The sequence below is a fragment of the Medicago sativa genome, chromosome 4 (assembly GCF_051527215.1).
Source record: "Medicago sativa cultivar Bolivia chromosome 4, Bolivia_mono, whole genome shotgun sequence".
Taxonomy (NCBI): domain Eukaryota; kingdom Viridiplantae; phylum Streptophyta; class Magnoliopsida; order Fabales; family Fabaceae; genus Medicago; species Medicago sativa.
This window is the reverse complement of record NC_140752.1, coordinates 7,247,614-7,319,702: the sequence shown is the minus strand read 5'-3', so window position 1 is coordinate 7,319,702 and position 72,089 is coordinate 7,247,614. Positions and strand designations below refer to the sequence as shown.

Genomic DNA, 72,089 nt, shown 5'->3' with positions numbered 1-72,089 from the left:
TGATTTGATCTTATCTTCAACCAATATGAACTTAATACTCCATCCATTTAAAAATACATGTCGCAGTTAACTACCGCACACATGCTAATGCACAACTTTGATCATTAATATCTTTAATTATATATAATAAAAAGTTATAAAAATTTGATATTTTAAAAATATTCATTGAGACAAATCAAACAATATCTTACATGCTAACATTTTTATTTATTTATATTAATGCACAACTTTGATCATTAATATCTTTAATTATATATAATAAAAAGTTATAAAAATTTGATATTTTAAAAATATTCATTGAGACAAATCAAACAATATCTTACATGCTAGCATTTTTATTTATTTATATATTGGTTACACCCTCTGATCACTATTATAAGCAAAAAAACAAGTTTTGATATTCATGCAATAAATGACGTTTCAAGTCATTATTATAGACTATATACATTATTTATTCAATGAATCTCAAAACTTTTTGGGATTTAAAGATTGTGTTGAATTTTTTTTCAATTTCAATTTCAATCTAATTAATTATGTGATTTTTCTTGTATCATTACTTGCAAGAGTTTCATTTGAGGATTGTGGGAGGAAATTCTTTTCCTACAACATTGCTGTGAAATTAAAATATAGATGGACAAAGGAAATGATATAATATAATTAATTTTACTTCATGACAAATTTAATTGAAAATTACGAGAGTTACACAAAATGCTTGAATCCATTCTGGGAAGATTATGGAATGAATGCTTATTAATCTCTATGTTATGGTAGGTTAATTAGGTGAACCTCCTGGACAAAGAGAGAGAGAACGGCGTTGATGATGATTGAATAGAGAAGATGAAAGATTCACATATTGATTGAGTGTGGAAAAACACATGTGTTAATTAAAATAGAACTTTTAATCTGAACCATCTATTTAGATATTATGGCTTGTATTTATTCTCATCATTCTCATATAAAAATGACATTTTCATAGTATATGCTCTCTTATATATATATATATATATATATATATATATATATATATATATATATATATATATATATATATATATATATATAGACACACACTCAAGATGATGAATTGAGTCGCTCACACAGGACTCTACTCACCATATTACTCACCTTCACAACCTCAACCACCATTCTCTTGTTTTTTTTTTTCTTTTTCTTTTCATCACTCTCTCATTCTCTCCCCCCTATATTATATAACAACCCAACCCACCTCTTATCCACACTGTACTTTATCATTCTTCAACACAATTACATTACATATATAGTTCTTGGAACAAAATTAATGGAGGAGTCGGGAGAAAATTGGCCTTCTAATTCTGATTTGGTAAAATCCAATTGCAATCACGTACCTATTAATATAATACATATGATTTTGAGTTAGTCACAGTCATATTATGTGTATAACTCTCTTTTCTTTGTTTTTTGCATTTATTCATAGGAAATAAGTGATGAAGCCATTCTTAAAGATGGAGAATCTGAATCTGTATGTGATGATGATGAGGATCATTATTTTGAAGATCAGGTTGGAGATCCCACAGATAATACAAAGGAAAACAATGAGAAGGAGATCACAGAGATGTTGCAGGAACTTTCAGACGCCATAGGCTTAAAGAAGGTTCGTAATTAAATTAAATATAGTTAACATATTAACATATTTATACTTTAAATGAATGGTATGATTTCTTTGCATATGTCTTACCAGTTTTTTTTTTGTTGAAGGAATATATATATATATATTGTGTTACTAGCTGATATATAGTATAAAAAAATATTTTTTATACACTCAAAATCATACCAACCTTCTTTATACTAAAAAATATTATCTTCTATACACTCAAAATCAATTGTAAAAACTCAATAATGCAGAAAGATTATTATTTTTTAAATAAAGTAGGGAAAATAAAATAAAATAAAATAAAAATAAAATTGATAATATTAGATACCCCATGCGAGGATATATGGCTTTCAGTGCAAGTGATGATAGTATGCTCATTAAATTAAGAATTCGAAGTGACTTAAGATTGAAGATAGGGATGTAAATGGATATCCATGGATGTGGATAGTGTGATTTTCGTGTATGCTCCGTTGGATAAATATGAAATCTATACCTTATCCATATTCGTGCAGATATCCGTTTAGTGGGTAATCCATGGATTTTGCGGTATCAACGGGTTTATACAGATATCCATTAATAACATTTACAAAAATAAAATAAAATTGTTAATTGTTTTTTAGCTGAACTTTAAAAACAAAAGTTCATCACATGCATTTAATAAAAAGCCATAAAGATCATCGACTAAAAAAAAAACCATAAATAAAGTTCCTTATATTTAATAAAAATAAAGTTCTTTGATTTAACAAAAACATAAATAAAGTTCATCATATTCAACAAAAACATAGCTTTTTGCTTCAACAGTCCCGACCACTTTCACTTCCTTTTAAAGGAGCGTAATAACAACACTCATAGTACTGAGGTTTTTTGCTTAGGAAAGTATTAAGGTTATTTATGTAAATTCCTCGATTAAATAGCGGGTATGGATATCCGCAGGTGCATATACCATTAAGTCTGCATCCGTATCCATTAATTAGTGGATAGTTAAAATATCCGTTTATTTTATCCATGGATATCCATTCAGGTCTCCACTCCGTATCCGTGGTGGATTTTATCCGCAAATATTCACGGATGCAAATTTTTTTGCCATCCCTAATTGAAGGTATCAACTTTTTAATATTACAATTTACAAATCATATTTTTGTATTCTCATTATTTTATGAGAAAATGCTAAGGTCACACCCACTAACACTCTCTTTTAACACATCCAATAAAAATCAGCCATGTGTCCCATTTTTTTTAATTCAATTTACTTGTTACTTGCTCATCCTGTTGTTTGATTTTTTTTTTTTTTGGAGAGAAAAAAGAAAAAGAAAAAGAAGAAGTGTATTGCAGTTTGGATCTGAATCGCCAAAATTATTGCTCAATTGCCAGCAATATCTATGTATTGCAGTTTGATTCAATTCAACACTTGAGGCACTTTACAGAATATATAAAAACCTAGATGCAGTGCTCTCTCTCTCTCTCTCTCTTTTCACAGAAACAATGAACGGCGGTGGTGGCGGGATCTAGGATTCCGATCCAAAAAATGTACAGAAAATCATCCACGATATCATAAAATTTCCAAAAAACAGCAATCCAAACGAAATCTACTCTACCTTAAATAATGTTACATGGATCGCAATGAAACTGCTAAAAATTGTCTGTTCTTTTTCTTTTTCTTTTAGAAACAGGATGAGCAGGTAACAAGTAAATTGAATTAAAAAAATGGAACACATGGCTGATTTTTATTGGGTGTGGTAAAAGAGAGTGTTAGTGGGTGTGACCCTAGCATTTCTCTTATTTTATATATCTTTCATATAGTTAAAATCTTACTTAAGAGTGTGGTTTAAACAAAGGTAACGATGAAGTGAAGTCTGTTAAAAGTCATACATCTGATAGAAGATGGTGTGACAATGTGTTTATAAGTGAGAGCAATCCTCACCTTAAAAATCGGTTTTGTGGGATTGTGTTAGGTCCAACCACGATTTCTAAGATGGTATCAGAGTTGGGTTAAGGTTTGCGTTGTGGGGATTCAGGCCCACGCTAGGCATGAGGGTGGGTGTTGAAGTTGTTTGTAGTTTGTTGTTTGTCTCACATCCCACAGGTTTCCGGGCTGTTGAGCATATAAATATGTTTGAGTACCTTTATCCTTTGAGCTAGCTTTTGGATGAGATCCAAACCTATTTAAGATGGTATCAGAACCTCTTCAAGATCCATTGGACCACCTTCTATCAGGTATCCACTATCGGGCCGCCCACCATTTATGTCTACAAACCAAACCCGATAGTGCTGGTCGTGAAGGGGTGAGTTAAGAGTCCTACATCGGATAGATCATGGTCTGACAATGTGTTTATAAGTGAGGGCAATCATCACCTCATAAATTGGTTTTGTGAAATTGTGTTAGGCTCAACCACGATTTCTAAGAAAGTCAATAACAAACACTTATATTTTTTTTATTATAATTTAAAGGCAGTAATTTATTATCTTCTTCCCTTTTCCCAAAATTAATTGGTACAAAAAAAATGTAGCTTAAGCAAAGTGAAAGGTTCGTTATTATCCAATGAAAAGAAATCATTGTCGGGGGTCAGTTGGTTCGTTATACTTTCTAAAGGCATTTGCATTATTTGCTTGTCTGTTTTTGAAATGTTTTTATTTTTATTAATATTTGTAAAAATACATCTTTCTGAATATATTTTTTTTTGACAAAAATAAAACGATTCATTCATTCAAATTGATAGAGTACATCAGATAGAAACATCGCTAAAAATGTAAAAGGTGAATCTACGAACAAACTCACAACATCCAAGTTAATAGCATACAACGATAAAATGCCGACAAATAATATGAAAAAACCTAAGTCACGAAAATACCCACGCTCACAGATCTGCAACGTTGACGCCCAAATCATTGGTTGAATTTGTAATTGACTGATGTCGATCTTTCAATAGGAACTAAATGAACACCGCGACAAGACTTGAATTCAAGCACCGCACAAGACGACTAACTACACAACGCCGCACTTAGACGACGAAATCACAAAAAACACAAAAGGAAAAACTTGATATATGTGAAAACTACTTATTTAGATTGAAAGAAAAGGAAGAAAAAAAAAAGATGTAGATGAGTGATTTTAGGTAAAAAAAAAAGACCTAAAACTACCCCTCCTCGATGAACGAAGGAGAAAAAAAGCTTATAGAGAAGTTGGAGTTTTCTTTCTAAATAAATATATAAAAAAAAGTGTGTTATAATTTTTTTTTATTTTATTATTGATACAATTTTCATATTGTACAACGGATAAGTTGGTCATACAAGAAAAGAGAATAGCATAGAAAGATCAATATTCTATTTTTTTATATGTATATATATGCACTTATAAATAATAGGGATGAAAAAAGTGAAATTGATTTCTCTATATAAATGTGTAGCTGGACGAAATTTCGATCATAGAGAAAGCTAGAGACTATGTAGCAACACTTCAAGAACGTGTGAGAGAGCTAGAACAAGAAGCTGGATTCAACATTTGTAACGAAAGGACCAAACTGAGTTCAAATTACTACAATTGTGGAACAAGTGATATTACTCTTCCAGAGGTCAAAGCAAGAGTGTTACAAAAAGTTGTACTCGTCATAGTCCAATGTGAGGAACAAAATGGTATCCTGCTCAAAATACTAACCAACCTTGAAAATCTTCATCTTTCAGTAGTTAACAGTAGAGTCTTGAATTTTGGAAAATCCACCCTTGACATCACCATTGTTGCCAAGGTACATATACAAGTCAATATATACTTCATATAATATATTTTTAAGGGATGCTTCATATAATAATATATATTCTATTTGGAGAATCGTAACAAAGAAAAATGCTATTTAATTTTTTTTTGAAAAGAAAAATGCTATTTAATGAATTATGGAATATACCAGTAGATGTTATAGTTGAAGTTGTTATCCAAGATTTCCTAAAAAAAAAGTCATATATCCATGATCAATGAGTGAGGGGTATCCTTGGCGCAACTGGTAAAGTTGTTGTCATGTGACTGTAAGGTCACGGGTTCAAGTCCTGTAAACAGCCTCTTGTGTAAAAACAGGGTAAGGCTGCGTACAATACACCAAATGGTGGGACCCCTTCCCGGACCCTGCGTATGCGGAAGCTTCAGTGCACGGGATAGTTTTTTTTTTTTATCCATGATCAATGAGTAAAACTAGGAATATGAGCGGATTTAATTCGAAGTTTTCTAATAAATTTAGCAACAAACGTAAGAAAAAAGATATCATATCATAGTCAGCGACGGATCGATCATGAAATTTTAACATATGGAGACATGATAATTTATATAAATTACCTAACAAATACATAAAGACAAGTGATAAAACGACAACGTTAATCATTTTTATTAAGTAAAGTATTGGAGATAACTCATTTCATTTCATCAAAAATAATAGAGTCAATACAATAGGGAGGATGAAAGAAAATATTGGGACTAGCATGTAATATAGACGTTCGAGCAAAGTTATAAGTGACTTTATTAGCTTGTCTCCTAATGTAAGCTAGAGCATAACTAACATTAGATAAGAGCAAAGTCCTACAATTAGAGTAAACTTCCTAGTTCATTCACATAGGAGCTATTATTAAGGACTACATTCACAACTAGCTGACCATCAGTTTCAAATACTACCTGATTGAGGCCGAGACCAAGAGCAATTTGGAGGGATTGTTGTAGAGCAGTAGCTTCACACTGAGCTGCGGTTGTAACAGAGGGAAAGACCATAGAGTGAGCTTGGATAAGATGTACACGACTTTCTCGAAAGCAAATACCTACACCAAATTTTCCTTCGACTACGAAAAGGGCACGATCTACGTTACACTTGATCCAATCCACCTGCGGTTTAGACCATATTGAGGTAGTGGACTGCCCATTATCATTGAGACGGTGGCACCACATGTAATCCCGAACTGTATCTAATGCGAGGACACACGATGCACGAGCATTGGCGGACTTTTGCTCCCATAAACAACCATTACGCGCACACCAAATACTCCATAAAATAGCTACAAATCTATCACAATTCTCCACTTCAAACACTCTAAGAATGGAAAAGATAATAGAGGAAAAACTGCCACTTGACGTCATGTACGACTCTATCTTGCCCCAAAGATTAGCTTCTTTCCAACAATCACTAGCAAACTTACAATGCATAAACATGTGCATTTCATCTTCCAAGTCGTTATTGCAAACCATACAAGTTGACTGGAAATGGACTCTACGACTTTGCAAGTTAACCCTCGTGGGTAGGCAGTTACGAAGTAATCTACAACAAAAATGTTTGATTTTAGGCGGAACACGTAGTGACCATATCAACTTTCAATCACTAGAGACATGATGGTTTGTCCGTTGGTCTGAAATATTCAAACACGTCTTGTAGGCAGATTTGACTGTGTATTATCTATTAGGAGATGCATTCCAAATAATTGTATCAGAATGAGTGCGAGAGTGCAAAGTCAACTTACAAATATCGGATGTATCTTGTGCGTTCATGATAGAAGAAATAAAGTCTCGATTCCAAGTGTTGGTTGTTGGATTGAAAAGCTGAGAGACCGTCATGTTGAGAAGATTGCTTGAGGGGATTGAGGAAGGACGCATATTCAGACGAGTGTGGATCCATGGGTCTTTCCAGACATTAATATCGTCACTATCACCAATTTTCCACCTATAACTAAGAGATAACATCGGGATAGTGCTCCAGATATTCCTCCATGTGAATCTTGGACTATGACCGATATTGGCGCCCAAAAAACCACTTATAGGGAACTATTTAACTTTGAGAACTCTAGTGAGGAGAGAGGAAGAGTTTGTGATGAGCTTACATCCTTGCTTACCTAGCATGGCAAGGTTATAAGCTTTAAGGTCAAGAAAATTAAAACCATCTTGATCCTTACAAGCAGTCATCTTATCCCAATTTAACCAATTAATACTTCGACCTCCAATCATCTTCGAACCTCAGTAAAATGAATATATCATACGTTCTATTTCCTCCCCAAAAGAGGTAGGGAGCAGAAAAAAGGTCATACAATAAGCAAGAATAGATTGTGAAATTGATTTTAGAAGCACTTCCTTACCTGCGCGTGAAAGAGATCGAGCATTCCAATTTTGGATATTTTCGTGATGCATTCTTTAGTAAAACAGAATATCGATTTTTTATCTCGTCTTAGCATAGATGGGAGGCCAAGATACTTACCGTGCCCCATATATTCCACAACTCCCAAGAGATGAATAATGTTGCTTCGTCGTATGGAATTTGTGTTACGCTGAAAGCGATGGAAGATTTTTGATAATTAATAGCTTGGCCACTAACAGTTTCATAAGTATCCAGAATATTCTTGAGAGATGTCACTTCAGAAATAGTAGCCTTGCAGAAGAGGAAACTGTTATCTGTGAAGAGGAGGTGAGTAATTGATGGACTCCCCCGACATATGCAAGTATCGTGAATAAGGCCGCTATTATCATGGTATCGGATGTAACAACTGAGGCCCTCTGAACAAATAATGTACAGATAAGGAGAAAGGGGATCCCTTTGTCGAAGGCCACTAATAGGAGCAATAGGCCCCACACGATCATTGTTGACTAGCGCATTATATTTAACATATGAGACACATTGCATAATCCAATTAATCCAAACATTTAAGAACCCCATTTTTTCCATTACCGCTTGCAGATAACTCCACTTGACCCTGTCAAAAGATTTACTAACATCAAGCTTTAGAGCAATATTTCCTTCTTTACCTCTGGTCTTGCATTTCATATAATGGAGAACTTCAAAAGCAGTGAGGGCATTATCAAGAATATCTCTACCAAGGACAAAAGAGGCTTAAGAATCAGAGATGCACTTATGGAGGATTTGTTTGAGCCGATTGGCAAGGACTTTTTAGAGAATCTTGTAGATGACATTACAAAGTGAAATGAGACGAAGGCCTTTCATGCTCTCAAAAATGCTATTTAATGAATAATGGAATATACCAATAAATGTTATAGCAAAAGTTGTTATCCAAGATTTCCTAAAAAAGAGTCATATATCCATGATCAATGAGTAAAACTAGGAATATAAGCGGATTTAATTCAAAGTTTTCTAATAAATTTAGCAGCAAACGTAAGGAAAAAGATATCTCAATCACCGACAAATCGATCTAGAAATTTTAACATGTGGAGACATGATAGTTTATATAAACTACATTACAAAGAAGACAAGTGATAAAACGACAACGTCAATCATTTTTGTTAAATGTGCTTGGATCTCATCCCAAAAGGTAACTCTGAGGATAGCGGTAGTCGAGCATATTTATACACTCAACAGTTTGGGAACCTGAGCGATGTGTGACTAACAACAAACAACTTCAACACCCACCGTCACACCTAGTGTGGGCCTGGGTCCAATTCCCACATCGCAATCCTAACTCGACTCTCGGGAACCTGAACGATATGGGACAACCTACAAACAACTTCAAAACCAACTTCAACACCCACCCTCACGCCTAGTGTGGACCTGGGTCAATTTCCCACATCACAATCCTTAACCCGACTCTAATACCATGTGAAATATGTTTGGATCTCATCCCAAAAGTTAGCTCTGAGGATGAGGGTACTCAAGCATATTTATATGCTCAGTAGTCTGGGAACCTGAGCAATGTGAGACTAACAACAAACAACTTCAACACCCACCCTCACGCCTAACGTGGGCTTGGGTCCAATTTTCACATTGCAATCCAGAACCCGACTCCTGAAAACCTGAACGATGTGGGACAAACTACAAACATCTTCAAAACCATCTTCAACAATTTCATTAAGTAAAATATTGGAGATTACAAAACAAAACAAAAATTGCATTGAACGTATGAAAATTAAAGCACCTTAACATTCTAAGAATTCTAAATGTTTTATGGGTTTTGCTATCCAGTGTCCTAAAGGCAATTGTTAAGGAATTCATTTAGAAATTTTGTCTTGGAAATGCAAGTTTTTACTTTTGTTTTAGCAATAATTACACAACTTTTTTTTTACTTATTTTAGTATTTTAATCAATGCCCCAAGGGCACTAGTTAGCATTTTCCATGTTTTATATGTCTCTTCATATTGATTTTAAAGAGTTGTAAAATTTTTATTTTTAATATTGTCAAATATATCACTCTTTATCAACAAGAAGGGGGTAGTGTTAATTTCTTATCGTGGGTGTGGTGTATGTGTGAAATTCATTTTTTAATTTAATATGCTGCACCAATTGGAACCTTTTCCATTATAACCTATTTCTCTTTCTTTTATAAAGGAAAAAAACAATAATGTTTTCTGTTGAAATTTGAAAACATTTTAATTTTAAGAGTAAATTACACTCACTTCCCCTCAACTATGCATGAATTACACTTCCCTTCCCTCTTATGTTAAAATATACACCCATCTCCCCTCTTATTCAAAATATATTAGAAAAAATTTCACTCCCCTCCCCTAAGAGAAGCTTGAATTGCATTCCCCTCCCCTTTTATGTTAAAATCTACACTTTACTCCCTCAATTTTTTTATTTCTAATAATCTAGCAAAAAAATAATAATTTAACACACTAAAAAAAATAGTATTGCGGGTCTACTTTAATATAATAAAAAATTGAATACATATTTTTCACTATTTTTTGTTCATAATTTCATTAGCATGTAGTTTTAAACCCTATTATAAAATATGAAATAACCCAAAATAAAATTAAAATATGTGAAAAATTACTAAAGCCAATAAAGCATTGTTATTTAATAGTTAATTTTATACTCTAAATTATAAAATCACTAGCAAAATATTTAAATTTAATTATCATTGACATTTAAATTATAAAGAAATGAATTAATTTTTCTTAATGGTGGTTCAAAATTAATATATATCATAAAAATATTTATTTATGTTAAAATAGATTAAAGTGTAGTGCATATTTAATTATTGATGGATAGGGTTGTAATTCAAGCATCCTATAAGGGAGGTGAATATAAATTTTACTTTTCAAGGGAGGGAAGTGTATATTTTAACATAAGAGGGAAGAGGGGGGTGTAATTCAAGCATTTTTGAGGGGTAGGGAGTGTAATTTACTCTAGTTTTAATTCCCTGAGACAAGGTCGTTGATTTTTCAAAGTATACACAACACCAATATTTTAAGGGTTAATACATGTTTACCCCCTGTAATATTAGCGATTTCCGGTTTACACCCTCTAAAAAAATTTGTTTAGATTCCAACCCTGTAATTTGAAGATTCTTTGTTTTGGACCTTCATAAGTTTTGGGTGTACAAAATCAATGATATGACCGGGGGTAAACCAAAATTCTCTTGAGTTACAGGGGGCGAAAGTACGTTAAATTTTGTAATTTGATGCCATGAAGGTCCAAAACCAAAGAATCTTCAAATTACAGGGTTGGAATCTAAACAATTTTTTTTTACAGGAGGGTAAACAGAAAATCGCTAATATTACAGAAGGTAAACATATATTAACCCATATTTTAACAACATGATATTAGTTTGTTTAAGCATTATTAGGGCCCTTGCAGGGACATAACAATAATTTAGGTAGGGACCTAACATCAAAATATCATAGTATTTGCTAACAGGTGATTGAAGTTGTGAGGTCAGTTACCCCAAATATCTATAGAATAGGTCCAGATTGTGAAATCTCATTTTTCTAATAATTTTGATGTAAAAAAACGAATTTAATTCATATATGTTGTCATTATAAATAGTTTCTATACCATCAATCCATTATGATTTTCAGCTTAAAAACATATTACTTTAATAATAATTACTTTTAAATCACATATATTTATTTAAATATGTAGTGTAAATCTTTTTACATTGACAATGTATCACAATCAAACCCATTATGAAAATCTTATTCCATTTTAGATTGATTTTTTTAGTGATATTTGAATATTCTTAAGCTGTAGCAAACGAAAGAAAAAAGAATATTCTTACACTTGAATTTATTTATATTTGTTTCCCTTATTAGTAATTAATTAAAATATTAAACTTGTCCTTTGTTCATAAATATTAATTAATTTCTTATTAGCTAGGGTGGTCTCATATTATGTTAGTTTGACATTTATTATGAAATGAAATCCACTAAGCTTATTTTCCTCAAATTAAAAAAAATAATAAATTCTGCAGATGGATGATGGCTACAACCTTAATGTGGATGAGCTAGTGAAAACCCTGAGAATAGCGATCTTGACACAATAGATTGTAAAATCTGACTTGGAATGGATGAATATGTTAGGTATCTCATTTGTTATACTCTACAAGAATTAACTGTTATTGTCTTACTCAGAAAGTGCCACCGTACTTTGGGGAAGAATTTCAGATATTCTAGTAGTATATGAAAATAAGTGTATAAAATTATGATAAATTGTTGAAGCGCAAACTAAAGTGCATGTATTTGTTGGTACTTAGTTAATTATGGATCTGATAATTAGGATTGAGCTACGGAAGTGCAGGTTAGCCCAGTTCATAATGGGTGCAATTGTATAAGTAGTTGACTCTATCACATGATAGAAGTTAGTTGATCATTTTGCAATTATATTTTTTGGCATTTTTTTCACTTTATCCTTTTCTTATGGGTTCTATTGAATTCTGAACATATCTCCCTTTAGATTATATAATATGAATAACATTTTGAGTAATTTTATGTTTCACCAGATTTTTAATCAACTTTGCAAAGCAGTGACACACATTATTAATCGATCAAAATTTCATAATAAATTTTCATTAAAATAATGTTTTTTTATATCAAATTATTAGACATCGAAAGCTAAACATGTGCTACAACAAGATGGAGGGGGAAGAATGAGAATATTTGTTTTCTCTAGCACATCCTAAGAAGGAGAGAGAAGATGGAGGGGGAAGAATGAGAATATTTGTTTTCTCTAGCACATCCTAAGGAGGGGAAGAATTGTTTCCTCTCACGCATCCTCAGAAAGGGAAAATGGGAGAAAGAGACTCTGATGAGCAACCCAAATCTAGACGAGAGTGTGAATTTGAAGAGTGGGAGATTGACCTTTGACCATTCATATTATCCCTACAAGATAAAAAGAACCTTGGAATGAAAGGCCAACAACAAAATATTGTAGAAGTTCATAAAAGAGAATGTAGGATGAAATAAGAATTTGTTAAGAATGTGTGTGTATTTATAGGGGAAACGTTGCTATATAGTGTAACGTCAGTCGATGGAAGAAAAAAAAACGTGGTCAATATAGTCTGACCAGTCAATGGAAGGGAGAATATGTTAATCCGAACTGGACCATTACAATGTTAAAACTCATACTCTAGATGGTTTAGGACATCTCAGATTGCATAATCTGAACTAGTCAAGTATATGATTTTTCTGTGGTCCACATTGTTGGAACAAAATGTGTTTAACAATGAACCTTAAAGGGTTTTGATGATAACAAGGTATTAAAAATTGTAAATTGGACTAGCTAATATTTGTTCAAGTGTACAGGACCATAATTATAAAGTTACATCATCATTGGTTCTGAATGAGCAAATAAAGAGCTATGGAAACAACAAAAATTTGAAGCTTGGACGCTCCTGAAGGCAACTTGCTACTGAAGAGAAAAAGCGCTCCTGAAGTCAAGCTGCTCCTGAAGAAATAGCGCTCCTGAAGTAAGCTGCTCCTGAAGAATAGTGCTTCTGAAGACAAGAGGTCCAGAAGCCACATCATCAGAAGCTGCAGAAGTCATATCATCAGAAGCTGCATCATCAGAAGCTGCCTCATCAGAAGCCATTTCACCAGAAGCTGAATATCAACTGGATTTGCAAAGAATCAAGAATTGAAGAATTATCAATGCAAAAGCTGTCTATTGGATTCGAAAACACAAACAAAGGATTAGTGGAGTTTGCAACGGTCATTTCAAAGGTGTTTGAAGGCGTGTGTTTGCAATTTGGACGAAAGCGTTGACATTGTACTTTGTACGAATTGTACAACCACGTTCTCCACTACTCTGTTTTGTGTCCGCGCTACAGGACAAGAAAACAGCTCCAGAATACGGTTTCGCCTGCATAGATGTTCCTTTGGATAAGGAATGGATTTCAAATTTGTTCTTCATAGGACAACAGCCAAATCAGGCAAAAGATTATTGGTGAAAGATCAAGCTTCAACAACGACTCTTTGGTGTGCTGGCAATTTCACAACGTCTCTCTCACACCTCTATATAAAGGAGTGAAGACCTAGAGAATTGGTAATGCAAGAACGCTGAACGAAAGACTCACAAGATTTTCACAAGTACCAAACCTCTGCTGAAATTGTTCTGCATTCACTTAGAATTTCTGTGTCTCAAAGTCATATCTTAGAAATTCTTAAGTCCATTGAGTCTGTATCTGATTTGTATTGTGAGCACCTCTGATTGTATATCAAGTGTTCAACCTTAAACAATTTTCTGTGTAATTTTGTTTAGTTAGGAAGTCTCTTGCAGTTGTGCTTGAGCAGGAAGTCTCTTGATTGTGTTCTTGAGCAAAGGAAGTCTCTTGCTTGTGTGCTTGAGCATTGGAAGTCTCTTGCTTGTGTGCTTGAGCATTTGTAATCAGATATTACTCATAGTGAAATCTCCTTGGAAGTGCAAGGGGGACTGGACTACTTCCGGATTGTGGAAGGAACCAGTATAATTGCTTTATGTCGTTCTTCTTCTCTCTCTCTCTGTTTTATTCCGCTGCATTTAGATTCTGATTATCACTTCAGAAGCTGTCTCGCTTAGCTTCTGATCAGTGTGTTCAGTTTTTAGGAGAAACGAAGAATTTTTCTAAAACACAATTCAACCCCCCTTCTTGTGTTTTTCTCACCTTCAATTGGTATCTAGAGCCTTGGTCTGTTGTGTAACACTTAACCGTGCAACAGTCAAAGATCTGAGAAAAACATGTCTACTCCTACTCCTACTGGTCCTGGTGATACTAGCTATAAACATGTCTCACATGATTATAGTGATAGTAAGAAAACCAGTATTGGAAAAGTTCCAAAGTTCAATGGAGATGCTGAAGAGTTCTCTTGGTGGAAGACCAACTTTTACAGTTACATCATGAGCCTAGATGAAGAATTATGGGATATTCTGGAAGATGGTGTTGGTGATTTAGTCCTTGATGAAGAAGGAGCTGCTGTGGATAGAAAGAAACATACTCCAGAACTGAGGAAACTTTACAAGAAGCATCATATTATCAGAGGAGCTCTTGTCACTGCCATACCCAAAGCAGAATACATGAAGATGAGTGACAAATCCACTGCTAAAGCTATGTTTGCTTCTCTCTGTTCAAATTATGAAGGGAGCAAGAAGGTCAAAGAAGCAAAGGCTATCCTGCTTGTACATCAGTATGAGTTATTCAAAATGAAGGATGATGAAACTATTGAGGAGATGTACTCAAGGTTTCAAACCTTAGTTTCTGGTCTACAGATTCTAAAGAAGAGCTATGTTGTTTCTGATCATGTAAGCAAGATACTCAGAAGCTTACCTGCCAGATGGAGACCAAAAGTGACTGCCATTGAGGAAGCTAAAGATTTAAACACTTTAAGTGTCGAAGATCTTGTTAGTTCTCTCAAAGTTCATGAGTTAAGTCTTAATGAACATGAGTCTACTAAGAAGAGTAAATCAATAGCTCTTCCATCCAAAGGCAAGTCATCAAAAGCTCTCAAAGTGGTTGAATCTGAAGAGGAAGAACAGTCAAGTTCAGACTCTGAACCAGATGCTGCAGAAATGGCCATGCTCTCAAACAGACTTCAATATCTGGCCAAGAAGAACAGAAAGTTTCTCTCCAGAAGGGGTAACTCCAGAAGCTCAAGGAAATAAGATCAGAAGGGATGCTTCAACTGTAAGAAGCCAGGTCACTTCATTGCTGAATGCCCTGATCTTCAAAGAGAAAAGTCAAAGGACAAGTCAAAGAGGTCTACATTCAAACCAAGCAAATTCAAGAAGCAGATTAAGCAGAGTTTAATGGCAACCTGGGATGATTTGGGTAGTGAATCTGGATCTGATAAAGAGGAAGCTGATGAAGATGCAAAGGTAGTTGTTGGGTTGGTAGCAACAGCAACTTCAGAAGCTGGGTCAGATTCAGACTCAGAAGATGAAAACGAGGTATATTCCAAAATTCCCAGAGATGAACTTGTTGAGTCACTTAAAGAACTTCTTACACATTTTGAAGTAAGAACCAATGAGTTGAAGGATTTAAAAGAAAAATATGCTGATTTGGTACAACAGCAAAAATCAACTTTATTGGATCTGAAAGCTTCTGAACAAGGACTTAGGGGCTTTGACTTCATGTGTAAAACATATGAAGATCAGCTCAGGTTCTTATGTCAGAAGCTACAAGAAAAGTGTAATGAAAAACCTTTAAGTAACCATGAAATTGCTCTTGAAGATTTTATTATATCTGGCATTGACAGAAGCAGAGTGGCTTCTATGATTTATAGCATTTACAAGAACAATGGCAGAGGAATTGGTTTTCCAGAAGTGAAACTGGAGAAAACCAATCTAAAGTCTTGTTGTGAATGCATCAAGGAAGGTCTGAAAACATTCTTTGTACCAGAAGGGGCTGAGTTGGAAACTGTTGTTCAATCAGAACCTGAAGCTTCTAGTTCTAAGGCTAAGATTACTTCATAGCCAAAGAACTCTAAGTCAAAGGCTATGATCAAATCTGATTCCAAAACTTCAAAGGTTAGGATCCTGAAAAGATCAGAACCTATTCCTCAGAGTCTGGTGAAACCAAAATCTGGGGTTCTGAAGTCTAAGTTTCAGAAGAAGACAGTTACTGCTTCTGAAGTACCAAAACCTAAGGTGATGGTTAATCAGAAGCAACCCAACTCACAGCACAAGGTACAAGAAGTGAAGAGTAAAGCCTTAAGTACTAACCTTCCAGGACCCATAGAACAATGGGTACCTAAATCTAAAAATGTCAATGATGCAGGTATGTCTAAGAGCAGTGCCAAAGCAAAGATCATGGTACCTAGACAGTGGTTGCTCAAGACACATGACAGGAGACAAGTCCATGTTCCTCAGCCTAACAATGAAAGAGGGAGGAAATGTGAAATTTGGAGGCAACCAGTCAGGCAAGATCATAGGTACAGGAACTATTGGTAACTCCTCTACCTCAATTAATAATGTATGGTTGGTAGATGGTCTTGAACATAACCTTTTGAGCATTAGTTAATTTTGTGATAATGGTTATGATGTGCTTTTTGAAAAACCCAACTGTACAGTAATCAACAAGGAAGACAAATCCATTGTGTTCAAAGGAAAGAGAGTTGACAATGTCTATAAAATCAATTTTTCTGAACTGGCTGATCAGAAGGTGATGTGCCTACTATCAGTGAATGATAAGAAATGGATGTGGCACAGAAGGTTGGGACATGCTAACTGGAGGTTAATCTCTAAGCTTAGTAAGTTACAACTTGTGAAAGGGCTACCAGACATTGACTATTATTCAGATGCACTCTGTGGTGCATGTCAGAGAGGGAAAATTGTGAAATCATCTTTTAAAACAAAAGATATTGTTTCAACCTCAAGACCTTTAGAATTACTCCATATTGATTTATTTGGACCAGTAAGTACTGCATCCTTATATGGAAGTAGATATGGATTAGTCATTGTTGATGATTACAACAGATGGACTTGGGTGAAATTCATAAAGAGTAAAGATGTTGCGTGTGATGTATTCAGTAGCTTCTGCACTCAAATTCAATCTGAAAAAGAATCAAAAATTTTGAAAGTCAGAAGTGATCATGGTGGAGAATTTGAAAATGAGCCATTTGAAGCTTTTTGTGAAAAACATGGAATTTTCCATGAATTCTCTTCTCCTAGAACACCACAACAAAATGGGGTTGTAGAGAGAAAGAATAGAACTTTACAAGAAATGGCCAGAACCATGATTCATGAAAACAATTTACCAAAACATTTTTGGGCAGAAGCAGTGAATACAACATGCTATGTTCAAAACAGGATCTATATTAGACCTATTTTGGAGAAAACAGCATATGAACTCTTTAAAGGAAGAAAACCCAATATCTCTTACTTTCATCAATTTGGATGTACATGTTACATTCTGAACAACAAGCTCTACCTAAAGAAATTTGATGCCAAGGCCCAAAGAGGAATCTTTTTAGGTTACTCTGAAAGGTCAAAGGCATACAGGGTGTATAATTCAGAAACACTCTGTGTTGAAGAATCTATGCACGTTAAATTTGATGACAAAGAGCTTGAAGATAAAACTTCAAAGCAAGGTGAAAGTTTTGCAGAGATACAGGTTCCTGAAGCTACTCCAGAACCTGATCAGATAGCTGAGTCTGAAGATAGTCCAGAAGCTGAACCCACATCAGAAGCACAAGATGAAGCTGCTTCTGATGAAGCACAAGATGACTCACATCAAGAAGATCCTCCCAGAAACACATTCAAACACAAGTCTTCACATCCTGAAGAGCTAATCATTGGAAACAAAGATAGTCCAAGAAGAACAAGATCACATTTCAGACAAGAAGAGTCAATGATTGGACTAATCTCAATGATTGAACCTACAACAGTTGATGAAGCACTTTCAGATGATGGATGGATCCTAGCTATGCAAGAAGAGTTGAATCAATTTCAAAGAAATGATGTGTGGGATCTGGTACCCAAACCTCAGCACAAGAACATTATTGGAACAAAATGGGTATTCAGAAACAAGCTGAATGAGCAAGGTGAAGTAACAAGAAACAAAGCCAGACTTGTTGCACAAGGGTATAGTCAACAAGAAGGCATTGATTACACTGAAACGTTTGCTCCAGTTGCAAGATTGGAAGCAATCAGGTTACTTCTTTCCTATGCAGTTAATCATGGCATAATATTATATCAGATGGATGTCAAGAGTGCATTTCTCAATGGTGTCATAGAAGAAGAAGTGTATGTTAAGCAACCTCCTGGATTTGAGGATATTAAATATCCTAACCATGTTTTTAAATTGAAGAAATCACTATATGGCTTGAAACAAGCTCCCAGAGCTTGGTATGATAGACTAAGTAATTTCTTAATCAAAAATGATTTTAAGAGAGGACAGGTTGACACTACACTCTTCAGAAGGACCCTTGGGAAAGATACTCTTGTTGTGCAAATATATGTTGATGATATAATATTTGGTTCTACTAATGCATCTCTTTGCAAGGAATTTTCTGAGTTAATGCAGGATGAATTTGAAATGAGCATGATGGGAGAGCTGAAGTTCTTCCTTGGCATTCAAATCAATCAATGCAAAGATGGAGTCTATGTTCATCAATCAAAGTACACAAAGGAGCTTCTGAAGAAGTTCAAACTTGAAGATTGTAAAGTGATGAACACTCCAATGCATCCTACGTGCAACCTGAGCAAAGAAGATGAAGGAACTAAAGTAGATCAGAAGCTGTATAGAGGTATGATTGGTTCTTTGTTATACCTCACTGCATCTAGGCCAGATATTTTATTCAGTGTATGCTTGTGTGCAAGATTCCAATCAGATCCTAGAGAATCTCATATGACTGCTGTCAAGAGAATCTTCAGGTATTTGAAAGGAACAACCAATCTTGGACTCCTTTATAGGAAATCCTTAGATTATAAGCTAATTGGATTCTGTGATGCTGATTATGCTGGTGATAGGATTGAAAGAAAGTCAACCAGTGGCAATTGTCAATTTCTGGGTGATAATCTTATATCCTGGGCTAGCAAAAGACAAACAACTATTGCTATGTCTACAGCAGAAGCAGAATACATTTCAGCTGCAAGTTGTTGTACACAACTACTTTGGATGAAACATCAGTTGGAAGATTATCAGATAACTGCTAACAGTATTCCCATTTATTGTGATAATACTGCTGCTATTTGTTTGTCTAAAAATCCAATTTTGCATTCAAGAGCGAAGCACATTGAAATCAAACACCATTTTATCAGAGATTATGTTCAAAAAGGAATTTTAGATATACAATTCATTGATACTGAAAATCAATGGGCTGATATATTTACTAAGCCTTTAACTGTTGAAAGATTTGATTTTATAAAGAAAAATTTGAACATGCACTTTGTATCTGATTAAATGCTTGCTTGCTCCTGAATAGGATTTTAGGTTCTGAAGTTAGTTCAGAAGCAGTAGTCCATCAGAAGCTCTTTATTGAGGTTCTGAGGAAAACTCGCTTCTGATGATGACGTCAGCATCTGAAGTCCAGAAGCTGGATTTATTGCTTCTGAATAGTTGAATTAGTGGAAACGTTGGAAGTTACCTTTTAAAAAGTAACTTTTGGCCCACTAACTTGGTAGTTACTCTGTGAACTTCTTACGTGGCCTGTATGTGTTGGTGTATAACTAAAAGGGCAATGATGATTTAAAAGCTTTGAAAGTACTTTTCACGCGCCCCCAATTTTGTCATTAATGTTATGTTTGTTTGTCTCTTTTGAATTGCAATCGTTTTACTTTTAACACTTTGTCAATTCACACACTACTCACTCACAACAAACACATTTGCTCTCAAACCTCTTGCGAAGTAAGCGCATTCTCTCAACCTTAGAACCCTAAAATCTTCATCTTCTTCAAGTCTTCGTCAATCATCAAATGGCATCATCAAGCTCAAAAGTTTCAGAATCTACATCAAACAAGCAAAGCGTATCAGAATCTGGGTCCATCTACAAAAAGAAGACTATGGATATTCCATGGGAATCCTTAATAGTTCAAGTAGAGTCACCGGTGGATTTTGCTTCACTCAAGAAGTATGAAGTAAACATGGAAGGTTTGATAGAAACTCAGATGATGTCTGAGTATTTCAAGATGCTAAATGGGCCAACATATGTGAACTTGGTCAAGGACTTTTGGTTAAAAGCTGAAGTGTACAATGAAAAGCCTGCAAAAGTCGTAAGCAAACAAGCGGGGTCAAAGAAAGGGAAAATGGTCATGGATATGAATCCTACATCATTTGATAGCTTAGAAATAAGGTCTGAAGTGATGGGCATTCCTATAACCATCACTGAGGACGTTATAGCTAAAGCTTGTAGGATGCATGCAGAGGGAAGATTCCAAGAAATAGTCAGGAAGGAAGATGTCCTGCTAAAAGGTTACTACAACTCTCTTCTGGGTGGGAAGAAAGATGCCAAGCCTTCAGAGATGGAGATTCACAACAGAATGTTGGTGAAATTCAGTAATGATTGCTTCTTTCAAAGAGCAGGAGGGTCTGACCAACCCAACAACCAACAGAAGCTAGCAATTTATTTCATGACCAATCTTGAAAAGATAAACTTCCCCAGATATGTAATGGATCATCTCTGCTGGGCCATAAACGAAAGCACTACAAGAGGAAGAAAACAAGTACCCTATGGAAGATTGCTTTCTGAAATCTTTCATCAAGGAAGGGTGCTGGAGTTCTTAAAAAGGACAAGGAGTGCTTCTGATAAATGTTTCGAAGTCTCTACTGCTGAAAGGACTATCAGTAGCAGGAGCTTATGCTCTATGAAGTTCATCAAAGAAGCCCCTAAAGATGAAAAGTGGTTAGAGATGACAACTGCTGAAACTGAGATAATCAGGGACTTTCCTCCCATCTTTAAGGAAAGTGACTCTGATTTCCTAGTTCAATCAGTAGCTGAGTACGTCTTGGAGGAAGATGCAAGGTCTCAGGAGGAAGCTGCTCTTGCTAAAGGGAAAGGCAAGAAGGCCAAGGCAGTTGCTGTGTCAGAAGCTGCTGTTTCTGAGGCACCTGAAGGGAAAAGGGCCAGAACTAGTTCTGAATCAGAAGCTGCTCCTACTAAAGGAAAGAAGGCCAGAACTAGTACTGAGTCAGAAGCTGCTAAACCTGTTTTTATCAAGGAAAAAGGAAAGATGCAGAAGGTTGGTGCTGCTTCTATTCCACAGAAGAGGAGAAAAGGTAAGGCAGACTTGGTAATCACTCAAGAGCAGCTGGATGAAGCTCTTGAAGAAATAGAGAAAGAGGAGGCTGATCCCAAGCTGAAGAAGAAGAAGGCTCCCCTTCAACTTGTGAGTCCTATGGTTGAGATGACTCGAATAAGGAAAAGGATGGCAGATGAACGTGCTGCTGATCTTATATCAGAAAGAAAGGATCAAAAAGCTCAATACATTCATCAAAGAGATGAAAAGCTCAAGGCTTTGGGATTGGAGGACTGTGATAGGTTCTACAAAGATAAACTGGCTGAAGTAAGAGCCATTGCTGGTAAACCTACTGAAGACAATGAGGAAGACGATATGATGCTCGTCTTTGAAAATGCTCCAGAAGAGGGAACTTCAGAAGCAGTTTCTCAATCTGCTGATCCACAGAAGATCACTTCTGAAGCTGACCCTGCAGATCAGGTAATCCAGATTCCAGTCACCTCTATCCCCACTTCACCCTCTTCACCATCAGCACCTGAACAAATAGAAGACACTTCTGTCTTAGACAATCTTGCTCTCCACTACTCAGGTGAATTACCCATAGACAAAACTTCAGAAAAGGCCTCTGAAACAACTCCAGAAGCAGCTGCTTCTGAAAATGTTGTTTCAGAAAACCCCCATCAACAAACACCTGAACCACAAAAACCCACAACACCCCCACAATCACCAATAGCCATCATTGACCCCCAACTCAACAATCAAACAACAACTTCACTACAACAACCACCAACTGAAACTGAATTTCAACCTTTACCTGAACACTCTCCAGAACCAACTCCCATGGATGTTGACATCTCTCAAGTCAATGTTCAAGACTCAACCTCCACCACACACATTGATTCTGACCAGCCTTCGTCTTCAAACACACAAACACACCTTACCTTTCCAATTCCTAACCCCATTCAAGATTTAGAAATCAGTGATTCTGATCTTGAAACCCTTGATCATCCACCCACAAACATCCTGGAATCTGGATATATTAATTCTGAGCTTCTCACAATCTTGAGTCAGATGCATAATCTGGTGGATCAAAGAAGGACAATTGATCTCACAGGTGCATATGAAGACTCCTGGGCATCTCTTCAAAACCGGGCAGCTGGGGTTATTGAAGAAATCAAGGCCAAATGCATCAGAGTCAAGCAAGCTTCAGTCAGAAGGCTAATGGAGCAAGTGAATCAGAGTCTTAGAGTAAGAAGTTCTACACTGCTCCTGGCAAACCAGCCTTTCTTCTTTGAAACGGATTACTTGACCAGAGAAGCAAGGCTGTGTAAGCTTCTGAAGAAACAGATGGCACAGCAGCAGCAAGAAGCTAGAGAAAGGGAACAAGCTCTTCTTCAGAGGCAACAACAACTTGAAGAACTGTTGAAGAAGAAGATTGAAGAAATGGAAGAGATGAAGAAACAACAACAAACCAACCCGTAGTTGCACACCCTTGTGTTTTTCTTTGTTTGTTGTCTGTTTTAAAATTTCTTAGTCCTTGCTTCTGAAACCATCTTGTCTTATTTCTCTTGCTTCTGAATGCTTACTGATTCTGACTGTTTAGCTGCTTCTGACAATTGTTATACATGTTCATATATTTTGCTCTGACTTATTTAGTTCACTTTCTTTTATACTCTCTCCTGTTTGAGTTTTTCTCATATCTTTTTGTCTTTTATGCTTAAATTTATTTTAATTTTTTTTGATAATGACAAAAGGGGGAGTATATGTGACAAGTATTTAAAGGCTCTGAGCCCCATTAATGGCATTTGAAATTTTTGAAAACCTTCTATCATTTTTTTTTACCTTATTGGTATAAGCTATGAACGAACGAAGGAGTATCAAAATTCAAGTAAAATTAATTGAACCATTCTTCTTATCTATAAGTTAATTCTTTCAATGATTCAATTTTGTTTTTAAGCTCTGATAATATTATTGCGCGAAAAATGAATTTAATTAACCTGGATAGAACTTAGGGGGAGCTTACAAACCTCACCTTAAAGACTATCAGACTCAGGGGGAGTTTGAGCTTACAAACCTCAGATTCTGAGCTTACAAACCTCAGAACCCCAAAGTCAACTTGTTAATTAGATTAACAACAATTGATCAATTTTAAATACTTTTGTTTGTCATCATCAAAAAGGGGGAGATTGTTGGAACAAAATGTGTTTAACAATGAACCTTAAAGGGTTTTGATGATAACAAGGTATTAAAAATTGTAAATTGGACTAGCTAATATTTGTTCAAGTGTACAGGACCATAATTATAAAGTTACATCATCATTGGTTCTGAATGAGCAAATAAAGAGCTATGGAAACAACAAAAATTTGAAGCTTGGACGCTCCTGAAGGCAACTTGCTACTGAAGAGAAAAAGCGCTCCTGAAGTCAAGCTGCTCCTGAAGAAATAGCGCTCCTGAAGTAAGCTGCTCCTGAAGAATAGTGCTTCTGAAGACAAGAGGTCCAGAAGCCACATCATCAGAAGCTGCGTCATCAGAAGCTGCAGAAGTCATATCATCAGAAGCTGCATCATCAGAAGCTGCCTCATCAGAAGCCATTTCACCAGAAGCTGAATATCAACTGGATTTGCAAAGAATCAAGAATTGAAGAATTATCAATGCAAAAGCTGTCTATTGGATTCGAAAACACAAACAAAGGATTAGTGGAGTTTGCAACGGTCATTTCAAAGGTGTTTGAAGGCGTGTGTTTGCAATTTGGACGAAAGCGTTGACATTGTACTTTGTACGAATTGTACAACCACGTTCTCCACTACTCTGTTTTGTGTCCGCGCTACAGGACAAGAAAACAGCTCCAGAATACGGTTTCGCCTGCATAGATGTTCCTTTGGATAAGGAATGGATTTCAAATTTGTTCTTCATAGGACAACAGCCAAATCAGGCAAAAGATTATTGGTGAAAGATCAAGCTTCAACAACGACTCTTTGGTGTGCTGGCAATTTCACAACGTCTCTCTCACAACTCTATATAAAGGAGTGAAGACCTAGAGAATTGGTAATGCAAGAACGCTGAACGAAAGACTCACAAGATTTTCACAAGTACCAAACCTCTGCTGAAATTGTTCTGCATTCACTTAGAATTTCTGTGTCTCAAAGTCATATCTTAGAAATTCTTAAGTCCATTGAGTCTGTATCTGATTTGTATTGTGAGCACCTCTGATTGTATATCAAGTGTTCAACCTTAAACAATTTTCTGTGTAATTTTGTTTAGTTAGGAAGTCTCTTGCAGTTGTGCTTGAGCAGGAAGTCTCTTGATTGTGTTCTTGAGCAAAGGAAGTCTCTTGCTTGTGTGCTTGAGCATTGGAAGTCTCTTGCTTGTGTGCTTGAGCATTTGTAATCAGATATTACTCATAGTGAAATCTCCTTGGAAGTGCAAGGGGGACTGGACTACTTCCGGATTGTGGAAGGAACCAGTATAATTGCTTTGTGTCGTTCTTCTTCTCTCTCTCTCTGTTTTATTCCGCTGCATTTAGATTCTGATTATCACTTCAGAAGCTGTCTCGCTTAGCTTCTGATCAGTGTGTTCAGTTTTTAGGAGAAACGAAGAATTTTTCTAAAACACAATTCAACCCCCCTTCTTGTGTTTTTCTCACCTTCACACATTGCACCAACAGTTTCTGTAGTCCAGGACACACAAAAACTGTATAAATTGGTTCTTTGGTTCATTTGTTGTAAAACCCAACAAAGAACTATTAACACTTATCTAGCAAATTTGAACACCATGTTAGCTGCAATTTACTACAACGGGGGAAAACCCAATATGTTCAGTGTCACGCCGTATGGGAAGAATGATCAACTAGACCAAATTAACCATCGACTCAACCACAGAGATACAAGGAGGGTGACAAGTGTTGAGTATCGACGTCCTTTGACCAACTCAGTTGAAAGCGTCTAGTTCACCCAGATGAAGCTCAAGAACGACAACGACGTGAGAACCATGTCCTAGATATTTGGTTAGTATAGTTCTAAAAAACCGAGCAATTAGACGTTTCCTTGGTTAGATCTTTCGAAGATATTGGAGAAAGTTTGATTCGGCATATGAACTATAAAAAAATCATGACTTGGATATGGATAAATCAAATGAAGATTTAAGTTTGTCTGATCCACGATCTTTTATGTGTTTTATTATGTTATTTTACGTTGTTGAATTACATTCTTGAATTGTTATGTTGTTGAAATTGTTGTTTTTAATGTATGTTATTGAAATTAAATATCATGTGTTTTGAACCCTCCTACACTTCAAGTATTAACACAGTCTGAGACTAGTTTTGATATACAGGGAATGAATTCAGATTATATACTTCGGACCAGCCCAAAATGCAGATTGTGGCATTACATGCAAGGTTTGGCCAGTTTGTGGTGTGTTAATTGAATTTTAAATGTTATAAATGTTTACTTTGACTGCCTTTAGGGTCCGTTTGGTGCGCAGGATAGAGAGACAGAATATGATTAGTATATCTTATCCTATTTCAATTTTCTATTTGATGCAACAATGGAATATGATAAATTATTCCTTTTACTTATCATATCCTATCACTCCTTTGTATTTTCTATCCTAAGTTTAGGCTGGGTTAAAATTAACCTATCTTCGATTTGACAAAATGAATCCATATTTTACCCTCATATCCTCTCCATCCGCATCATTCATCCATTCCTATCATCTTCTTCCTTTTTTTTTTCTTCTAAATTCTCCATTTTTATGATCAATTTCATTTTTTTTATAGATCCATTTTTTTCTTCTTTTTTATGGACTTTTTTTTTAATCAATTTCTATATCTTCTTTTTTTTTTCTCGATTCCAAAACGTTCTAATTCTTTCGTGGATCTCTCTTCATTTTTTTTCTTCTTAAATTCATCTTTTTTAATTCATCTTCGATTTGTCTTCCTATTGTTTTCTTTTGAATTCGTCTTCTTTTTTTTTTTTTTATCAATTTGAACTTTTCTCTTTTTTTTTTTTTGTAGATTTCTGTTTAATTTCTTTTTTTCGTTTCAGATTCTTATTATTTTTTTATGGTCATCCATGGATTTCAATTTTTTCCTCTATTATGTCATATTGTTGTAATATGTATAAATATGAAAATCTATTAATATGTTAAAAATTGTTATTGATTATAAGGGTAATTTTGTAATTTAATATGATAAAATATTGTTATCCTGATGCTTATCATGTGAGAGCATCAAACACGGGATATGATAATTGTTATCATGTTCATATTCTATCATGTCTTCATCCAGTTTCATATCGTATCATGTCTCTATCATATCATGCGCATCAAACGGACCCTTATGGTCTAGGAATGTTTTATGGTAATAAATAGTCATGCATACATTTTCATTTATTCTTCACTTTTCAGTCATATTTATAAATTTCAAAAGGTTATGATACTGATACACTCTAATTTTCTCAGAGCGAAGGAAATGGCACTCTTCAAGTGAGTGTTAACTCCTAGAGAGAAAAGAGATAAAGAAAATGACCTTCTTCGAGTGAGTGTAAACTCCTAGAGAGAAGATAGATGAGAAATTAGGGAAGAAAGTGAAACATTGTTATTATTCAACATATTAGAATTGGTACCCTGATGCATCATATATATCCAATCTTGGCATAACAACTTGCATAATCTAAGGAAAGGGAAATAGCTGAATTGTAAATTTAGGAAAGGAAATAAACTGAACCATAAAATTAGGAAAGGGAAATAACTAAATGTAATCAAGTTCAACTTTACTTGACGAGGTCGTATCAGATATCATGGTCATTGTTGACCACCCATACTATAACCAATATTGCTTTGCAGTTTATGTACAGATGATTCAGTGATCAGCAAAGACTTTCGTACCAATTACAATAATATTTCTGGTTTTTAGTCAATTTCATATTACAAAATCCAAAAATACAAAAAATGTTGTTTAAATTATATAATATGATCAACATTTTCCTAAGAAGAGAGTATGGTAAAAAAAAAGAACAAGCCATATTTTTTTAGATTATATAATATACAAAAAATGTTGTGCAGATTAATATTAGTTTTCTCTTCTTAAATGCTTTTTCTAATCTCAACTATCAGCACCTTATAATTTCAAGGAACAAAATTTAAATTCTCCTAGCTACAATTGTAAAATAGTCAATAATATCACTTTAATTAATTAATAATGATATCTCCTTTTTTTAATTTAAAAAATCGATTATAAGTGAAATTATACTGATATTTGTGTTCCAAAAAAAAAATTGACCTAGACAAAATGACAAATCCATTGTAAATTTACAATTTATACATTTTTGTCAGTTGACCTAAAATTTGTAGACAATATTTGACCTCTTTTACTCTATTTAATTTTATAATTTCATCCAAATTTAATTTCTTTTGAAGGTATAACTACTATTTTAATATAATAAAATCACTAATTAATCAATGTGAGTTTAACTCAGTTGATAGAGACATTATATAATATACGTAGGGGCAGGGTTCGAATCTCGTACATCCCACTTATTAACCTTATGAGGTAGATTTATAGACACTGAACTATTTGACAAAAATATTCTTTGATTATAATTAACTAATTAATTACTTTAAAATTTGATATTTTTATTTTAATCACAATTTATTTTAAAGGAGTAGGTACATAAGAGGTTGATAATTTGATTCCTTAAACAAATATGCCTTGACCAGTGACCACCCAGGTAGATAAGTAGATAAGAATTCTGCTCTTCTCCCAACACATTTTACTCGCGCCCAACTGAAATACCAAAAATACCCCTGCGTTAGTTAAGTAACACAAGTGTTAAAATCTGCGCAACTTAAGTCACGCAGCGTGAGTTAAGTCACACAGCGTTATTCTAATTTATTTATTCACTTTATTCGAATTTATTTATTTACGTTATACTAATTTATTTATTTACTTTATTCTAATTTATTTATTCACTTTATTCTAATTTATTAATTCACTTTATTCTAATTTATTTATTTACGTTATTCTAATTTATTTATTCACTTTATTCTAATTTATTTGTTTAATTTATTCTAATTTATTTATTCAATATAAAATCATAAAATAAATGCAAATATAAATAAAAAGAAAGAAACAAAATTAATATTTATTCGAATTTATTCATTAAATACAAAATCAGAAAATAAATGCAAATATAAATAAAAATAAATTAACAAAATTAGTACATATGACATCTCATTTTATTGGGGTAAATAGTGACCAGTCTTATTGGGGAAAAAGACTTCATCAACCATTGGGGTAAATCTAAATCTGGTTCTTTTTATACCCCAAGAAAACTCTTTTTACCCATGGTAAAAAGAAGAAAATTTAATTTTACACCAAGAGTTGATATCTTTTTTCCCAAGTCGACTAGTCACTGTTTACCTCAAGACTGACCACTTTGTACCTCAAAGGGGCAAAGAAAAAAAAAACTAGAGACTATTGAAGGGGGGGGGGGGGGGGGGGGGGGGGGGGGTGAGGGGGGTTTTGTTGCTAAGTTGATAGGTCCAAATTCACCGCTCTAAAAAATAAGGTTTGTGGATGTATTGTTATGTCTTGGTTGAAACAAAAATAGATAGATTATTTGATTTATAATAATGTTGATGAAATATTTATTTGTAAAATTTGAATTGCATTGAAAAATAATAAGACAAACATGTACTTCATCTGCTAACAATTATAAACAAAAATGTATTTTTCACATTCATTGAATAATTGATGTATCTGAACTATAATATAGTTTAAATATATCAGTTATTTAATGAATTTAAAAATGGAATAATTGTTGATAAATGTGACTAGGGAGGGTATGTAAGTAATCATCTTTGGTGTTATAAACACTTTATGAACCTTCTACGTCAATGTTAAATGGTCAAATAAGCACTTTTTAACAATGTTGGAAGAAAAAATGAATCGATTTGTTAAAAAAAAAATTAAAAGACTAGTTTGTTCACATGTTTATGGGTATAAATGACCAATTTAAAAATAAAAAAATGGATTAATTTGTCTTCTTTTCTCAATTTGAAAAGATTAACACTGTTCCTATACAACCTTCTCTTCTCAATTACTCCCTCCATCTCACACCTTTGTTGGGCTAGTTTGTCTTCTCCGGCGGATCAGGGTTGAGTGGTGGTGGAATCCGAACGAATGTTGAAATAAGTCATTTTATTCTGTTTAATTGGACTCAACTGTGGTGATATGAGGAAAAGGTTCAGTAAACAGGGGTTTTGATTGGTTTGATGGTTTTTCTTTTGAAGGGTTTTGGTTTGAGCAATCGTAGTATGTGTTTAGAACTTGTTTATGTGGTCATTTGCAGTGGAGTTTGTGATTTTTGCTAAGTTCGATTTGTGCATTTGTGTGGAAGTTTGGATTTGATTTAGGTGTTAAAACTTGGTTTTGGTGATTAGCTTTTTATTGGTGTTGGTGGCCGCCCTTGGTTAGGTGGTGTCTGTATTGGTGTTTTTATGGATGTTCCATCTATAATTGGTGTCTTTTACTTTGTTGTTTTTATCTTGCACGTTTATGTTTATCTTGTGCATGGACTTGGTTATTAATAAATTTTGCCGTTAGAAAAAATAAAAAAAAATACTAATGCTTATATGATAACTCTATTGAAGGGAAACTTCTATACATTGTCTACAAGTCCTCGCTCAACTAACAAAAATGTCAAAATTGTTAGATCAGACGTTGTGATTGGGATTTTAACCCCGACTTCTGCACTGGTTTGTGGAAGTTTCAATGATTATTTTTCATTTTGTATAAAAAATATCATATTTTTTAATCAAAAAACTATAAGTATTAGGAATGATTATTTCCTCTAAAAAAAATCTTGTACTTTAAGTAAATATGTTTATTTATTTTGGAAAAGGCACGATTTCATTATCTATAAGTATTATATTATATTCCTGTCAAAAAAAAATTAAACACTCATTATTTTTATTAATAATGAATGAGTCACCATAAGTCCATTGATAGCTACTAGAGACATTACTTGCAGGGGTCAGAGTTCGTACACCGAATTTTTCACTTCTCTACTAGACTACTAGATAGGAAAAAACAATGAATGAGCCCGATAATGGGTTGTGGCCGAAACGGATCGAGTTGTACTTAGTATATTGGATAGATTTTACTAAATCTATTAATTCAAAAACCAGTTGTACCTAAACAAAACGCCTTGGAATGTTTTTTTTCTTCTTCTACAGAGGCAACATATAGCTTATGCATGTTTCAATGCAAGTCATATGTAGTTTCTAATTTTTTATTTATTTATAGAAAATCGAAAATAACTCTTCTCACTTCATAAATTTCTCAATTTTTTAACTGTCGTTGGCCGATCGACACTTAACTGTCATTCAACGCTTCTTAGATCAGATGAACCACTTTTTAAATTGGTTTAACCGGTTACAATTTGAATAAGTTAGTTTATCTTCTTCAAGAAAAAATTGCCGCCGTAGGTAAATGAGTAATTTTTGGGTGGATTAGAGAAATTTTAGAGGCCTGAAAAGTAACTTACTACAAATGATTTAAATTAATGATGTCCAAAACTCATTAATATATAAGCAAAAAACACTTTTTTAGGTTCATTGAATAATTAATGTATCTGGTAACATTTATAAGCAAAAAACAACTTTTTAGGTACATTGAATAACCAATGTATCTAACATATAAATGTGACCGGATACATTAATTATTCAATGAACCTAAAAAAGTGTTTTTTGCTTATAAATGTGACCAAATACATTAATTATTCAATGAACCTAAAAAAATGTTTTTTGCTTATATATTAATGAGTTTTGGACATCATTAATTATAACCCGTGCGTTGCACGGGTTTGATTAGAATACATAAAATATGTTTATAAATAAGAAAAATAATAGTTTTGGTTATTATAATGACTTATATATTTTGGTGACTGAATTTGTTTTAAAATTATATTTAAAATAAGAGAAATGTTTAGAAGAATGACAACGTTTATTGGTTTAGATTGTAAATTTGATAAATATATGTTTCCAAGACGATTAATATAGTTTTTCCGTGTCGCGTAATTTTTAATGAATTTGAGAGATAATTTTTTTTATTGAATATAATAAATTTGATAGATCTATTGAATTATTCTTTCATTTAAAAAAATTGAGTAATAAAATATTTTTAAATTTTTCTCACATCAATTGAATATAGAATAGATAAAAATTACTTTTAACATAGATGATGTGTCATTCATGCGTATTAGAAATCAAAGTCAAAATCATAAAATAAAATACCAAGAAAGTGAAAAGGACAAAACAAGATAGTAGAAAAAGAATAGCAAGAAAATAAATGTAACTCAAAAAAGCTCATCGAACTACTCAGAGGCCTACCTTTAAAGAGGGTATAATGGATTTGAACTATCTTTACATTTTTTTTCTTGACCTTAGACACCACCTCTGTAAAAGTTTCTTCCCTTTTTCATAGTCATGGTCCAAGCTTAAGAATTACTCATAATTTTAAATTTTACCATATACATTCATTTAGTTTAAATTTTACCATACACATTCATTTAGTGTTTTCCTAAGCAAACAATTTTAAATTTTACCATATACATTCATTTAGTTTAAATTTTACCATACACATTCATTTAGTGTTTTCCTAAGCAAACAACTACATATGTGTAACTTGCATCATATCCTTCATACTTCTCTATATCTTTATTATTTTTTTTTAAGAATACCTAAACAAACAAATACATATGTGTCACTCGCATCATATCCTTCAACCATCTCTATATCTTTATTTATTTTTTTTTTTTAAAAATAAATAGTAGATACTTGTCTTGACGTTTATAAACTAAAATAGTGTTTTTATATAGTCTTGCATATTTAATTTATAGTATTTGAATAAAAATGGATTGAACTTTTACTTCCTAATGTTCTATCTTATTGATATTTATATAAAGATTCGATTCTTAGACTATACAAAAAAAAAAGTAGGGCTAAATTTACTCCGTCACCGAGTAAATTGAGTCATATCATAAAAACCTAAAAAAAAAAAAAAATAGCACATTCATATAAATTATATACCTATCATATATTTTTTTTTTTTAAAGATCGATAGATCAATGCATTAAAAACGAAAAGAAGTACAAAAAAGAAAAGGGGGACCAAACCGAAACCTTTTCAGAAGGTGACATATCTAAAGTTGGGCATACCCAACCTATTCCTATTGTACTCCCTCCTAACAAAGTCAGGGACAACATCAAACCAAAACAAATCAAAAGCATCTAAAGATAAACCAAAATTAGCAAGGCTATCAGCACAAACATTCCCTTCCCTATAAATGTGAGTAGCACAAAATCTCATCCTATGAGTCACAAGGAGACAATTTTCCCACCTATTCCTTAAGCTCCAAGGGACAACAGAGATAGACTTGAAAGCCAGAACCACCAATTGAGAGTCAGATTCTAACCAGACATTGGAGAATCCCATCAGGGCCGCTATTTCAATGGCAATCATAGCTGCAGTTAGTTCAGCATAAAGAGCATTGGCTTCACCTAGAAATTGAGAGAAACCTCCTAAAATTATATATACAAGGTATCATATAAAATATATCATTATAAAATTATATTGATCATTTTATTTTGTCATTTGTCCAATTTTTCTACTAATATCGTTTTACCATTCTATACTATGTTCTATACAACATTTCATGACAAAAAAAAGTATTATTTCAAAAAATTTAATAGATTATAACAATTATAGATTAAATTGGATAAACAGATAAATGATACCGTGTAAATAAATATATAATAGATTATAACAATTAATTAGCACTACATTCATATAAATTGACTAAAAATTTAAAATAATTTATTTAAAATCTATCTTTAAAAAGTTTAATCTCATCTATAAAATTTACTGTATAAAACAACTTCAAAATAAATTCAATAAATTTAAATTTGTATTTCTTTCAACAAAAAAAAAAAAAAGAAAACTTTGGATTTAAATAACAGTTAGGGTTAAAAAAAAATACCTACATGAGTTGTCGTTTTCATAAATTTCTCGAGATAGATGCATCAAAAGTGAAAAAGTTAGAAAAGTAAACTAATGAACATTATATCGATAAAAAAAAGTATAGCTAAAATATTTTTCTAATCTAAGTAATTTGAGTTCCTACCATGTCATAGATTAGAAACCAATGAATAATCAAGAGATAAAGGGTAACAAAAGTGGTTGTGGTGGAGGGGGAACATGAGATAAAATTGAAGAGGCATCTCAGTTTCTAGAGAAAGACATGATGGAAAAAATCAGAGATAGTTTTTGAGAGTGACGATTCAATATCTTCAACTAAAGCAATTCACCATGCAATAACAGTTTTCGTTCAATAGGAATTTTTACAACTGAAAATGAAAATAAAATGTGAGAGAGATGATGCACAACTTGGTGAGTGAATTCTCTCTTTAACAGCATAATAATAGTGTTATAAATATAAAACAGCTTAAGAATGTTTATGGCCTAATCAATGTTATTTTTTTGGAGAATTTTCATTAACACTTTTATGCTTTGCATCATCACTGGTGCCACTTTAAATTTACATAACAAGAAAGTTAAATCATAAATAACAATACCACCCGAAACTCATACATACATAATCTCTACGATCTTGCCTCCATTACTAACATTTTACTTTTGTTCAAACACAATATATGATCCTCCCATACACTTTATATGATGTGTGATCTATGAAAAACAAAAACCATCAAAGAAACTTTAATTTCTTTATGTATGTCTGCAGAACCTTAAAGAATAACCGTTCATATGTTCTTTTACACTAAGAAAATTCAATTTCTAATGTAATTGATCATGCTCTGAATGATGAATATTAAATTGAAGTCATAAAAAAGTAACTGATGAATAAAGTACTGTCAATGCCAAGTTCTGCTAGGAGTTGGGATCAAAAGTTCCAACATATCCAAAGGCCAGGATAGAAAGCAATTGCTTGCATGTATAGGAATATGTAGAAGTAATTTTTCCCATACATAAGATCATAGCAGCCACAAAATAGGAGGTAGAATCCAACAAAAAGTTCTGACATGTGAATCCTAAAACACGAAAATATCACTAAAAAAATGAATTATGGATTGATAGATGGAATACTCTCTCTAATATATTTTTTTTATCAGTCTCTAATTTTAAGTGTAAGCAAAAAGTCTATACATCAAATACATTTGAACGTTTTTTCACCTGTTTCCAATCTTAAATTGAAGCTTTTCAAGTCCTTTACTATCTTGGTCCTTAAGAGCATTTCCATGTTTTTCAGTGACAATCCATTCATTCACTCTACTACACAAAATATAAATACTGATTACACCATATAAGCAAAAAATTCCATAAACAAAGGCAATATTTATTTATTAAATGTGAATGGCTAGGTTCTAATTTAAATTAAAAGTATAAGCAAAAATTGCAATAGTTTCACCCGTTGAATATGAAGGAAAGAAGGCACACAGCGAGATATCACAAACGGAAATTTTTCTCCTGCAAATACGCACAATCCCCTCGGTTGAAGTTTTACATGCCCATATGTAGAGGTCTTGTACATAAGGTATATATATACATAACTAATAATTCACTCAGCCGTTTTGCATTATTGTTGAATTGAAAGGCTAATAAGAAATATGCAAAATAAAACATGAAAAGAAATGTACGGTTTTTTTTTGGTTACACGAAAAGTTTAGGTGGGTTCGGCTCCGGTCACCACCAGGGTCAGGGCACGCCTCCGGGCCCAAAGGGCACTTATAAATGTACGGTTTTTTTTTGGTTACACGAAAAGTTTAGGTGGGTTCGGCTCCGGTCACCACCAGGGTCAGGGCACGCCTCCGGGCCCAAATGACACTTATAGAGGTACTTACAGATCACCCACCAACACTGCCCTCACATCGGCAGAGGGAATCGAACACACAACCTTCTGCAAGGAAGTGGCCCGTTCCTTACCAACTGAGCCAACGTGTGTTGGTAAAAGAAATGTACGGTTTCACCTTTCATTAGTACAACAACACTCATTGTTTTTACTTGGGATAATGATAAATATTCTAAAATAGTTAATTAGGAGTTACAATGTGAAGGAAGCAAATGAGTGTACACAATTTATGAATTAAAATTCCACTAATTGAATAGCACATACACAACACTTAACTAAAGAATATAAAAAGACATCAACTAAATAAGAATGAATGAGATTTTATCTTTGCCAAGAGAAGGTGTGGAGCTATTTTAGATGTGCCACATCAGCACAATGGAAGCCTAAAAACAATCCAAGGTTCTATTACAAAGATATATATAGATAAAAACAACATGGATGTGAAGACAAAGAATGCATATATAGAACCAAGCAACGTAAGAATGAAGGTTGCCATTATACTGGACAACAGACTTGTGAAGCTGACTTTCATTGTTGTAACAGGATTGGTGGGAGTGAGTGTGGTGCGACTTGCGAGAAAACAATAACCTAATGAAGCTTGATACAGTAGGTTAATTTGATTAAAAAAAATAGTGATTGTGCATTCTTTTGGATATAGTACTATAGTGCATATTTTTATACCCGTCTTTTAAAAAAATCTTTATACTCGAGTTCATACCTTTTTGGGCAACAAGTTTCGTGTCTGTCCTCATACTCTTTGGGCACATAAACGTCGTACTCATGCTCATCATCTTCACTTTAACAACAAAACAACAAAACATCACAACATAATTAAAATATAATCTAAATTTTTTTAAATTTTAAATCAACTTATAATTTATTACACAACATAATATTTAGCCAAATAAAAAGTATTAAAAGTGTAACAAAACAAGTACATATCACAATAAATATCAAAGATTTAGGATTAATTAACTAATTTTAGTATTATCAAATTATAATTATAGTATATATAATGTGCAGGGTACGGGACGAGCTGGGCACTACATTGCTCGTACCCGCACTTATACCCTTTCAAATTTGCGGGTAATTATCCAACTAAATCCAACAACATGAGCATTTACCCGTCTATTGTGGGTATTTTTGCGAGTGTCCATTGAATTTGCATCGAATTGTCATCCCTATGCAGAATCGTTAGAAGCGAATGATGATAACAATCTTGATTTTCTCATTAGGTCTCTGACTTCTAATGAGAAACTTCTCAGACACTAAACTTTTAAATATTCATACATTATTTATTTTTTAAATCATATATATATATATATATATATATATATATATATATATATATATATATATATATAGAGTCAGGATCCGTTGACACCAGGTGTCAACGGATTCGTTGACACCAAATCGTATCCGTCTATATATTTAATCAAACGGCTAACACTGATCGACATGATAAATTGAGTGGACTTCTTTTACAATCACGTGTTGCAGGTTTTCTTTTATCCTTGCTTTTGATTATGTTTCTAGATTTATACCTCCATCTTCAGCGTCAGATCAAATTTAACTTTTATCCCAACAAAACCTTATAGGAATTATAATTGTCTCCTTCCCCCTTTTAACATCAATTGACACGGGATACATAAGAGATTATTTCATCCTTGTTATTTGGTTATATAACATTGTAAACTATCTTTAATTGAATTAATTCCCTGAATTATAATTGTCTTCATTATTGGCATGGGATTCCACTTTTTAATTCAATGAATTGATTAAGTAATTTATTTTTTATTGATGGTGATATGAAATTGTTAGGAACGAAAATGGAACTTGGTTTGTTGTGAGAGAAACATGCTTGATTATGGTATCACGAGACCAGAAGGATAACCACTTGGTTTTCGGCAACAAAAGATATGAAAGAGAGAAAATCACTCGTTTATTATGGAAGTCGATCAAAGAGAGATCATAATAAGGTTTAAGTAAATAATTATGAACCTTTAGATCAATTTGAATGGATGGTTGTGATTTGGTGTCAACGAATCCGTTGACACCAGGTGTCAACGGATCCTGACTCATATATATATATATATATATATATATATATATATATATATATGTGGGTTTTGCTAGAAGCCACCTATGAAGGTGTCTTTTAGCAATCCTCACCTCAAGGTGTGATTTCCACTTTTTAGTTATAACTTTGCTAAAAGACACCTTCATAAAAGGTGTCTTCTAATATATATATATATATATATATATATATATATATATATATATATATATATATATATATATACACACACACACACACACACATACACACACACACATATTATATATATAAAGAATTATATATAAAGAAAACTACCCCTTTCAGCATTTTTGGCTTGAATTTTTCTTTCCAAAAATACCCTCAATTTTCAATACAAATAACACATGTAACAAATAGATAAGAATAAATTAAAACAAATGTAACAAACACGATATTAATATATATTTTTTTTGTTTTTTTTTTTCATTTATCATTTAAAACGTGTAACAAACTAGATGAGTATATTTAGGTAGCGGATTGCTTAGTTTTTTTCCCTTTTTTTTCTTGTTTTTTTTTTCTTTTCCCCATGATAAAAAAAAACTTACTTTTTCATCATTCCAATTATACCCTTAAACAACTTTTTCTATAATAAAATTGTTGGTGTCATTAAAAAAAGAATTTAGATTATATTTTTTTTGTTATATTGTATTATATATTGTCGGTGTCGTTGAAATAGATAATCATGGTTAGTTTGATTTTTTATAACTTGAAAGCAACAAACATTTATATTTTTTTAAATCAAAATCAAAATTTCAAAAAAAAAAACATCGTTCACAATTTTTAAACGTTAGCGCAATAAAAAAGAGTGGAATGACAGGCACGTGCGTGCCCGTCTTTTCGAGTATATATAATGAGAAAAACTCCCAAAGAAAGTAGATACAATACAAATAGTGACTCCAAGAAGGATCCACCCCACAACAAAATAAGAGTAAAAAAAACATCATAAAAAAATCATCTAGCCTTCTATCAGTAACACACAACCACGGGTGAACAAGAACAAGAACAAGATTAGAAACAGGACCCACAACCAACCAACCTAAAAACAAAACTTCCAAATGTTAATATCGGTGACAACACATAATAGGTTTATAATTCCACTCATAGAAGGAACATATGTGACCATAATATTTTTTCTTTCAAAAATCACTTGTAAGAGGTGAATTTAACTATATTCACCAACTAGAACATATAAGTCTCATGCCTAAAAAAATCTGAGCATTGAACGATCTTTTCAAAAGTTTGTCAAACTAGTAATAAGAAAACTAACCTCTCATTATTTCCTCCACCTAAATCTAACAAAATGCTAAGACTTACTAAATATTAAGGTAAAATTGAATCCACCAATCATCTAAACACATAGTATCACATCTGATCAGAGACGGACCCAGAAATTTTAAGTAGTGTAGACCACATAAATATAAGTAAATAATTATTTAACCATTCATCTTCTATGTATAACTTTGCATCCAATTCTAGTAAATACTCGTAATATAAAGAAAACAATTTCATATACTCGTAATAAAGAAAACTATTTCATTAGTTGCAGTTGCCATGTTTTCTGATGGAATGGGGTTTGCAATTTGGGAATTAAGATATACACTATTTGGTTTTTAGTTTATTGTAAAATTACATAGTTCATCTCTTAATTTAATTTTTGGCAAAACTTTCGTCCTTCATCTTTTTCCGTCCCGATTTAATCCTTTATGTTATAAAATGGCAACATCTTATCAATTTTTATGAGATTTTTCAATATAATCTGATTTTCTAGGTTTGCATGATGAAGATTTGTATTTGTTTATGAATTTGATAAATTGTTTTGTAGTTTTTGATTTTTTTTTCATAAAAAAGGACAATTATGTTGATATTTTATAACGTAAATGACTAAATCGGAACTAAAATGTTACCTAAAATTAAGTTAAGAAGCAAATTTTGTGTAATTTTAATTTAGTTTATTAAATGTAAGCCTTTTATCATTCATCAATTTATTCATCAATGGAATAGTAGTATATATAGGTAAAGAAATGTTGAAAAAGTAGTGAGGGCCTTGGCCCTCAATGTGTTGGACGTGGGTCCGTCCCTGTCTGATCTGAAAAAAAGGTCATGTGACAAAAAGGTAAAATAAAAAAAATAAAAAAAAAAACCTACTCAAGAGGCTCATCATAGTAAAATCGCATAATATCCACCTATTATTGTAATGTAAATTATATCCATAAAAACCAACTGAAACTATCTTTCACGTAAGGTAAGAGTCCGAGCCTAAGCTTGCCGACATCTACTTTTTAAATTTGTCCCTATTAATGTATATATCCATAAAGAGTAATGATATTTTGACATCCATTTGATATGACAACTTTGTTGACAACCTTGTTTTTCTCACTTCTTATTGGTCAAAAACAATGGAGAGAGAAAAAGGAAGAGAGAAGATAACAACATCATGTGAGTATGAGAGAGAAAGTTGTCCAAAAGTTGTCAAAAAATGATTGTCAAAATATCATTTCTCATCCATAAAAATCAATTGAAACTATATTTCAGGGACAACCAGTAGGAGTTTGAGGTCTACACTTATAGCGATACTCAACTGATGAAGAGCCATACGTGATAGTAAATAGAAAATTGATGTTGACATATTGCATAAGGCTGTGGTATACATGTAAAAGACGGTTTTGCCCCCCAGCAGTTAACTGCCGAGGAATTCAAACTCCGGTTGCAGTTAACTGCCGAGGAAAACCTCGGTAGTTAACTGCCGAGGAATATGTTTCATCAAATGAAACAGTCACCTGCTCCCCTACACACTATATTCTCATCAACTTCCATAAACTTCATCCAATCCCCCTAAATCCTAATTTTTTTTTTTTTTATATCAAATCTTGCTCCAAAATGATTCAAGCATCAAGCATAGGATGTATCAACACACTTTTGACGTAAAAAAAAAGGTATTGTGCATTTTTTTCGGTTGATTTTTTTGTTATGTAATGGGTTTCTACGTCAGTTACGTAAAACCCTGTCATGGGGAATCTCGGTAGTTTACTGCCGAGGAAAACCTCGGTAGGGTAGGAATACCTCGGTAGTTAACTACCGAGGAATACTTGGGAAAAATTTCCACAACGAAAAAATGGCAGCTACTGCCATTTTTTCAAAAAATTTTTTCTTTGTTTTTTTTTGTTTTAGTTCATTATGGCATTGATGTTTATGCATTAGTTAGTTGTTAATTCATATTTTTGTGTTGTTTAATTATAGTAATGGTCGAGAACGCGGAAGATGTTCCGGGAGAGACAAAACGAAATTTTGTCCAAATTTCCGGAGATGTCAAACCGCCTAAGGTTGAAGCCAAACCAAACATTGATGGAGCTTCCGTCCATGTTGAAGCTTCTAAATATGTTAGCCCCGGTGTCCTCCCACTTCAAGCCCACGAAGTTGACATGGCTAGGTTTTTTTCGAACGGCGTTAAGTTTCAAGATAGAGAAGAATTGCTTGGGTGGGTACGTTGTCAAGCAAATAAGGCGAGATTTACAGTTGTTACACAAAGATCAAGCTTGATCCATCCAATGTTGCGCCTAGTGTGTGAAAGGAGTGGAGCTCACAAAGTGGCTAAAAAAAAAGCAAAGCATGCGACAACGGGCTCAAGAAAATGCGGGTGCTTGTTCATAATTAGTGGATATCAAAGTACGCAAACAAAGGAATGGGGATTGAACATTCTTAATGGAGTTCACAACCATGCGATGGAGCCGGCTTTAGAAGGACACATTCTTGCCGGTAGATTAAAGGAGGACGACAAGAAGATTGTACGTGACTTGACCAAGAGCAAGATGCTTCCAAGAAATATTTTGATACACTTGAAGAACAAAAGACCACATTGCATGACAAATGTGAAGCAAGTGTACAATGAACGTCAAAAAATATGGAAGGCAAATAGAGGTGACAAGAAGCCGTTGCAATATCTAATCTCGAAGTTAGAGGAGCACAACTATACTTATTACTCAAGAACACATAGTGAAAGTACTACAATCGAATATATCTTTTGGGCTCATCCAACATCCGTTAAGTTGTTTAACAATTTTCCAACGGTTTTGGTTATGGACTCCACCTACAAAACCAACATGTATAAGATGCTAATGTTTGAGGTAGTTGGGGTAACTTCGACCGATTTGACATATTCGGTTGGGTTTGGATTCTTGATGCATGAGAAAGAGGAAAACTTTGTTTGGGTTTTAAAAATGTTGCGTAAACTTCTTACGTCAAAGATGAATATGCCTAAGGTGATTGTTACCGACAGGGATGGGTCTTTGATGAAAGCGGTTGGAATTGTTTTTCCGGAAATTTATGCAATGAATTGTTACTTTCATGTGCAAGCAAATGTTAAACAAAGGTGCGTCTTAGATTGTAAATATCCTTTGGGAAAAAAGGATGGGAAAGAGGTGAGTAATCGTGATGTTGTCAAGAAAATCATGAGGGCATGGAAAGCTATGGTTGAATCGCCCACTCAAGAGTTATATGCAAATGCATTAGTGGAATTCCAAGATGCTTGTAGTGATTTCCCACCTTTCCTAGCCTATGCCATGACCACCTTGAATGAAGTGAAGGAGAAAATAGTGAGGGCATGGACAAACCGTGTGTTGCATCTTGGTTGTAGATCCACCAATAGGGTAGAATCAACTCATGCTTTGGTGAAGAATTATTGGACAATAGTGTGGGTGATTTGGGTACTTGTTGGAAGAAAATACATGACATTTTGTTGCTTCAATTCACTGCGATACAAACAACCTTTGGTCAGAGCGTTACCGTGTTGGAACATAGATTCAAAGATGTCACTTTGTACTCCGGCTTAGGTGGTCATGTATCTATATATGCTTTGGACAACATTGCTATGGAAGAGTCATGTTGTAGGGAAACGTTGTGCATGGAAAATGAAATTTGTGGTTGTGTTCAAAGGACATCTTACGGCCTACCATGTTCATGCGAAATTGCTACTAAACTCCGTGAACAAAAACCAATTTTATTGGATGAGATACACCACCATTGGCAAAGGTTACGCATGGGCGAAGAAAGTAATGAAGTTGGTTTTTCTGCCGATGATGAGTTGAAGGGTATTGTAGAACGTCTCAAGAAACTCCCTTTCCAAATGAAGCTTGAAGTCAAAGAGGCTTTGCGGCAATTGGCATTTCCTGAAACCACCATGATGTCTCCACCACCACAAAAAGCAACAACCAAGGGAGCCAAGAAAAAAGTGGACATTGCGAGGTCTAAAGGAAAAATTACATCGACTAGTCGGATCCCTTCTTCTTGGGAGGTTGTTGATTCCCAAAATCCTGAAAGTCAACCGTCGCCATCACCAACAACATCATCATATAAAAGGAAAAAAGATGCTCGTCTTGGTAAAGCACCAATTTCCCCACTTCCACCACCTTCTCGGTATCCAAAGCCTAAGGCTATCCCGGTTATGAGGCCTATTGATTATATGTCACGCTTCATGCTTCCATTTATTGAAAAAGTGGTGGATGTTATTGGCGATGGACATTGTGGATTCCGGGCTATAGCCGAGTTCATGGACTTTACCGAACAAAATCATCTCATGATTCGTACACATCTTATTCAAGAATTGAAAGATCATAGAGATGATTATGTTGAAGTATTTACGGGTGAGGATCGTTATAACTACATTTTAAATGGCTTACATCCTCCCGCAAATACAAAAAGTTGTGCACATCTTGTTGATAAGTGGTTGACTTTTCCGGACATGGGACACATTGTTGCTAATGTTTACAAAAGGTGTGTGGTCGTGTTGACAAATCTTGAAGTTGGTAACTCGGAATCTTTTTTCCCACTAAGAGGGCCACCACCGTCGGGTAAGCAAAAAACTCCCATTATGTGCATTGGTACCTCCATCATCTACGGAGTGGCACAATCACAAGAAACAAGATGCGGTGACTTGGGAAGATGAGTATTTGGATCAACATGAGTTGTTCCGAAAGCTCATGGCTATTGTAAGTGGAAACAAACCGCTGAAACCACAAAAAGAGTCGAACAAAGCGGCGCCTATTTTGTTGGACACTCCCGAAAAACCAAAGCAACAATTTGAAGTTATTGCGGAAGATGAGGAAGATTCTATGTCACTTAATCTTCTTCAATCACTTGCCCTTTAACGAGTGATTTTTTTGTCGGTGTTAGTCCTTTTTTTTGATAGAAATTACACCGACGTATATTTTGGGATCGAAATTGTAACGCCAAATTTTTGTGGCCAATATATAAGTAACATTATGTAATTTATATTGATATATATGATAATATGACTTTTATTTACTTGAAACTAGTGCAATACTTATTTATAGCTTATTAATGTTTACGCATTTGATTTATTCGTTATTACATTCCATTTAAATTTGTTCTAATCTATGATTCTTTTCTTAAAGCTTTTGTGAAGTGAAACATGTCTGAGGTTGCAAAAATTGAAGGGCGTGTTAGGTACTCCGCGTTTAAAAAGATGGTTAACGTTATGATAACGCCGACGGACTCTCTTGATGATTTGAAGGCACAACTTAACACTTATTTTGAGCATCTTGGTGAAAAACAATATACATGTCACTTGTTCGGTCAAATGCCATGCATAGGCCTAGGAGAAGATACAGATGAATACGCATGGAAAACAACAAGCTATATGCCTTGGCTTATTAAAGACGATAGCGACGTCGGATTTATGTTTCGGAATATGGTGGAAAATAATGTATTATATATGTATGTTCGTTCCATATGCAATTGTGATGAATGTAAGTAGGGATTTAATTTAATGATGTGTAATGAGTTGTAATTTGTTGTTTGATTATGGACACTATGTTCCGTTTTGATGAATTTCAAACTTTTGTGTAGTTTGAACCAAATGTCGGTTTGACTTAATTATGGACAATTGTAAAAGATATTGTATTTTTCTTGTTTATGACCGAGTTTCAATGTTGTATGATTTGAATTGCCTTTGGAAATGCTCTGGTTTAATTACAGGTAAAAACTGGCCTTTAAATGGCTTGGAAATGCTTAGCATTTATGCAGAACCTGCTGTCTGCATTAATGTTTTTCTCGGCAGTTAACTACCGAGGAAATCCTCAGCAGTTAACTGCAGCCGGAGTTTGAATTCCTCGGCAGTTAACTGCAGAGGAGGCAAAACCGTCTTTTATATGTATGACACAGCCTTATGCAATGTGTCAACAACAATTTTCTAGTAAATAGCACAACATTATGTTATATATGTAAACATATTTACCACATGTAAAATATACATGGTGTGTTTGATTCGCTGAAAAAATGAAAGATATGACATGACAACTTCAGTTGTAGTGTGTTTGATTTGTAAAACTACAAGACAACTACATGCAAGGGACATGATAAAAACATATTTTTTTTTTCTCTCACTAAACCACCATACAACTTTTTATCTCATTTACAAGTTATATAAAATACGAAAATAGTTTTTGTCCATCAAAATTTGTATAAGAACAGAAATTAATCAATACCATAAATATTTGTCATATACTGTTATGTTAAGTACATTTTTTTTTTACAAAAGTTATGTTAAGTACATATTGTTTAGCAAATCAAACACTCTCATAGAATCATTACATGAAATCTGTAAATTATCTTAGTTAAAAAATCAACTAAAAGTAACTTTTAATTTTGTCCATATATTTTTTTTTATGGGAAATGTTAACCGGTGCCCCCGGGGCACTGGTTAAGGAAGCCAAATGTAGTAATATTGCATTGAAATTTGTGTATTCAAGGTCTTAAAAGTATAAAAAGTGACATTTTTTATTTAAAACTTTCTCTTTTAACTTTCTTAACCAGTGCCCCAGGGGCACTGGTTAACATGACCCTTTTTTTTATAAACTAGCCCTTGACAACTCAAATATTTTTCAAATTTGAATTTGATTATAATTTAACAAAAGTCTAAAACTATACTACTAATTCTAGTCACACATTTTTATGTACAAATTTGTCGTTTTTATTGATCTTAAATTTAAAAATATACGACATGATTATGGAACTATAGTAGCATAATAGAACACATAAAGTGAATTACAAGTCAACTATAAGGAAATATTAGTTTTGGTTTGACATTATTCGGGACAAATTTATCCTTAACAATTGAAATCTTATTCAAATTTAAATCTAAAGAGAACTCTGATACCAATTAGTAATTTTAGTCAAGATATTTTATGTACAAATTGTTTGATCATGATGGGAGTTCATTGCACCAGCGAAACCACACACAAGGACTAATCCATAAAAAAAAAAATGTCAAATAGTTTAATGGTTTAAAATTCACCATAATATTTAAGATTTTGTTAACCAATACCTTAAGGGCAATGTTAAAGAATCCATTAGTAAAAATTATGTCTTGGAAATACAAACTTTTAGCACTCTAACCAATGCCCCAAGCGCACTCCTTAACATATTCTCCTAATATTTTTTATTGCTTTGTTTTGTTAGAGACACACTGTGTAATCATGACACAGTAAACGCCAAATGATCATGCTTAATGACAAGCAGATTATGTCCTTACTTAATGTCATAAGACAATAGTTTGTTCCTAGTGATGAACGTACCTTGGGCTATGTCTTTATATGGTAAGAACCAAATAGTATTAGTGCTTTCTTTTTTAATTTTTATTTATGATATTATTCTCTCAACACTTGAGCAAATGTTAGAGTGCAGATTATTCTATTACATTGTTATCATCAGAATATCAAGAGTAAGCATTGTGTTTAAATGAACTTAATTAGTTCTAACAAATACTTTCAACACGAAGAGTTGCTCAATTTTTAACCAAACCATCAATCGTTTTTTTTTTCCTCCCGAGCTTGTTAGTGCTTCTCGCACGGGCTCGTCGGTTAATAAATTTTGCCGTTTCAAAAAAAAAAAAAACCATCAATCGTGTTACCACATGTTGAATCATAAGCACATACATCATCATATTCAGTTTAGAACAAATATATCAAGTGAGTTATCCATCATTTCTTAACCCAAAATCTTAGAACAATTGGCATATAGTTCACATCACTTATATATGGTGCAATACCCACTTTTCAATCGAATGCAGTACTCTTACTCACTCTTGACACACCACCGATTTTCTCTCAACAATACAATTTTTTCCAAATTTAAATTTAAAATATACACGATATGAACATATAGAAACTGATATTTAGATAGTTTTGTTAACACAAATAAATATTAGCATAATAGTAAAAGAAGAGAATAAATTAAAATAAATATTTAATAATAATAATTAAAATAAGTTGCAACTGGTAACCTAAATCTATATATTTGACATTAACGTTTAAAGTTGCCTAAAAATTTAAATGTCCAAGAATCATTTGCATCCCAAAATTGATGTATCATCATTTGCATCTCAAAATTGATGTATCATATTTGTAAATCCACAAACTCAAAAAAAAAAAAAAAAATTGTAAATCCACATCAACATTGGCACACGTCTACGATCTCCACATCAAATTATATGGACAAATTTAGCTACAGAAACTCCTCCACTTCGAACAAAATAAATAGATAGGTAGAGAGAATATGAAAATGTCATTATTATTATTTGGGAAATGCTAACCGGTGCCCCAGGACACTGGTTAAGGATATGAAAAAGGAAATTATATATTAGTTAATGCATTGAAATTGTGTAATTAATTTATAATAAAGTTCTCCTTTTATGGTAATAATTTCCTTTTATGGTATGCTTAAGCAGTGTCCCAGGGGCACCGATTAGCAGAACCCTTATTATTTTTCGGTAGAGTATTAAAATCTCATTATATCTGCATGGATAAGTAACTTATCCACTTCATTCAAGGAAAAAATAAATAAAAAGGTACATGTGATATCGAACTTTACTAATTTAGCAGTGCTATAGCACGAACCACGTGTACCACGTTTGCCTTCCCATGCTTCCAACATGGTCGCTATATATGGTCCATGCAAGTATGATTGATGCACACACACACACACACACACACACAGACATCTTTAAACCTCTAAAAAAATTATATACATACATATACATATAAACCTCTAAAAAAAGTATATACATATGACGGTGGATACTGTAGCACTAATCAAATTCATTTAGCACTTCCAAAAAAATAATCTTTTAGCATTTATAATTAGATATCCATAAGTTTTCAACAGCCATTCACCACTCCATTTTATCTCTATCTTTCTCTTCCTATAATGTCATGGAAAATGTTAACCAGTATCCCCGGAGCACCGGTTAAACAATCGAATATAATAATATTTTACACTGAAAGTTGTGTATTTAATACATTAAAAACATAAAAAGTATCATTTTCTACTTAATTTTCTTTTTTGGCTTCCTTAATCATGCCCGAGGCACCACTCTAATATTATTAACTTATCACGTTTATAGCATTACTTTTTTTTTTTTATCTTTATATATATAAATATATATAAACCATTATTTACACTTGAATAGAAGGCAAGCGGACAACAAACTGCGCCGCTAGACCTTTTTGGATGGCAAAACCAATCCTCGTGAACACAACATTGATGGATCTAGGAGACATGACATTGTTATGCATGACCTTTTGAACTCCATGTAGAAGGTCAACAGCCTCTGGTGCTAGGAAACCGAAAGTGTCAAAAACAGGGTCGTCCCTGTGAAACTGGAGGCTCAACTCTCATAGTAAAAATAGGCCCCTAATTAAAAAACGCACAAATTTTTTTAAAAGATTAATCTTCTATTTAAATTGAAAATAACACTCTTATAATGATTATTAGCCACCGAAATCAAAATTAGCAATTATTTTTACAAAGGACTTGTTTTTTTACTTAGAAATAGAAACATGGAACATGATTTTTTACTTAGAAATTGAAACATGAAACATGTTTATTTTTCTTTTTTTAAGTGGGGGTGGGAATATTGAGCAATAATTTTTTCTTAAGGCCTATCACTTTGAGAGGCCCAGCTCGGTTGAACTTTTTGCACTCCTTAAAGAACGGCTCTGGTCAAAAGCAGATGGTATAAAAGCATGTTGATTGTCAGAACACGCTTTCTCATGTTTGACCACTTTGTTTGACGCAGCTTTTAGGGATGCCTGTCCTACGGTAAAAGGTCTGACACCTAATCCCACAAGTGGTGAAACCGCAGTCAAGTCTACACAAGCATGTTTTCCACCTACCCATCCGTACACCTTAACATCCGCAGGCCTGAGTGTTGATCTTCTATCTAGTGGGTCAGTCAGGAAGTTCACAGGCGCCTCCTTCTTCACTGATATTCCCGCCCGTCTGAATATATCAAAAAGTACATCCCTAACAAAGTCATGTTTGTACTTAAAACCGGGAAGCTCTTTACAATGAACGGCATGTGCCCCAAATGTCTGTACTTTATATTGTTATTTTAAACGGAAATTTTTTATTAAAAGTTAAAAAGATAAATAAAAATTCTGTTAAAGAACCTAGTGTGGAAGAGTAATGCTGACTTATATCAACACAATTTATAAGGAAACCTAAAAGCCACTAACTTATATCAACACAATTCTATACCAAAAATAATAAATTCCACTGAGAACACATCCACAATAGTTATCGATCAGTAGTTTACCAATTGGATAATCTTAACATATTAAATTGAAACATCTTTATATATATATATATATATATATATATATATATATATATATATATAGACACACTCAATATGACAGTTAATGACAAACTCAAGATGATGAAGTAAGTTGCTCCATCGTACTCATTATATTACTCACCTCCACAACCTCAACCACCCTTCTCTTGTTTTCTTCTTTTCATCACTCTCTCATTCTCAACCACTTAACCACACTATACTTTCATTCTTCCACACAATTACCTTACATAATATTCTTGGACCAAAACTAACGTTATATAATAGCATAATTTTCACAAAATTAATGGAGGAGTCGGGAGAAAATTGGCCTTCTAATTCTGATTTGGTAAAATCCAATTGCAATCACGTACCTATTAATATAATACATATGATTTTGAGTTAGTCACAGTCATATTATGTGTATAACTCTCTTTTCTTTGTTTTTTGCATTTATTCATAGGAAATAAGTGATGAAGCCATTCTTAAAGATGGAGAATCTGAATCTGTATGTGATGATGATGAGGATCATTATTTTGAAGATCAGGTTGGAGATCCCACAGATAATACAAAGGAAAATAATGAGAAGGAGATCACAGAGATGTTGAAGGAACTTTCAGACGCCATAGGCTTAAAGAAGGTTCGTAATTAAATTAAATATAGTTTTTTTTAGACCTAAATTAAATATAGTAAACATATTTATATTTAAATGAACGGTATGATTTCTTTGCATATGTCTTACTAGCTTTTATATATATAAATTGTGTTACAAGCTGATATATAGTATAAAATATTATATTTTTATACACTCAAATCATACCAGCCTTCTTTATACTAAAAAAATTATCTTCTATACACTCAAAATCAATTGTAAAAACTCAATGATGCAGAAAGATTATTATTTTTTTAAATAAAGTAGGGAAAATAAAATAAAATAAAATAAAATAAAATAAAATAAAATAAAATAAAATAAAATAAAAATGATGATAGATGCCCCATGTGCGGATGGCTTTCTGTGTAAGTGATGATAGTATGCTCATTAAATTAAGAATTCGAAGTGACTTAGGATTGAAGGAATCGACTTTTTAATATTACAATTTACAATCTTATTTTTCTACACTCATTATTTTATATCTTTGATGTAGTTTAAATTTAACTTAAGAGTGTGGTTAAACAAAGGTAACGATTAAGTGAAGTCAATAACATACACTTTTTATTTTTTTTATCCTTATTTATTAATTTCGTTAAGTCTGCAGCAAGTTAACCTAATTTTTTCCCTCCACTAATCCCTTATTAGGTTTGCAACAACTCAATCCTAAAATTTTGGCTCTAAATTTGCATCATTAAATGCTAATCCTCAACCCTAAAATCTTTGGCTCTAAAATTTGCTATTTTTTTTAAACTTATTTTTTTTCTTCGAATTTTTATCATATCCACTAAAAAATTCATACTACCAAACACTATTTTTGAAAGTTAATAACCGGTATGATTTTTGAATGTCAAACATGCTCTGATTATTTGTTAATGTTAATTAATAGTAAAAAAAATCTCTAAATTATTGAATGTCAAAATCATTTTTATTTAAATTTGTTACAAACAGGGTCTATGGGGTTGTTCGTTATAACTTTTAAAAAAGATCACTTTTAAGAACATTATTTCTCTTTGTTATTATTTTTTTTAAAACTAGGATCTAAAAAAAAATCTAAAAACAATTTCAAATTAAAAGATATTAAGATTATGTTTTTTATGGGAGGGGGGAGAAAATAAGTATCAAAAGAAGAAATTAATTTTGTAACAAAAAATTCGGATACCATACATAGCGAATTTCACTCATCCTTAATTATATGTCTAACCTGGGCAACGCCGGGTAAAAAAACTAGTTAATTTTGTTAAGTTAGCAACAACTAAACGTAATATTTTCCCTCCTAATACTAACCCTAATTTTTTTAGGTTTTGTTATTTTTACGTTTTGTTACATCCCTCAAATATTTTAACAAGCAACAAATTTTACTACTAGGATGGGATTTACAATTTATGCAAATTTGTTTATGTCATATCTAATTGTTTTGAATTTTTTCGTTCGTCTATTCTTATATAGTTTATGTATAAGCTATTCAACTTACCATCAATCTAATTTATTCGGCCATAATTATGTTAGTTGTTTTGGGAGTTAAACATATTACTATAACAAGCAGTGGTAGGATGATTTACAGTAGGATAGTTGACGTATGATAATTTACAAGGAAAATTATTATTAAAATTAAGTGCACAATATAAATGACATAAATATAGAATCATGACAGATATTTTAAACTTACATACAGAACTGATAGAAATCAAAATACATTTGCTTTGTTTCATTAATTTATAATTTGTGGGGTGTTTTTGCCAAAATCTCTTTCGTTAAAAAATTATGGATTGCTGCTCAATGTCGCTAAAAATATTTTGAATCAATTGCACAATCTGCTTTTATAGTTCTATTTAAAATTATGACATTAAAATTATAAGTTGGGATTGTATTATAAAATTTTGCTTTTGTCTACTACATTTATAATGTTCTAAAAATATTATTAATAGATGACAATGAGAACTGTATTAACACCACTTCAAATGTAGTGTATAAGGAGATTTTCGAAAATGTGTGAACAACCATTGTATGTTCTTAATTCTTTTATTATCTATGTAATGGATCATATCACAATATATTAGCTTCTCCATTTTTTATGACCCGGGCGGTAGCACGGGTAAAAGTTCTAGTTATATTTTAATTTTAAAGGCAGTGATTTATTATCTTCTTCCCTTTTCAAAAAATTAATTGGATAGTTTAATTTAAAAACCTCTACAAAAAGAGTGTAGCTTAAGCAAAGTGAAAGGTTCGTTATTATCCAATGAAAAAAAATCATTGTCAGGGGTCGTTGGTTCATTATATTCTAAAGGCATTTGCATTATTTGCATGTCTGTTTGTGAAGTGTTTTTATTTTCATTAATATTTGTAAAAATACATCTTTCTGAATAATTATATAAAAAGGTGTAATATAAATAAAAATAAATAAACATAATATTTATTATTGATACAATTTTCATCTTGTAACAGATGAGAAAAGAGAATTGCATAGAAAGATCAATATTCTATTTTTTATATTGTATGTATATGCACTTATAAATAATAGGGATGAAAAAAGTGAAATTGATTTCTCTATATAAATGTGTAGATGGATGAAATTTCAATCATAGACAAAGCTAGAGACTATGTAGCAACACTTCAAGAACGTGTGAGAGAGCTAGAACAAGAAGCTGGATCCAACATTTGTACTAACAAAAGGACCAAAGTGAGTTCAAATTACTACAATTGTGGAACAAGTGATATTACTCTTCCAGAGGTTAAAGCAAGAGTGTCACAAAAAGATGTTCTTGTCATAGTCCAATGTGAGGAACAAAATGGTATCCTGGTCAAAATATTGACCAACCTTGAAAATCTTCATCTTTCAGTAGTTAATAGTAGTGTCTTGCAATTTGGAAAATCCACCCTTGACATCACCATCGTTGCCAAGGTACATATACAATATATGCTTCATGTAAAGTTTTAATTCATATATGTTGTCATTTAGTTTCTGTACCATCAATCAATTATGATCTTCAGCTCAAAAACATATTACTTTAATTATTATTTTTTTGAAGAAAATTACTTTAATTATTATTACTTTTAAAATCACACATATTAATTTAGATATGTAATGTAAATCTTTTTACGTTGACAAATTAACACTAAATACCTTATAAAATGAACTACACACATTATCAAAATCCTTACGTTGAAGATTGATTAGATATTGTAATATAAAAATCCTTACGATGAAGATTGATTAGATATTGACAAATTAGATATATTAATTTGTCAACGTAAGGAAATTAGATATTATAATGTAAATCTAAAATGGAATAAGATTGATTTTTTGTGATGATATTTGAATATCTAAATTAATATGTCAATGTAATTTGTCAAATATTAATTTAAAATCACACAAAAAATCAATCTAAAATGGAATAAGATTTTACATATCACAATCAAAACCATTATAAAAATCTTATTCCATTTTAGATTGATTTTTTGTTATGATATTTGAATATATTCTGAAACTTTAGTAGCAAGTGAAAGAAAAAAAAGAATATTCTTACACTTGAATGTATATACTTATTTATATTTTTTCCCTTTTTAGTATATTATTAAAATATTAATCATGTCCTTTGTTCATAAATATTAATTAATTTCTTATTGGCTAGGGTGGTGTCATGTTATGTTAGTTTTCAGCTTTTCCTTGACATTTTATCATGTATTTCTACTCTTATTATAAATGAAATGTACTGAGCTTATTTTTATTAAAAAAAAAATTAAATTCTGCAGATGGATGATGGCTATAACCTTAAAGTGGATGAACTAGTGAAAACCCTGAGAATAGCAATCTCGACATAATAGATTGTGAAATCTGACTTGGAATGAATGAATATGTTTGGTATCATATTTATTATACTCTACAAGAATTAACTGTTATTGTCTTACTCAGAAAGGGCCACCGTACTTTGGGGGAGAATTTCAGATATTATAGTATATGAAAATAAGTGTATAAAATTATGATAAATTGTTGAAGTGCAAACCAAAGTGCATGTCTTTGTTGGTACTTAAGAGTTAATTATAGGAGAAACACTTGTGTTAATTATAGATCTAAGAATTAGGATTGAGCTACGTAAGTGTAGGTTAGCCCAGTCCATACTGTGTGCAATTGTTTAAGTAGTTGACTCTATCACATAATAGAAGTTAGTTGATCATTTTGCAATTATATTTCTTGGCATTCTTTTTCCACTCTATTTTTTTTGCATGCGTCCTACTGAATTCTAAACATATTTTCATTCGGATTGTGTATAATCCGAACAACATTTTGAGCTCATTTTTCACCAGATTTTCAATAACTTTGCAAAGCAGTGACACACATTATTAAGTGGAAGTTAAAAAAAACATGAATTTAAAGAGAGAGACATCAATAATTAAACACATTTTATTAATCGATCAAAATTTCATAAAATATTTCCATTAAAATAATGTTTTTTACATCAAATTATTAGACATCTAAAGCTAAACATGTGCTACAAGAAGATGGAGGGGGAAGTTAATGATAATATTTGTTTCCTCTCGCACATCCTAAGAAGGAGAGGAGGGGGAGAATTGTTTCCTCTCACGCATCCTCGGAAAGGGAAAATGGGAGAAAGAGACTCTGATGAGCAACTCAAATCTAGACAGAGAGTGCGAATTTGCAGCCCTTTTTCCATTCGTACTATCCATACAAGATGAGAAGAACCTTTGCATGAAAGGCCAATAGCAGAACATTTTAGAAGAAGTTCATAAAAGAGAATGTGAGATGAAATGAGAATTTGTGAAGAATGTGTTGGTATTTATAGGGGAAATGTTGCCATATAGTGTAATGTCAGTCGATGGAAGGGAAAAAAAACGTGGTCAATAGAGTCGGACCAGTCGATGGAAGGGAAAACATGTTAAATGAATCAATTGGTGACCAAGAAGCTCGAAAGACTCAGCTGTTGTAACCTCCAAAAACCGCCACTCGAAGATTACCCAAGAAGCTTCAAGAGCAACAATTATCTATCCGAAAGCACCGCAAGACAAGTTATACCAGAGAAGTTATCAAGAAAGTTATCAAAGAAGGCTCTCTTGGAAGTTAGAAGACATTTGACATACATGCATTGTATTAGTTAGTTATTCAATTTGTCTATATAATGTAATCTCAAACTCCACGCAAATGAATTTATTTTCATTCGATAAACTTACGCCTACTAGAATCACATCTGAAAGAACATTGTATGAATCTCACCCATAGCTTAATATACTTTTTCTATTTTGCACACTTGTACCTTAAACCTTTTTCCTTTTTACATAATAAAATTTATTCATGGTTCTTCCATCTACAACTTAAAGCTTGATACACGTAAACCTGTCAACTAAGAACTTCTTTTAAGGATTTAACTCGTATTCTACATTACTCGCCCAATTCATTTGTTATGAAAAAACTATTTCGAATCAATACCACCAAATGATCACCAATCCATGAATCAATCCAAAACCACCACAACCCAATTCCAACTAAATATAAAAATAATTAGTATCATGGTTATCAAAATGTTACCAAATCGTAATGATAATATCTCAATCAATATAAAATATATTTACATACTAAATATAAAATATATTTATCCCATTATACCGAAGCAAGATTTATCTAAAGGTCCTTCTTTTAATATCTACCAAACTCAATGCTACATTTATTAATTTTAGAAGAAACGTGTTGATCAGAGTCGGTATTCACAACAAAAATCTTCATGTTTAGTTGAAATTTTTTTTTTGACAAAACATGTTTAGTTGAGATAGTAGTCATTTTAAAAATAAAAATAAAACTTCAGAATTCACCTATTATTATTCACAACAAAAATCTCTATTTTTTTTGGTATACAACAAAAATCTCTATTATTCACAACCAAAAAAATCTTGATGTTTAGTTGATATAGCAGTCTTATGTAAAAAAATAAATAATAAAATCTTATATATACAATAGTGTACCCCTTAAAAAAGCCTAATATTTATCTTATATAAAAATAATTGTATTTATTTTGTGTAACATTATTTTTCTTCTTTCAATATTATAATAATATAATATGGATTTGTAAATCCACATGAACAGTGGTACTCATTTATGATCTCCACCTCAAATAAATTGGATAAATTCAGTTAGTTGGCTACATCAACAACTACATAAAAAACCCTACTTCGAATATTTTCATTAAAAAACTAGTTACAAACCCGTGCTTCGCACGGGGGTTAGCTACTTTTTTGACAAAATATTATATCGGACAGATAGATTGCGAAATGACAGATAATTATAAACCATAACACAATATTTAGAGTACTCCTACATCAGGCGTTAGAAAATGAAATGTTCAAAACGGCTTATCACGAGTAACAAATGAAAACGTCAAGGACTTTTTTTGTAGAGAGATAGAAAGCAAGTTTCAGCGAAGACAACAATTGAGAAGGCTAAACGTGCATTGGAAAAGTAGTGGCTTTCAACAACTTAATAATTGTAAAGTTAATTTAGTAGAATAATTGTGAATTGTGTACTTGATCTGATCCACCACCCCTGCACTATGCAGAGTCAATCTAACCTCGTGGGTACCCACTATACGGGTACTCGTGGGTATTCAGGTATCCATGGGTACCCATGGAGTTTTGAATTTATTTATTTTTTGGTACAACCCGTGCCTTGCAAATTTTAATTTGTCTAGTCTATTTTCAACAATCCACTTGCATTTGATAGAAAACAGTTATATATCTAGCTGAATACTTCCCTATACTACAATGTCTTTGATAATGATGATTCCAACTGTGTTGGAAAATAATTTAGGCTCTAAAATCTGAGCTAACCAATACACTACTATAGAATCAAAGCATACTTTTATAGGAATATAGTTGATGATGCCATGCATATATTGAAAGTCTTGCTTCAAAATGAATTCAAAAATCTTATTTAAGATGAGATACATCATATTAATACATACATACATAATCCAAGTTCATAGTTTCTCATATATATAGAATATAATATGATGATATTTTATAGGCCTTTTCATTGCAGACTATTTGTAAGCCAGGGATCCTTTCTAATATCATGTATCATGTATCTCCTTATGATAGGCAATCCTATCTGGAAACCCTATTACAGTATTATCTTTCCTTTACTCTTATAATAATTTGCTCAACCTCATAGTAATTGTATTTTGTCCCATGCATAGGGCCAATCAGTTGGGGGAGCATATTATTCACCTTTAGCACCATCAAATATTTCATTTGTTATCTGTCATTGAGCTATTTGCAAGGCTATATGGTATAAGTATTTAATCGGCTTGCAGCAATTCAGAGTCAATTATCATACTTGATTCATTTTATTCCTTACTCCAGCTTTGAACTCCATCAAGGCTCTTGTATCATTGTTCACATTTCTCCTGATATGTAATCATCATCTGCAGAAAAATTAGAGAGCTAACCTAAGCAGGTTGCAATAGAACAAAAGCATCAATGAAGATGAAGTCTTACACTATTTGCAAAGCTTGCATAGCATCTTCACTTAGGCTTGGAGCATTTGTCATTAAGAATCCTTACAGATTCCACTGAATCTGAAGAAGTTAAAATCTCTGGTGTATGCAGCAAGAAGGGTGAGGTCTAAATCTTTCAAGGATGTGCAGCCTTATGAGGGAATGCTCCTACACGTGATGAATCCTTCTAATTTCTTGAAAAAGATTGCAATTATTCAAATCAAATTTCCTCAAAGAATTTCTGCTATGTATGCAACATAATTATCTTGTAGACACCAATAATCAACTATCTTCTGTTATAGGCAAGCCATAAACAAACTCAGGTTTGAAATTCCTTGAGTCTCTCTTGTGAGGCTTTGATCTCCACTTCCTGTGAAGAGCCCATGGATGAAACCTGGAATAAGTTTAAAGATAACAATGCTACTGAAAACTCATAGTAATAAAAAATAGCATGGAAATCTTATGACATAGGTATTGAAACTTAAATATTTGAATTAATGCCATTTACTTGAAATGCAAATTTACTTCAATACTGGAAGAAATTACTTTGAAAGGTGAAAAATAACATAGTAAATTATGATGGACTACTCTTCACTTATATTTAGACTAATACATGTACATTTTACTAATATATTAAATTTGGAAGTAATAGAGTTCAATTATTATATACCTTTAAACTCCTTCGAGGATGCAGGTTGTAAGAAGAAACAGTCTGAAATTGATGATATCCTTTGTTTTCTTTAGGTTCATGTACTGGAGTCGCCATGCCCAAATTCAGATCAAAGTTAGTCACTGCCTCTCTTCCCTTGCATTTTAGAGCTGCTTTGTCATAAGCCCTGATTTCCAGAAAGAGAGAAACATATTGGCTAGAATCTTAACACATTACAGACAAGGTAAGACTGTCTTGTCTATTGTAGACTACAACACATGCACAATGGGGTTGGCCCTCACCAAATGACAAGAACTTTAGAGCACAGTTTGCCTTTAAAAAATGGCTTAGCTATGAAAAGGAAAGAGAGACTAAAATTTATCAAACAATGTTCATATTCCACTCCTTGATCAACGGGAAAGACAACTCAAAAAATGGTTAGTTATAAATTTGCAACTGTATCAGAGGACTAACTAATGAAAATACAAAAATTTATGAACAGACCTGAAGAACACAATGAAACAAATCAGAAGGAAAGTAATAGAATTAGATCCCATACATTAGATGATGGACATAGATCATGCAGTTAAAAATTTATACCTATAGAAAATCTAAGAAATTTCTTTACCATGGCAGCAAACCAAATTGTTATCGGTAGGCCGACATTAGGTTTTTTTGAAACAGTGCACATACCAAGAAATGTGTAATTTCTCTAAATTATTTTGTTATCTTCTTCATATCATATATCTCATCAATTTAAAATTTCATGTCATACAAAAATTATAGTTTTAATGCATATTATACTTTCTTAATAATTATGTTGTACTTGACAAATTAGAAGGTTTCTAATGCTAACAAAATTTTAGCATTAACGTAACACCTGATAAGATCACATCCGGACAAACATTCATATTTTAAGTGGATTCAACATAAACAACGAAAATCAAAATTAATCATTCTTACATTTGCATTAGCCTTGGATTCCACAATTTCGACGTTGCGGTAATGGAAAGAAGCTGAAATTGCAGCCTGCTGTAATAATATTGATCCTATGGAAAGCGTTGGAGCAACCAAGACACCCCGACGTTATAGTTAACCAAATGCCAAAAAAGAACAAATGGTTTAGTAGTAGCAGATTTAGTCTAAAGTATGTTTTGTCTAGAGTATGAAATAACTGCACGGACAACAAAATATTTAGAAAAGACTAAAGAGAACATAATTAAGTTCAAGTAGACTATTTATTTGTTCTTTATGTATAAGTCTCACCCCTTGCTCACCATGCTGGCCTTCTCGCAGAATGCAGACAATGCTGCAACCGTATCCAATTTGATCCGCGGCATGTACACAACACTTTTCATGCCAAATGATGTTGCCTATATAGTGAAGAAGAAACAATCAATGGTCAAATATTACCAAAACACAGCATAATTCTACAAATATAACTTATGAGTTTCTCAACATAATATAGTCTTCAATCTTGGCCTATTGTCCTATCACTTGAAGTTGTTTCCTTTAGCCATGAAAAATTGCTTTAAAAACTATGTCTATCTATTACTATCATAAAACTATTTCCATAATCTCTCCCAAAGAAAAACCTGTCCAATATCTTCCCCAACATGTTGAGTATCAATAGCTCCAGAAACTTCCATTCCTCTGGCCTTTGTCACAGCTAATACTGCTGCTCTTCCTACCTCCTTTGCTGCTCCATTTATTACAACCTGTTCCACAAAGGGTGTTGAAAATTGAAATCACAAATTTGAACTGAATCAAAGTGTTGAATTTTGAATCAACCTGTTCCATCTTCACATTACAAACAACATATGTTGCATAGATTAAATTTCTGTACTAAAATTCAACATCGAAACCAAGGTCATAAACAGTAGAATCCTGATCCACACGCTTTATGGGAATCAAAATATTTGAAAAAATCTGAAACAAAATCGAATTCAAATCAATCCAAAGCTACTGCATGAAAATGAAAATAGAAAATCAGTCATCTATATTTGAAATAAAAATGAACAGAAGCAGAGGAGTTTATGATACTTGGATTCCATAGGCGACTCAGAAGTCCTCATTACCTGTCGTGAGTTTATCGATGACTTTGTAGCGTTAAAACAAACTAATTCAGTACCACTTGTAAACTTTGTTTTCTAGATATAAGTAAAACACAAGGTTTCAGAAAACAATTTTGCTATAAAACCATCAAGAGCAATGTCCATATTTTGCAATATTCCTTGAAACAATTTAATTTAGGACTAAACTTGTTTTCTAGATATATGTAAAACACAAGGTTCAAGACACAATAGACTAACCTGAGTATAATTCAGAGGATTCTTTTGTATTTCAGTTAAACTGAGTGCAATGTCTTTCTTTGAGTCACAAATCAGCTGAGCCTTAGCTTTCTCTCCCAATATAACATACTTTATCTCTTTATCAGATATGAAGTCACCCTTTCCTTATGACATCTATACATGGTTATTAACTATACAATAAACCTTATGACATCTATACATGGTTATTAACTATACAATAAATGAAGTTCCATTTAGTATTGCAGTATAAGACTGCAAAAAAAAAAGTGCTTTAAAATTCAATATCCCTAAACAAAGTGACACAACTCATCAGCAAGACACCAAAGTTTAATACATGGAGCATATCACAAATTTATTATTCCTATAAACAGAATGTAGACTTGTATTGTAATGCGAATCTGCAACTTATCACAAATATCACAGACTTTAAATTGCACATTTGATACTGTAAGAAATCTCAATAATAGATAGTTAAATATCTACACATAATGTCAGAGATGAATGAAAGAAAGTTTAACATAACGTCAGAGATATGTGAACCAAAACAAACCCCAAACCAATCAACTTTAAACTATAAAAAGCATCAACCCTAGAATTTGAATTTCCCAAACTTAAATCCAAATCGTGATCTGCAGCATTACCTGATGATTCTGTCATTTAATAATGCAATTAATTATTAATTAGGTAGAACTGAATTTGAATAATTAATATGTAAACAAACACTTCCAATTAGAAGTGCTTACCAGAATTAAGTTCATTATCATATATGTTGTTTACCTGATTAAAGAAATTAGAGGCTATCATCAAAAGTGAAAACACCTTCTAAAATAAAGACACAACATCAAACCAACAAATCAAACACCTTTCTCTTAAAATCAAAACAAAACCCTAATAAAAAAATCAAACCCTGAAAATCAATAAAACAATTTTCTGGAGACATCCAACCTTAATCACCATCGAAACCAAAAAAAAATTATGGAAAAACATTTTTGGATTTTTTGACCAAGTAATTAGTATTGTTATTGAGACATTACCTCAAACACTTGGTGAGTGCCACTCCCAACCCATTTATTTTTTACATCAATTCACTTTTTACATCAAACAAAAGTCATAACTGATAACTTATAAATCAAAAATCTGAAATAAATAATTTGTTTAAATAAAATCACATGATTGAGAATAGAACAATTACCAGCTTTGAACAATGCATTCCCTTCTTCCTTCTTCTTTCCATCTGCATCAATTCTTTCCTCATCTGCATCAATCTTCTTTCTTAGAATAATTTCCAGAAACCCACAAAAAAAAAACCATCGATTAAGAAAAATCCAGGAAAAAAACATCAATTAAATCAACAACATTAACAACATAATTAACAATTTCATTAACAATAACAAAAACACAAAAACCCAATCAAACAAAAAAAGGGTATTTGTGGTTCAGCCAAATCAAAAACGAAAATTGAATAATCCCAACTCACCTTGATTCTCTGTAACTTCTGTTGATAGATTTGAGAAGAAAATGATACATGCAAAGCTTCAATTACTCAACAATGGGGGTTTTGTGAGTTATGGGTGAGAGGGAGTATGCAAGTTGAGGAAGAAGAAGGAGGATTTGTTTTTCTTCTTATTTCTCTCGTCCCCCCTTCTTTCTCCCGTACCCGTTTCCTCTTCTTCTCATCTCCCTCGACCTCCCTTCTTTTCCCGTTCTTCTCACCCCTCTTCTTCTCTGTCCCGTTCTGTTTTCCTTCTTCTTCTTTTTTTTCTTTTCTTCATCAACAAAAAAACACACACACATATATATATATATATATAGGTAGGCAGCTCCCATTAATTGATTTACCAAAATGCCCCCAATAAGGGCAAAATGGTAATTTCCACGGACATGTATTTTCCTATCTAGTTTAGTAGATAGCATAAATAGAAAGACTAAAATAACAAATTAAAAGACTAAAATAGAAAGTCGTTGTATACGCATGAAACACACGCGAACCACGCGACCTTCCCATGCTTCAAACATGGTCGCTATCTGGTTGCCACGTGTAAAACTATGAATTATTGAACGGTGTAGATGCAAGTTGCATGTTTAACGAGTGTAGAATAATATTAATGATATAACGGTGGATACCACAATACTTGTGCTTATCTTTTTCTTTCAATTTCTTTTTTTGTTTTTTTTAAACTGTACTTTTTTTTTGACGGTTTTTTTTTAAACTGTACTTGTCTTTGGAAAAACTAACTATTTTTTTTATTAAAAGTATTCTTTTTATAAAAAAATAAAAATAAATTATTGACCTCTCAAAAAATAATTAATGAGTTGAACTCGATGCTTATTGATATAAAAAAACCTAAAACGTTGGTAAATATATTTAGTTATGGAAACTATTTCATATAACTAGCGCTCAGACGAACATTTTAGACCTATTTATCTGCTCTTATTATTACTAATAAGTGTCTTCGTACACATATTAAGAAACCAATTAAGGTAGAATTATTTCAGAACTTGTGTAATCAACCTCATGAGAGTATATAAAAAAAACATCAATCATAATTAATTTATTTTTATGTCTTTAACAAGTGTCTCAAGATAACTAGCTAATAATGTCCTTATTTTAGTGCATTCTTATCTTTCTTGTGTGAATCAAATAACATTGTTCATTTCAATTTATCCATCAACAAAATCCTCACATCGACATCATGATTCAAACCTAGATATCTATGAGATATGAACTGAATTCTTATCGATTTTATCAATCTTAACTAATTAAGTTGGAATATATACAACCCCTAAAAAAAGGAATATAGAACATCATCACTAGTTTTTATGAATGGGTATTTTAACAATGGATCTTACATCTTAGGATGCATTTAAACACTTTTTAGTTATCATTTGTTAAGAAACACCTTATAAAAAATTGAGGTGTGTTATTTGAATAACCATTTGGGTGACAACTTTTGGGACAACCATAAATTTACAAAGAAAAAGTAGGTATTGACACAGAAAGCAAAATAATAAAGAAAGTAAGTAAAAACATAATGTGAGTATGAGAGATAAAGTTGTCACAAAAATTGTTACAAAATGGTTGTACAAATATCACCTCTTGAAAAAAATAAGTGAGTGTATCATTGCAAATGTCCCTATAGCTGCTTACTTACACCACTTATGTTTAGAAATTATGGTTTAGCAGCAAAGGTGGATCTAATAAACTTTTTAATTATAACTTCATAAACTAGTCTTTCTAAAAAAGTAATTGGGTCTAAGTTAACAAGTGTGATGATATATATGACTCATCCCAAGTTGATGATGGAGTAATCAGTTACTCCACGCACCATACTACTCACCTCACAACCTTAGCTACCCTTCACTTTAGAACACCAATATTGAATCTCTGTTTCCCTTCTTTTCATCACTCTTTCATTCTTTCCCACCTATACACAACCCCACCTCTTATCCACACTATACTTTCATTCTTCCACACAATTACCTTACATATATATTTCTTGGCACAAAATTAACTTTATATAATAGCATAATTTTCACAAAATTAATGGAGGAGTCAGGAGAAAATTGGCCTTCTCATGATTCTGATTTGGTAAAATCCAATTGCAATAACCTATTATTTAATACATATGCTACACATGATTTTGTGTTAGTCATAGTCATATTGAATATGTGTATAACTCTCTTTTCTTTGTTGTTTTCATTTATACATAGGAAATACTTGATGAAGTCATTTTTGAAGATGGAGAATCTGAATCTGTGTGTGATGATGAGGATCAAATTGGAGATCCCACAGATGATACAAAGGGATGCAATGAGAAGGAGATAACAGAGAGATTGAAGGAACTTTCAGATGTCATAGGCTTAAAGAAGGTTGGTAACTAAATTAAATTAAATTTAGTTGACATATTACAAATTAAATTTAGGAGTATATAATACTAAATGAATGGTATGATTTATTTGCATATGTGTTACTAGCTGTTATATATACACGAAATTGTTGTGTTTTTTCTTATTTGAAGTGATTCAATTACATATGAGTGATAATTAATGAAGTTTTGTTGTTTGAGGAAAAATATAAAAGGTTGCTTTCAAAAAAATAAAATATCTATATAAAGTTTTTGCCGTCAACTTTTCAACTAACGGTTATAACAAGTATTCATCGGTCTCAAAATATAAACAAAAATTAGTCAACAAAAAATAATGTATTTGGTTCAAAACTTGTACCGAATACATCAATTTATGTTGATCCATTTTTACTTACATTTTAGAATAGAGAGAGTACTTAATTAAGTTTACTTATGGAAGTAGTCCTATATATTGGTTTTGATCACACTGTAAAATCTCTCCATTTATTTTCTCTTTAATTTTTTTTCGTTATTATAGTTCATTAATATGATTGAGAGTAAATGGTTGATGAACTTCAATTAAAAAATCGATCGCGAGAATTAACTTCAAATTCTTGGTCAACATTTTCTGTCAACCATACTTGCATCTCCATCAAACTCTTAAGTATCATGGCCTATTTTCGGATGGAAAAAAAATTAACATCTTCTAATAACATTTTTCGAAAATTCAATAATGGAAAAAAAAAAAAAAAACTGAGGTGATCCATTTCCATTTTAATTTGTCTAGGAAGGAAGAAGAGAAAAAAGCATAGGAATAAAAATTTGTAAAAAATAAAGAAGTAGGGAAAACAAATGAAAATGATTACATATATCCCATGTGCTTATTCAATTATGAATTTTAAGAGACTTGAAATTGAAGGTAGTGACTTTTCAACGTAAAAATTTACAGTCTTATTTTTTTTTTTCACATTATTTTATCAGCCCTTTTACCAGTGTTTCGGTATACTCTTTAATGATCGCAAATTTATAATTTTTTATAAAAAAAAACAAATATTATAAATTTTAATGTATTGAACGTGTGGATATTATATATGCATGTATATGAAAACAAAAATGTATATATGTATGTATTTATATGGAAACAAAATTGTATATCAAGTGAAGTTATTCATCTTAGAGTTACTCTAGAGTCAAACTTATTATGACTACTCATACACACACGTACCTATTATTAAAAATTGAAATTAATTTTTCAATATGAACTTGTAGATGGACGACACTTCGATCCTGGAGAAAGCTAAAGACTATGTGGAAAAACTTGCAGAACGTGTGAGAGAGCTAGAACAAGTAGCTGGATCAAACATTTGTAGCAACAAAAGGACCAAAGTGAATTCAGATGAGTACAATTGTGGAACAAGTGATAATACTCTTCCAGAGGTCAAAGCAAGAGTGTCACAAAAAGATGTACTTGTCATAGTCCATTGTGAGAAACAAAATGGTATACTGCTCAAAATACTGACCCACCTTGCAAATCTTCATCTTTCAGTAGTTAATAGTAGTGTCTTGCAATTTGGAAAATCCATCCTTGACATCACCATCATTGCTAAGGTACATAATATGGTAACCAAAATTCATATTTAGAATTTACTGAAATATAAGTATCATAGACACACTCTTTCTAACATTCTCTAACAGTCACTTTTTTATCGCATAAAATTCAGTGTGGATACCGCAATTTAAAAATGTACTATCTCATAAAGTGATGAGACTCACATAAGTTTCAGCCTGGCCGTTAGAAAAAATGTTAGATATAGGGTGTTTTTAAATTTTCTCTTACTAAAATATCTGAATTTTGGCAACTGCTAACTTGTGCCCTCAAGGGCACATGTTAAGAAACTTATTATAGAAATAGGTGTATCAAAAATCATGCATTCAACTTCTTAAAAATTGACGTATTATGTTTTCCAATGCAAAGTTGCTCTTTTTAGGTTGTTTAACATGTGCCCTAAGGGCACAAGTTAGCAGACCCTTGAATTTTTACTATTTAATTAATTAGTTTTATTGATCGTGTATTGAATAATGATGAGGTTATAACATGTGATTCTGACTTGCTATGATATATACAATGCAGATGGGTGATGGCTACAACATCTCAGTGAATGAATTAGTGAAAACTCTGAGAATGGTGATCTCTACACAATAGCATGTGCTAGTTACGTATGAAACAAGTGTAGTTACCGAATGTGTAGATGTATTTTTATGCAAAAACTGCAAGAAATTTAAATTTGAAAGAGTAGTTTTCTAAGTTAGTTAGAAGACACTTTATTCATGTATCGTAAGAGTTAGTTTCTTCTTTTCTTCTATAAACAGTATAGTTATTTATTCATGCAAAGAAATTCATTTTTGTTACGGAAAACTTACCATCATAGAATAAACAATGATAATAATCCTTCAAGAACAAAAAATGGTAAATTTAGGAAGATTTATAAAATAGTTAATCCTTCAAGAACAAAAAATGTCAATGAAAATAATAACAATGAAATAGCCGACCGATCATAAAAATGAGGTGGATACTCCACAATTTTTGAATGACTTTTTTTTTGTGGTGGTCAGGGTTCAAACCCTAGACCTTGCATATATTATGCATTATTCATTGAGATAAGTTCACAATGACATCTTTGGATGACTTTTATTAGAAGGAAAAAAGTTTTTCTAAGTCAAGAATCAAAGATTTATGAAAAAAAAATTGAAGTTAGTTAGAAGACACATGTCATTCATATATCTTAGGAGTTGGTTTCTTTTTTTTTTTCTTCTATAAATAGTATACAATCATTCTCCTTGCAATGGAGTTTAATTCCGTTCTTGACTACTAGTATTTCTTTCCTTATAGGATGAACATCTTATTGACCGTTTGTAACACAATCATGTTTATGATAATATCATTCCTTTTAAACTTTTATCTTTACTTTCTTGCACCCTTTTTGTGTTTACATGTTTGTTTCTCCTTTACATTTTATAATATTTCTTACCATCACACGTTTCTTACACCTCAAACAAGTTAAACAAAAACTTGCGCCTTTAAACCTATAAATTAAGATCCCCCTTAAGAATCTAACTTGTGTCTTAAATGATGAATAGATGGACTACACTTGAGGGAGAATGTTGTGTGCAAGTGTGAGTTATATGTCCCACATCGGATAGAAAAGTAAATGTTGAACATCTTATTAGTAAGAGGACCCATAAACTCATACCTTATGGTTTTGGGTAAGAGTGTGGCGTCTCTCTCGCTTGTGTGGTTGCTCTAGTCTCGATGTGGGCGGTCCTCCTAGCTCCCCTCAATGACCCAACAGTGGTATCAGAGCCCCAGTTCCATAAAGGGTACGACCGAGGCAGCTGGTCCGTTGTGGAGAAACCAGCAACGACAGTACAGTGTCGGTCCGTTGCGGAGAAACCAACAACGGCGATACAAGCAAGTAAGAGCTTCCCCTTGAAGGGGGCATGATGAATAGATGAACTCACACTTGAGGGGAAGTGCTGTGTGCAAGTGTGAGTTATATGTCCCACATCGGATAGAAAAGCAAATGTTGAACATCTTATAAGTAAGAGTACCCATAAATTCATAGCCTGTGTGGCGTCTCCCTCGCTTGTATAGTTGCTCTAGCCTCGATGTGGGCGGTCTTCCTGGCTCCCCTCAATGACCCAACATTAATACAATGAGAATTAATTATTTTCTTGAGATCTTAATTATAGTCATTTCTTCTTGTTTCTTTTTTTTCATTGATATATTTTTTTTAATATCTTTTATATAATCACTAGGGATATCCATTGCCGTTTTAAATTGTCGTAGGAAGAAAAGGAGAAGTAAGAAGACAACTTGGTTACAATTTACAAATAATGATAATTATCCCAATGTGTGGATGAGCTTATGTGCAAGTGTAATGGTAGTGTTGCAACTTGCACATTCAAATTCATTTTTTTTTTCCAAAAGCAGCCATCGATATTCTATTAAACTCCAAAGATATGATGTTACAATATGTATCCAATTCCAGCTTGCAGACAAATAAAATTGAAAACAATTGAGAACCACCAATACCCAGTGCCAAAGTCCCCTTCACAGTACTGTTATATACATTCAATTATGCATCCAAAAAGACTTCAAATTGAAGGTATTGTCTTCTTGTTTTATCGAAGGCAACAATTTTGTATTATTTATTTATTCCCAAAATTTAAGAGTGTAACATAAGCACCACTCAGAAAAGAGTGTAGTGGAAGCAATAATAATGAATTGAAATCATTGTCAAGGTTCGTTGCATTTTAAAGGCATATATATAAGTTATCGTAAACTTAACTCAGTTGGTAAGGACAATGCATAATATATGTAAGGTCCGAGGTTCAAACCCTAGACACCACAAAAAAAGGCATATATAAGCATTGCTTGTCTGATTAGTGGAGTTTTTTTTTTTGTCAACATTGTGGAGAAGTTTTTACTTTTTATTTTATAAACATTTGTAAAAGAACTAGACTCTAACTCATGCAATGCATGAATTTTGTACAATTTCATATGTACTTATTAAACATTAATTTTAGAGTTATATTCAAAGTCATAAAAACAATCAAACTAAGTGATGATTGAGAGTGATCAAATGCAAAATCTAAAAAAAAAAAAAAAAATTAGAAACATTCAATTTGCATCAACAAAAATGAATATGGAATCAAAGTTATAAATTAAATTCTGTGAAAGTAATCAAACGTGAAAATAAACACAATAAAAATGGTAAATCATATAGGACACTGTAATGAAAAGACAATAATATACCAAAGTTTGCAAGGGCTGCTAAATCTATAAAAAGGAAAAGGAAATGTTATTTGGTAACATAAAGAAAAAAGAATAATGAAAATGAATTGCTAAAAAAAATGAAAAGGAACTGCTATGTAATAACTGAAAGAAAACAAAAATAATGTAAAGGAACAACTATCATAAAAGGCTAACCGCAAGGGCTACTAAATCTATAAAAAGGAAAAAATGAAAAAGTATCTGCTATCAGAAAAGTAACAGCCGATAATGAAAAAAAACTGCTATTGAAAAAGAAACTGTCAAGGTGTTAGTGGCTCAAAAAAAGACCTTTAGGATTGCATATCCATTTTAGAAGCAACAATATCTCAATAAAAATGTTACTGGTCTAGTGGTAAAAGTTCTAAAGTGTTGTCATGTGTTATCCTGTTTATTCCCTGCAAAAGGGCGGGATTAAGGTTAATTAGAGTTGATTGGAGACCGTCTAACATTTGTATTTGTATATGTGCAGAAAATTTGTGTAATCGATCATCCAGCCCCTTCAAAATATTGTGGGATCTTATTGAAAGCTAGTTTTTGATAGTGTATTAGAATACGATATTAAAAGTTAGTTTTTCATGGTATATTTTGACATATTAAATGTTTTAAGGAGAAATGACTAGTCGCCAAAAATTTGGTGGGAATTTATTTTCGACCCTCCACGTTTTTCATGCCCCTCTAATTTTTCCATTTTACATATTGATTGGACTATATAATTAGAAATATAAAAATATGCTTTGGATTTGTTTACAGCTAAATAATAGCATGTTAACCCAATTCGGCATGAAGACTATTAAACCATTACTTGTGGACGCCTCTCTCAGCCGATTGAAGCGTATACAATGCTAGAGCTGCCAAGCGAGGAAGCTAATTAATTTTGAAGGCCACTAACTTTGAACACGGGTGTTTAAGGATTAAGAACTAAGTCAAAACGTAGTGAGATTGGACTATGATGCGATAAAATGACCTCTTGTTTTTAGCATCATCGATCTGGTGAGTAAAGGAGAAGACACATTCTCTAGTGTAGTTGTGCAACAAAGACCCTGTAAGTGGATCGTGCCAATGAGAGGATAATGAAGCCAAACGTGGGGAACAACAACCCCACTAACAAAGGAGTTATTACACACCACCCGTGAAACTAGTCGAACATTGGAAATTCAAACTCTCATGGCTTCTTTTAGCGGTTTCTAAAGAGCAATTTTCTTTAAATTAGCCTTCACTCCATATTTAAAGGATTATTACTTTTCCCACCCTCTTATGTTCTCGTGCGTCCTGTAAAATGACTAAAATGACTAGGGTAAAGCTAACCCTCTTGAGGCAAAGCTAAACCAGAAGTGCAAGGTGGGGAAGGGGGGTAAGGTATGTTTCTTGTCTAAGGCAAAAGAGACCTTGATAGTCAACCTTGCACCCAGACATATTAACCTAACACCCAGACAAACTGTGCTTCTTTGCAGTGTGTTGCCTTCCCCGTTTACCGTTCCTATAATCCCTGAGTTTTCAAAGTAGCCTCTTTTTATGAAAGGCCAACGATGGAAACACATTGTGCATAGAAGAAAGATGAGGAGAGAGTGTGAGAAATGTGAAGGTTTTGGAGGGTAATTATAGGGAAAGAAACTTGCCTATATTGTAACTCCCCATTATGTTTCTCAAAAAACGTGTTCAAGGGGGTTTTACCAGCCATTAATGCTGGTAAAAACCTTTGAAAACGTGTTTCTTGTGGTGCAGACCACCGTCCAAAAGAAACTGACATAGTCCGGATTATATAATCTGGAAACCTCCCATCGTTTCCAGATTACGTAATCCGAATTTTTACGACAGTGGGCCAATATGAAGGAAGTTGTGTACCTTCTGTGGGGTGAGGGACATTTCAGATTATACAATTCGGAACATGATTTTTTTCATATGGTCCACATTGCATCGACAGTTTATGTGGCCCAGGACCCCCATGGACCTCCATAAATAGGTGTCTCTATTTTCATAACCAGAAACCACAAAACAAAACAAAAAAAAACCATGGAAAAATCTATCTTTGATCTGAACAATAAGCTAACCGCATTTTACTACAACGGGGGAAGCCACCCCGTCTGTTCAAGATTCCCACTGATGTCACCCTCTCTGGGTTGAAGAGTCAGCTGAATCAAATCAACCTCGAACTCAACTACATAGACACATGGAGGGTGGATGGTGTTGAGTATCGACGCCCGTCAACCGACTCAGCCGGGAGTGTGCGGTTCAACATGATGAAGCTCATGAATGACGACGACGTGAGAACCATGTTCTCCATCTTTGGTCAGTACAGTACTAGAGGGTCGATCGAGTTGGACGCTGCGTTGGTCAGATCTGTTGAACATATTCAACAAACTTTGATCCGGCCTAAAAACTACGAAGAGATCAGGGCACTAATGGAAGCACCAGACGAAGACATTAGTTTAAATGGTCTGTGATGATGTGCTATGTTTTATTTAATTACGTGTTTTATGTTTTATTTAATTACATTTTAGTTATATGTTGTTCAACTAAGATGTTTTATTATGTTTTAAATAATTTATATATTATCTAAATTTTCACTATGTGTTTACGTCAAATATGTTCATTTAAACGCTAAAATAATCCGAATTCAAATCAATTTTATAGGGTATAAGTGCAATTCAAATTACGTAATTTGGAATCCTTCAGCATAAGATTCTTTTGTATGGACCATAATGCACCGACATTTTTTGTGGTCCACAACGTCCAGAGACCTCTATAAATAAGTATTTTCGGTTTTCATCTTCATTTCCAGCAAAACACACAAACACACTAAAGAAAACCCTGCAAATTTTTGTCATTAAGCTGATGATCTTTCTCACACAGTCGCAAATAGATAGCTCTCTATTTGACTGCGTGATGAAGATCTTCAGCATGCTGTCAAAAATACAAACAAACACACCAAAGAAACCATGAAAATTTTTGTCATTGTGCTAAGGATCTTTCTCATGCTGTTTTAAAAAGATTGCTCTCTATTTAACGGCATGAAGATCCTCAACATGCTGTAAAAAAAAATATAGATAAATAGATACAAAGATGATGCTCTCTCTTTGAAAACCAATAGGTTGCTAAGAGCTAGATCTTGGTGCCTTGGCGATATAAATATCTCAGTTGGCAAGGCAGCAGTATCTAACTCAAAACAATCCTCTTGAAACACCTACCCTGTCTTT

At 32.8% G+C, this 72,089-nt stretch overlaps 4 protein-coding genes across 29 annotated transcripts; 3 read left to right on the top strand and 1 right to left on the bottom strand.

The window, feature by feature from the left end:
• Positions 1–1,049: 1,049 nt before the first annotated feature.
• LOC146925903 (transcription factor bHLH25-like) lies at positions 1,050–12,191 on the top strand. The gene is made up of 4 exons (XM_085758337.1): positions 1,050–1,339; positions 1,454–1,630; positions 5,035–5,370; positions 11,783–12,191. Exons 1-4 carry the CDS (start codon positions 1,298–1,300, stop codon positions 11,852–11,854), a joined length of 627 nt encoding a protein of 208 aa, XP_085614463.1. The 5' UTR covers positions 1,050–1,297; the 3' UTR covers positions 11,855–12,191.
• A 36,987-nt stretch (positions 12,192–49,178) lies between these two features.
• LOC146925902 (transcription factor bHLH25-like) lies at positions 49,179–53,939 on the top strand. Its single transcript, XM_085758336.1, has 4 exons — positions 49,179–49,453; positions 49,568–49,744; positions 52,317–52,655; positions 53,507–53,939. The coding sequence occupies exons 1-4, from the start codon at positions 49,412–49,414 to the stop codon at positions 53,573–53,575; spliced, it is 627 nt and encodes a 208-aa protein (XP_085614462.1). The 5' UTR covers positions 49,179–49,411; the 3' UTR covers positions 53,576–53,939.
• Positions 53,940–56,665: 2,726 nt separating this feature from the next.
• LOC146925901 (uncharacterized) lies at positions 56,666–61,992 on the bottom strand. Of its 26 annotated transcripts, none has more exons than XM_085758317.1 (11): positions 61,694–61,992; positions 61,409–61,488; positions 60,960–60,993; positions 60,217–60,359; positions 59,983–60,054; positions 59,500–59,622; positions 59,182–59,277; positions 58,868–58,953; positions 57,926–58,091; positions 57,257–57,649; positions 56,666–57,183 (listed from the first exon to the last, which is right to left on the bottom strand). In XM_085758317.1, exons 2-10 carry the CDS (start codon positions 61,475–61,477, stop codon positions 57,575–57,577), a joined length of 864 nt encoding a protein of 287 aa, XP_085614443.1. In that variant the 5' UTR covers positions 61,478–61,488; positions 61,694–61,992; the 3' UTR covers positions 56,666–57,183; positions 57,257–57,574. The 26 variants fall into 26 exon arrangements, with proteins under 26 accessions (XP_085614443.1, XP_085614450.1, XP_085614451.1 ...); XM_085758324.1 differs by having other exon boundaries at positions 58,868–59,078; positions 61,409–61,484; XM_085758325.1 differs by having other exon boundaries at positions 56,666–57,165; positions 58,868–59,078; positions 61,409–61,484.
• A 1,526-nt stretch (positions 61,993–63,518) lies between these two features.
• LOC146925900 (transcription factor bHLH25-like) lies at positions 63,519–66,477 on the top strand. The gene is made up of 4 exons (XM_085758308.1): positions 63,519–63,805; positions 63,928–64,086; positions 65,331–65,669; positions 66,193–66,477. The coding sequence occupies exons 1-4, from the start codon at positions 63,761–63,763 to the stop codon at positions 66,262–66,264; spliced, it is 615 nt and encodes a 204-aa protein (XP_085614434.1). The 5' UTR covers positions 63,519–63,760; the 3' UTR covers positions 66,265–66,477.
• Positions 66,478–72,089: the final 5,612 nt, after the last annotated feature.

Coding starts and splice junctions, on each gene's coding strand:
- LOC146925903 (XM_085758337.1), top strand. CDS start 1,298: ATGGAGGAGTCGGGAGAAAATTGGCCTTCTAATTCTGATTTG. Junction 1,631..5,034: donor ACGCCATAGGCTTAAAGAAG/GTTCGTAATTAA, acceptor ATAAATGTGTAG/CTGGACGAAATTTCGATCAT. Junction 5,371..11,782: donor ACATCACCATTGTTGCCAAG/GTACATATACAA, acceptor TAAATTCTGCAG/ATGGATGATGGCTACAACCT.
- LOC146925902 (XM_085758336.1), top strand. CDS start 49,412: ATGGAGGAGTCGGGAGAAAATTGGCCTTCTAATTCTGATTTG. Junction 49,745..52,316: donor ACGCCATAGGCTTAAAGAAG/GTTCGTAATTAA, acceptor ATAAATGTGTAG/ATGGATGAAATTTCAATCAT. Junction 52,656..53,506: donor ACATCACCATCGTTGCCAAG/GTACATATACAA, acceptor TAAATTCTGCAG/ATGGATGATGGCTATAACCT.
- LOC146925901 (XM_085758309.1), bottom strand. CDS start 61,743: ATGTATCATTTTCTTCTCAAATCTATCAACAGAAGTTACAGAGAATCA. Junction 60,055..60,216: donor ATCCTCTGAATTATACTCAG/GTTAGTCTATTG, acceptor ACTTATATCTAG/AAAACAAAGTTTACAAGTGG. Junction 59,278..59,499: donor TTGGGGAAGATATTGGACAG/GTTTTTCTTTGG, acceptor TTCACTATATAG/GCAACATCATTTGGCATGAA.
- LOC146925900 (XM_085758308.1), top strand. CDS start 63,761: ATGGAGGAGTCAGGAGAAAATTGGCCTTCTCATGATTCTGATTTG. Junction 63,806..63,927: donor CTTCTCATGATTCTGATTTG/GTAAAATCCAAT, acceptor ATTTATACATAG/GAAATACTTGATGAAGTCAT. Junction 64,087..65,330: donor ATGTCATAGGCTTAAAGAAG/GTTGGTAACTAA, acceptor ATGAACTTGTAG/ATGGACGACACTTCGATCCT.